General features: G+C 39.0%; 6 protein-coding genes and 1 pseudogene across 6 annotated transcripts; 4 read left to right on the top strand and 3 right to left on the bottom strand.

The window, feature by feature from the left end:
- Positions 1-7,877: 7,877 nt before the first annotated feature.
- On the bottom strand, positions 7,878-11,632 carry LOC148908618 (uncharacterized). Its single transcript, XM_089036025.1, has 2 exons — positions 11,524-11,632; positions 7,878-10,518 (listed from the first exon to the last, which is right to left on the bottom strand). Exon 2 carries the CDS (start codon positions 10,462-10,464, stop codon positions 8,977-8,979), a length of 1,488 nt encoding a protein of 495 aa, XP_088892151.1. The 5' UTR covers positions 10,465-10,518; positions 11,524-11,632; the 3' UTR covers positions 7,878-8,976.
- A 16,690-nt stretch (positions 11,633-28,322) lies between these two features.
- Positions 28,323-31,238, top strand: LOC148908617 (uncharacterized). The gene is made up of 2 exons (XM_089034799.1): positions 28,323-29,166; positions 29,662-31,238. Exons 1-2 carry the CDS (start codon positions 28,583-28,585, stop codon positions 30,968-30,970), a joined length of 1,893 nt encoding a protein of 630 aa, XP_088890925.1. The 5' UTR covers positions 28,323-28,582; the 3' UTR covers positions 30,971-31,238.
- Positions 31,239-31,541: 303 nt separating this feature from the next.
- LOC148908616 (uncharacterized) lies at positions 31,542-33,230 on the bottom strand. Its single transcript, XM_089035929.1, has one exon. The coding sequence runs from the start codon at positions 33,228-33,230 to the stop codon at positions 31,542-31,544; it is 1,689 nt and encodes a 562-aa protein (XP_088892055.1).
- Positions 33,231-34,526: 1,296 nt separating this feature from the next.
- LOC116287600 (uncharacterized) lies at positions 34,527-36,159 on the top strand. Its single transcript, XM_031694288.2, has one exon. The coding sequence runs from the start codon at positions 34,606-34,608 to the stop codon at positions 36,157-36,159; it is 1,554 nt and encodes a 517-aa protein (XP_031550148.2). The 5' UTR covers positions 34,527-34,605.
- Positions 36,160-36,884: 725 nt separating this feature from the next.
- On the bottom strand, positions 36,885-38,682 carry LOC116293463 (uncharacterized). The gene has a single exon (XM_031700888.2). It carries the CDS (start codon positions 38,505-38,507, stop codon positions 36,885-36,887), a length of 1,623 nt encoding a protein of 540 aa, XP_031556748.2. The 5' UTR covers positions 38,508-38,682.
- A 2,775-nt stretch (positions 38,683-41,457) lies between these two features.
- Positions 41,458-41,913, top strand: LOC148908615 (uncharacterized; annotated as a pseudogene).
- Positions 41,914-44,316: 2,403 nt separating this feature from the next.
- LOC148908614 (uncharacterized) lies at positions 44,317-46,062 on the top strand. Its single transcript, XM_089035927.1, has 3 exons — positions 44,317-44,467; positions 44,771-44,880; positions 45,459-46,062. The coding sequence occupies exons 1-3, from the start codon at positions 44,317-44,319 to the stop codon at positions 45,882-45,884; spliced, it is 687 nt and encodes a 228-aa protein (XP_088892053.1). The 3' UTR covers positions 45,885-46,062.
- Positions 46,063-52,699: the final 6,637 nt, after the last annotated feature.

The raw sequence follows: 52,699 nt of genomic DNA, 5'->3' as shown, positions 1-52,699 counted from the left end.
TCCCACGTCTTCCGTCCACATTATGGTGTGTTTATGCTTTCTACAAATTAGATAGTCCTAGCTCAAAGAAATGGGAGTGTATTCTACTGGGTCCAAATGGATTACCTTGGGGTCAGAACTTGGACATAAGAGAAGACTTTTATTCTCCATTGTTTGTAACTATGGACCAATTCGCAATAGACTTCATAAGAGGAATGCGACTTTCCATTCATTCACATCATATGTATTGCCGCTATTTATCGTGGTACTAGTAAGGCCAGGAGTCTACCAAATGAACTGTCCTTTAAATTTAGCGCTCCCATTATTTTTCCTTTAAATGTTCATTTATGGGGTAATCTCTTGGTAAGAGTATATCCATGCTTTGCTTAGCTCCTTAGCCAGGTTATGGGGTTAATGGGAATCTGGTATTTTTGGTTTTGGTACGCGGAAGTTCCCGATGACAAAGCCATTATAATTAAATTATACCAAGAATTTGTACAAAAGCACCTAACCAACCGAACCTTACGGCTTTGATGGAGGAGTCGATAAGTAGTAAAGTTATTCTTGTCGCTTTCCCAAAAGACTATCCATATTTAGATCGCAAGCCCCGCCTCCGCCAGCCCTGACGACTCCTACAAAGCGCAATTCTTGTCTTTTTGTTTCTAGAAGGCTGGTAGTAATTCTTGAACTGAGGCTTTTTCATTCTAAAAGTCAGGGGTGTGCGTGCCATAAAGTTGGAAGGCGTAGTCTGTGTTTCGAATTTCTTGTCATGCCCTGCATTTTGTCCATTGGTAGTTTCTTATCCAACATCCCTGTAAGCTTGTCTTTTTTCATTCCAGCTGCAACGTCCCTTTGATATTTCTCCAGCGCTAAGTCGTTGTTCTCTTTCTTTCGGCGGCACCGCTTTTGTCGCCTCTAACAATCTATCCAAATATTACCACCTAATTTGCCCATGTAATGCGAAGCTGCAATGACTCACCTGCGACTAAGCTAACCATTATACATTAGGTAGGTACTTTTCCTTCCGTAGGTAATCCTTTACCATGATAGCCCCGCCTACGGCAGCGGTCATCTTAGCAAAGTTAGCGAAGCTCTTGCTTGGGTCTTCAGTAAAGTCTTCTTTGAGCACTTTCTTACCTACCCAACCAATACCCGCAACGATGGAAGTAATGATAGCTGCCTCTTCAACAGTTTTCAACAACGCGGTCGACATTATATTACAAAGCGAGAAGGTTATTCCATTTCAGGGATCTTACTTTTTCTAACCTCCACAGGTGCGTGATATGTTGCGGCCTCCCACTTTACTTTTGGCTTCGTAGCCCGCCATTGTAAGTAGAGGCTGCCTGCTGCTATAGCAATTCCTATCGCGCCAATGACGTACCCAGGATTGATAAAGGATTCCTCTTCTCTTTCCTCCACCTTTCCTCCTTCTTTGCTTTGTTCTTTTTATTCATCTCCGCGAGCTTCTTTCCGGCAGCGACTCTGCCCGGAGATTTAGCCTTGGTAATCTTGGTATCTTCTACGGGAGCCTTTTCTGGTGTTCTTCGGTGTCACTCATCTTATATTAAGGGACTTGAAGGACTTGACAAGTAACTTGATGACGACTTGACAATGACTTGGCAATGACTTGACAACGACTTGACTAAGTACTTGAGAATGACTTAAGGACGACTTGACTAAGTACTTGAGGTGACTTGACAACGACTTGACTAAGTACTTGAGAATGACTTAAGGACGACTTGACTAAGTACTTGAGGTGACTTGACAACGACTTGACTAGGTACTTGAGGCGACTTGATCAGGTACCTCAGTAAGTGCTGCCTGGAAGACCTTTTCAACGTCTCTGTTCTTCTTGAAGTCCTTCCAAGATGTTCCGAAGGAACCTAGTACCTCCTTCAAGTCGACGTGCTGAGCTACGTGAAGTGCCGCAGAGGCGACTGCCATTAACTTACCGCACTTCAAAGACAACCACCCCGCAGGTTATCTTAAGTTCTTGGGATATGACATAGTCATCTCTTATGTCCTTCCGCAGTTGCTACACGTCGTCTATAGGCAGTGCAAGTCCAAGCAATTTAGTTGCAAGTCGGATAGCGGAGTCTGCGACGGCGTCTGTGGTCTTACTTGCAAGGGCAGCCTCGTACCTCTTATGGAACTTTTTGACTTCCTCTTCCGACAGCTTATTAACCTGCTCATGGGTAAGTTCCCTGCCTATCATTTCTTTACACTTCCCCGAAGACACAAGGATGTTAAGTTGTTCCTTGAGGTTACTTTCATCTAACTGCGTGGGGACTTCATCTAAGAGCTGCTCAATGTCCATATACATTAGGAGTTAAAGATCTGCGATCTTTATGGAATACGGAAACCTCAAAGAGAAGATCATCTTGGAATGTTGGTGCGTTTTTAAATGCCGCATGTATTCGTGCAGCTGTTCCTTGCTTATCTCACCACCGTAGTCGCTTAAGATGGTTTCCAGATCAGACTTACTGGGTGTATAAAATACTACGAGAGAGCCTATGTTTTCCCTAAAGGGCTTAGAGACGCTGGTAAGCTGCTGGGAAAGCAACCAAACGCTGATATTGTCGTGTCTACCGCTGAAGGCGAGCTTCACTAATTCGGAGGTGCGCCTTTTTACGTCGTCCCCACAGGCAATGTCATCAGTATGAGCAAGGTTTGCGTATCTTTAGGGAATTGCTTGTGCCAGAACTTAAGATGGCTGGATAACTCGTTAGGATCCAGTATGTCCACAAAGAAGTCGTCGTCTTTCACTCCTATGCCTTCCCAGGTGCGGTTATTCACGTAGGTGGGGCATAATAGCACTATGTAGTCAAAGCGGTATCTAAAGGATCCTAATAGCTGCTCCACGATGAACTGGGTCTTTCCGCAGCCGGTGGGTCCTACTATCAGAGCGTTACAAGGTATGTGATTCGGGTTCATTTATATCTAATGAACCCCATTTATATATAGATGGAACCAGTGGAAGCAGTAAGAAGGATTGACGCCGACGCAAAAGATAAAAGAGACACCATAGAAATGCAAAGGGAAGAGATAGACCGGTTAAAAGAGCGCGTGCAGGAATTGTACGATGAAATGTGCGGTCTGAAGCGTGCAGAACGGTTTGGCGCGCTTTTGACAATGGCGGGCTGGGCTAAGGAGTCCATTAAGGACTTCATTCGATATCCCCCATAGATATATGGACTGCATTACGTGCGAACTACCTGCTGACTGCATCATCGTTACCCCTCCGACGCCTCGTAAGAAACACAGCTGCTGTCACTGTAATAAGGTATTCTCTGAAGAAGACTTCGTTGGACATTGGTGTCCCGCGGATACTAAAGCACAAAGGACTTTAGACGACGCTCGAGAAGAGTAAGAGGTCGCAAAGAAGATCTTACTAAGCCCCAGCAAGAGGAATTAGCATAGGTCTTTCTTTTTTATTGTTATTTTGTTAAATGCTGCAAAGAGGTCTCAAGTAAGGACCTATTTTTTATTGTTATTTTGTTAAATCATCGTAATCGAAGAATGGTTAACATGATTATCTTTTTGCTGGTTTCAACGATGAGAAAGAATGATACCTCATCTTTTAATGGGGGCTTAACAAAATAACAAGAAATAATAGACCCTATCCTAAAACCCTCTTACAGGGTTTAACAATTTAACAATAAAAAATAAGGTATATATAATGAAGTGCGTGCAATGTGATAGAGCTTTTAGTAGCAAGCAGCGACTGCAATACCATCTTTCCAAGAAAGTCTGTCAGAAGACCATCAGCACTGTTTGCGGTGACTGCGGTAAGGAACTGTCCACAGTACAGGCCCTACGATATCACCGCGAGCATAGAGTCTGCCTTAAAGGTCATTGCCGCCGATGCGATGAACCCCTCTTCGAAGAAAACTGGCATAAGTACCGCTGCCGTCGCTATGACCTCACAGATGTGGTCTGCGAGACCCACGGCGATTTAGCAGAGCGATGTTGCCCCCTTGAAACCGGCCGGGTGCTCACGCGACGTAAGAAGGAGATCGACGAAGACTTCGTATGCTTCGACGACTATGAGGGTGTAAGGTGGGAGAATAGGGAACACTGGGATGGCATCTGCGACCGATGTGGCTGTATACGTAGCGGCCAACATATTTGGTGCTGCCTTTACGATGGCCCTAAGCCCTTAGATCATTATCTGTTGGTAAGAAAAGAGTGGAATCTACTTAAGGTATAATGTTACCTTACATCGCAGCGTTCCTAGGAGGCGTGACTATTACCTTATCAGCGTATGAAATGGCGGAAAAAATGAGGGCAGACACAGCAGATGACTACTTATCCGCCCATGAAGAGGATTAGTCGCACAACGGATTATCCTCCGCTCGACGTTCGATGTCAAACTTCCATCGGCCGTTTACCTTACCATGACTGCGTAGGTGTGTATATTCTTCACCCTGCAGTATGTATCTCACACAGTCAGGCGCCCAAAGGCTGTATTCCTGACCGTCGCGTTCTAAGACCAACCTCAAACGGTCGATGTCTTCGAATGCGACGTAGTTTTTTATTCGGTATGAAACGCCTTGCAGCAGATCTCGCCAGTATGTTTGTTTAAGAATCATTATACCTATGAAATATTTTAAGGTGCGTGCTTAAAGTGTCTTGACCTTTGAATGCCTTAATGCACCAAGGGCAAGGAATGCGAATGCCAGCAACATATTCATCTATTTCCCTGCAAAGTAGATCATAATCATCGCTTACGATGGTTAAATATCCATTTTCTTCATATCGTTCCAACATTACCCTTTGTTTCTCGGACAATACGCCGGTGCCTTTGGGTGTCTTCAATTCTATGCATAATCCATTGTATTTATTATGGTTGTTAAGGATCAGCAGATCGGGTTGGCCTGCCTGGTAGCCTTTCCGCCAGCTTTTAATGCGCTTACTTGCGGTGTCCTGCAGTTCTCCAAGACCTGGAACTATGATTACGTGCGAGTAGAACCTACGCACCCTGTGTACGGTTCTATCGTGTATGTCTGCCTCCGTTTCTATCTTAAATGCCATTGGATTTGAACCATTGAATCGCTTCTCCATATCGTATTTACCTGTCTTCCTTAGCGTGGGTAGAACGTCACCCAACACCCATTTCCTGAACTTTTTTGCTTCAGCCTTTTCAGATCCGAATATCAATTCGTAAAGACCTTCCTCCGTCAAATACACGGCATTGGGTTGTGCGTTAAGGGTGTCACGCTGAGTTACACCCTTTAAAGACTTCAAAGTTACCCTGTTTTCCTCTGATACGTGATCAGACGCCGCTTTTCTGGAATTTACGTAACCCAACGCCGCCGCCACCTCCTTCGCTTTGAAGTAAAGTTTATCGCCTTGCACTATGCATTGCAGTTTGGTTTCGTTGTTTTCGAATACGCGAAGCATATTATACCTAAGGAATATTTTTTATCCTTTCGCTTGGCTCAAGGAACGCGAATCAATACGCAACGCTTTTTAGCTGATTCATTTCTACACTCAGTTGCGCGTCTGAGACTACGAAGATATATGCGTTGATCTTAGTAGCGTCGCTGGCGTCTTTGGTGCGCTTGATCTCCAACGTAATGCCGTCCTGGGTATTTACCAGCCGCAATCCCTGTCCATGTAGGTCTTCGTCGTTCGTCGTGCGCATGTCGATCCACAGCGCATACTTATCCTTAAAGAATTCCTTTGGACCAATTTGGTCGCCAAACTTACGTGCGACTTCCCGGTACATATCCGCGGGCTTTATCCCTTGTGAGTAAACCTTATTAGGCACTCCGTTGATGCTAACACCTACGTTGGTAATGTTAGGATTAAAGAACGCCTCGGAGTCACGCAATCCTGCCGTGTATGTCTTTGCGAACAGCAACATTATCCCTGTAAGGCTGCGCCTGGGAAGGTTAATGCTTTGGTTGATGACCTCTTCGACGTTATTTGTAAAGCTGAACGTCTTGTACATCACGACGTGATCGTAAAGGAAAGCCTTCCCGGAGCTGTATTCCATACCGGCGCTACGTGCCAGCTCTTCGCTGTATACCGTCTCGTACTGCAGCTCCAAGTTCTTGATGAAATAAGGATCCACGGCTGATGAACTTACATCTTTTCCTTGCAGGATGTTCGTAGTATCTGCTAGGGTCACTTCGAACTGCAGCTCGCTTAGCTGCCTTGGGTAGTATGCACCGTGGTTCGTAATAACTTCAAAGTCCAAAGGAACGACATATTTAGTACCATAAGCCGTCTTTATTTCGTCTTCTCCCGAGGCGCTGTCGGTTGCGCTTCTTACCTTGCGTATGGCTTCACTGGCGATTCCCTGCTCTATCCTTTGCGCGCGGTCAAATGCAGTCAACCATAAGTCTTTGTACGTGGTATACAAATCATACCTGTTTAAGTCCAGCAAGGATTCCCCGGCGAACTTTACGCGCATTTTGGAAACAAGGTTTCTACCTGCATTATTGACGACGTAACGCGCGTCTGCGGTATCTGGCTGTATTGCTAGGTTAAACCTTAGCGCCAGGGTGCCAGGAACCAATACTAGGTTATCCGTTAGGCGGGGTACGCCTACGTACAGCGTTTCTCCTGGCTTTGCGCTAGAAGGTGTGAATGTAACCCGGTGAAAGGTGCGTTCCGCTTTCAGTCCGCCAACATGCTTAGGTAATATGTTGGGGTTTAACTTTGAGCTTATCATATATAATGGAAGTAGAAGGAACAGATTTTGATCCCACCACCGAAGAAGGTCAAGTCGACATTAACGACGAAGAATACGACGCATGGACTAAAGGCGCGGAAACCGCGCCTCACGTTTACGACATGGCCTTGATAAGCAGGTATGGTGATAGGTGGAGAAGCTTCAAGGCAGCCTTGAATCGCATGTGGCAATCAAGAAACCGCGGCAGCCCCGTCCCTGAGTACTTGGAACTTCGAAACATAGACGAGCAGGGAGCAACCGCGCGGGAAACCGTAGAGTGGGCAACGCAAGAGCTAACGCAGCGTTATTCCAGCTTTGATGCTGACGACGTAAGGCTCACAGAACGCGGAAACAAAGTCCTCATAAGCGTTCAAGACCTGAGATTTCCTGACAAAGACCGCTGGACGAAACCACAACCCCTCTTTGATGAGGAGGGCAACGTTAGGGGTGACGTCTCAAGATTAAAAGGCTTTCAACTAGCTACCCGAAGCGCGTTAGAAAGGTTGGAAACCCTAAATGAACGGGTTGCGCTAGAAAAACGCGTCAAGGGACTGCAAGAAACGTTGGAGGAAAGGGAAGCAGATTACATGCGACAAAACCAACTACTCCTTGATGCTCAAAAGAGAGAACTTAACGATAAAAACCAAAGAATAATAGAAATGAGAGAACAAAGAGATGATGCTGAACGTCGAATGAACCAGGCTGAAAAGGCATTCGATCTCGCCCTGCAAGACCTAAACATAAGCAAGGAAGAAGCTAAAAACTTGCATATCACCATAACCGGCTCTTTAGAGGAACGGCGGCAGTTGGTTGCCGAAATTAACACTAAGGAAGAACAAATCCGGCAAAGAGATCAGGCCCTCGAAGACCTGGAGGGGCAAATAGGGCGGCAGCAGGAAATAATCAACGACCAAACCCGTCCCGAAGAGGAAAGGGAAGCAGCTCAAAAGGAAGTGGAGGCCCTCGAGGTACGCCTTGCGGAATTACAGGCGCAAAAGGAAAACCTGGAAAGAGAATTGGGGCTTACCACCAAGGAAAAGGTAAAAAGAGCCCTTTTGAAGTATGGTATTCCGCTGGCATTTGCGGTTGCTATTTCGAGCGTAGTAGGAGTCATCCTTAACGCGCTTAAGGCTACAGGCGCGGGCGTAAAGAAATTAGGCAATGGACTAACGGACCTGGGAAAAAAGATGGCAGCCGGTCTTCCTGGGCTGCTGGGTTCGGTTGTTTCCTTGGCACTTAGGGCCGGCGGAGAACTGTTGAAGTTCGTGGGTAACAACATTTGGATCTTGGTTGTCGCTATTGGGGTGGTCCTCATGAAGAAGATGAAGGCTTGATCTTCTCATCGGGCGGTGCCCTGCTTTGAGGATAATGAAAGACGGTGTTAGCACCGCCCTGGTAATTTGGAACCAACGGCAACACACTCATGGTAGAAATGGGCTTATGACTCCAGACTGCACTATTAATAGGCCAGATACCTATGCGATTTATCCTAAACTCACCGTCATCAGAAGTGACTTGTAGCTTAGCATATTTACAATTGACTAGCATATGAAAAGTCACTGGCGTTAGGTCTTCAGAGGACCTAGTGTGGGGCTCCATCGAAAAATGGGTAACTTTCCTGGTGTTCGTTGAAGTTCGATAAGGAAGCAGGGGCTTATTATTCTCATCGATAAGCCTAAACCCCACGTTTGCATGCTTATTTGTATTAATGCTAATAGTGCAAATGACCAATGCAGTTCCCCCAACCTCAACCCACAGTCCAACGTCATGCCAAGCGATGTCGTCATATTCCTCTTCATCTACGAGATGGGCGTAATAAGTTTCCTTCACGTGTGGGTTCATATATTTCAAGGATCAAAGATCCTCCTAAAGACTAACCACCGTCAAAGTGCTGATGGTCATGTGGTTATAGACGTAATTCCTTTGGTCATGTATGCTATTCATACAAACACTCCCGGTGTCATCTACTCTTATCTGCAGCTTTACCTTCCCGTGGCAATCAGCAACCATGTGGAAAGTCCAAACGGAAAGATTCTCAGAGCTATTCGTTGGCGGCTCTACTGAGAAATGCGTGGGCTCCCTGTCGTTTGTCTTCACGCGCATGGGCTGTAATACTCCGTTGTCGTCGCAGAAACGAAATCCTACATTCGCGCTGCTAACGGCCCCAAAAGAAATGCTGCATAATATCAATTTTTTTCCTGAGTAGTTTAAATTCACGGACATACCCGTGACATCAACCCAAGATGGTAGGGTATATTTTTTCTCACCTGTGTAAGTCGTATAAACACAATCTACTCCAGCTACGTAGGGGTTGTTCATCGCCATATATAATAACTCAGACCAACGCTCGCAGCTGCTAAGCCGGCTTTTAGTAAGTTATGGTCGTATTCCTCGGGTATCGTAGGCATAACACGGGCCTTCTTTTGGGGCTTCTTCTTTGGTTCGGGTTTTTCTGCGTGTTCCTTTTTTGGCTTCTCCACGAAGTGAGGAATGTTCCTAAGAGTGTCAGAGTTCACGTCATTCACCCCAAACTTCATATCCTTAGTAGCTCGTTGAAGTTTGTTGTTGTATCCTACTACAGAACCAGTATTTATAGATAAATTACTGGGCATTAACCAACAACCCGGGGCTACTGCATAGTCCAACCTCGCCTTAGAATTTTGTATGGCTAGTTGGTAACGCTGTACGCCCTTGCTAATGTCGCCCTCCAAGATCGAACTTTCGAATAAGATCAAGGCTTCGGCCCGCGTCTCTTCTGCGGCGCCAGTATTTCCGATTATACTCGATCGGGTATTTACCTGAGCTCCAAGGATAGAATACACGTAAGCTTCTATGCTGCGGTTCAAACGGGCAAGGCCAGCTCTAGTTAGTCCTTTACCTTCTGGGGGTATGAAATTAAGATATTGCTTCGTTTGCTCGTCGTTGGTAATCTTAATAATCAGCGGGTTAGCTCCACCATACTTACCGCCCTCGTCTTTGAACAGAGGTCCGTCTCTGACTTCCTTAGTGGTCTTAGCGTTTGGTTCAAAGAAGGTGCTACTGTCGTGAGTTTCTTTGTGATACCCAGTGTCCCACTGCAACCGCAGCGTATGCACTTCCTTATCACTTAGCACATGCCCACCAATCCCCCAATAAGCCCAAATATGCCCCAAACCATTGTTAGCACCGGTAGTGCATCTAAAATCCTTCCCTACAACACCGAACTCCTTACAAAGCCTGTTATAGGCTGGAACGTCGTATTTGTTATCTCTAGGATAAAACGCAGCATCTCCCGGCAGCGCAGTAACACCCATCTCATGTAGTATTCTCCTAACCGTGAAGTGAAAATGAAACATAAATATCGAATTATTCATCAAGTTCGCACTCACACCACAGCCGCTAGTGGCGCACCAAACTGCAAAGTTCAACTGCTGCGGCCAATAACGCATATTAGGACCACTTAACCATTCATGAGATTCCTTAGCGGTGGTATGAACAATGGGAACTTCTTTGAAGATATCTCGCACCTTTAACGGAAAGGAATGGTTGTTAGAGACCCGCATGTTCAACGTTAAGTCCAGGCTTGGGTGTTTATCAAATGAAACTGCGGGTATCGGATAAGTACCGGTACCCAGCAATAATTCCTTTGACCAACCTTGCACGGGTTTAGGCTTATGCGGTAAGATCTTAGGATGCTTCAGTTGATCGTCTATTTGATTAACCAGCGTAGGCTTCAAATCCTCGTTGCTGTACATCCTGGAGCCGTTGAAGTAAATCCCATCAGGCCTCCTTTCGAACTTACTAGGGTCTGCATGCGGAAACATCTTCCTGAAGGCCCTCCAGTTCCAGTAATCCCGGTTGTCGTGATGTGGCTGCTCCTCAATATCATTCCCAAAAGCGTCGTACATTAGTATATATAATGGATGTTATACCATCAGCACCTAAGTTGTACCCAGATGTTCCCTATACTACACCTAACGAATTAAACGCTGAAAACTTTCGTCTGAATAAAGCGAACTTAATCCTGGCTTACTTGGAAGGGCAAACAAAACACTATGAAAAAGTTAGAAAAAAATACGTTAGAGCCCGGAGTACGCTACATAAGATTGCGATAACTTCAGGATCCATATCCGTTGTGTTAACGGGCTCCGGCGTTGCTACTTCGCTTACTGGACCGGGAATAATCGTTGGAGTTCCTTTGGCCGGCGTTGGGGCAGCCTGTGGTATTATCTCGGCTGTTGCTACGGGCATTATGAAACAGTTGTCAAGCAAAATATCAAAACACGACACGACAATAGCTCTATCAAGGGCTAAAGTAAATACAATTACCGATCTTGTCTCAAAGGCTTTGCGTGACAGAAAGATAGACGACGTAGAATTCTCGCTTATCTTAGCTGAAGAGGAAAAGTACGAGAAATTAAAGACGGACATAAGGAATAAAAAAACAGTCGTAAAAGATCTTTCCGAGGAATCTCGCAAAAAGATCTACCAGGAGGCAAAAGAAGAGCTTCAAAGAAAGCTTGCTCAGTAAACATCTGCTTTGAAAAAAGCGAGACAGGATTTCATTTGCATATTGAACGACAGTCTGGAAATTATGCGTAATATAAATTATTTGGTGAATTATTACGCGTAATATAAATTCAGTGAATTATTACGCGTAATATGAATTATTTGGCGAATTATTACGCGTAATATAAATTCATCGTATGAATTACGTGTAATATGTTATTGTCGCCTCGGAATCCATCCTAACAGGGGGTGGTTGGGGTCTATTTCGTAAAATATTTCGTAAATTACGTCAGGGTAATAAGGAATATCCTTATCCAGCCGACAAAACATCCACTCGGCTCTGCTCATATCAGAAACCTCGGGAATAGACTTACCGGTAATTTCAGACAAAAGATAGGGAATAGCTTTGTAATATTTCCCTAGTTTTAATTTTTTCAGCGTTTTCCGTAGACTTTGCGGGGTTGGCTCTTCTAAATGGTTCATAATTCTTTCCATTACTTCGTCGTCTAAATATACCGGCCGATGACCTTGAATGTGACTCATCCAGTCTCTGAAGTATTTTATTCTTTTGTATGGGGTCTTCTTACGGCCTCCATTAGCGTAATACTGCTCTTTGGTAGCATTTGGTACGGCATTACGAATATTCTTACCACATTCGTAACACTGTGCTGACGTGTCGTCTTCTATTTGCATTTTCTTGTCACAACAAATATACTTATTTGGTTTAGTAGGTACAAACTTGGGTTTCAAGCACTTTACACAGAAATCATAAACAAACTCTTTACAATCTTCGCACTCCATATATAGACTAACATATTTGCGCTGTTGCCCCCAACCACACTTGGAGTGGGTTGTTTCCGCAGGTGGATTTTTGACACGGGTCTTGCCCGTGTTGAGATTGCGCTGGAACCCCCATTCCCTATACTACTCTCCTCGTTATCTTCAAATTGGAGAGTAAATCTCGATCTTTTTCGACTTTCTTTTGCTGCCATTTTTGACACCAACAGGAAGACAACATGAAAACTTATAAAGTGTCAAAGCTGCCAGTGTTTTCCCGCGCAAACATGTGTCAACACTTGGAGCAAAAGGCGGGAACAATATGTTGCTTTTTGTGAGTTTCTTGTCACGGCACAACTAAACACATTACGCTTTGTTTACGTTTTTCGGTACGGGTATATTTAAACTTTTTGGGTCACAACTTCGATAAAATCATGCTTATAACATTCCTTTTTCATTTATAAATGTATTTATTAACAAATTAGGGTATATTTATTGTTAAATTTAAACAATGATGTTGTTTTTTTGAGCTCTGGACTTCTGTTCGCTGTCGTCCGCCATTTTGGATGTACCATTTTCAAATTTTGAATCTCGAATCTGACGTGAAAGGGGGCGGAGCCTCCCCTTTTATACCGGAACTTCCTGTTTGAGTGGCATTTGGAAAGATTTCACAGAACAGCATCCTGATCTTAAAAACAATGGCCTCAACATGAAGAACAAAAGCGCACCTCTTAGTTACTCGGCATTCAGAAAAATTTTTATTGAAAAAATGAGTCACCAGTATTCATTCCGGAAAGCCCGAGTCGACACCTGCCAGACTTGCGACAAGTACGGAAAGAAAATTCGAGAACTTGAAAGGGCCATACCCATCGTGGCAGCATGTTTCAGGAGAAAGAGCCAAGAAGAACTTCTAAAACTTAAAACTGAACTTGACGAGCACCTAAGAGAAAGCGAAATTAGGTATGGTGCTATATCTTACGATATGAATGTACTAGCCAGTGTTGCCAAATAATAGTTACAGTATCGCAAAAGGCCTACACCTAATATTCCAACTTCGAGTTCTCTTTTGCTCTGTGTTAGCCCTGATTGTGCGTAAAATATTCAGAACTGAGAGCAAAAGCCGTGGAATCCTAATCTAGTGCAGTGGTATTGTTCATGTGTCATTACCACAGGCTGTTACTTGTTCTAAAGAATATATTACATGCTAATGAGGCTAACTTAGAGCAAAATAGAACTCGAAACTGGAAAATTGCCAGAACGTTGCTAATCGATCCCGCTCGAATGTTCTTTTTCTCGTAACAACGTTCTTGCAATCTCAAGGTACTTAAGGCCTGGGTCAAAAGCCAGTTATAGCACAGATCATTTTGTTTTCCCTATTTTGTCGTTCTTAGAGTGATTTTCATATGACCGTGAAAGAATAGGCAAACTAATAGTTAGTAGTAGACTCTAAACCCATTGTTTCTTTTGTTCTTTATCAAAAAGTACAAACTAAATGGTCTATTTTCTGTCACGGTCATATGAGAATCACTCTACTACATATACTTAACGTATCTAAAAATTCTAGCGAGTAATAAGGCATAGTTGGATTCAAACTCTCGGATAATTAGAGAACGGCAGAGCTTAATTAAGGACCATGAAACAGCAGCAGCAGCAACAACCGCAAGACTAGCAAATCAAGACCGACAACCAATTACACGCACACTTTAGTATTATATTGTTTAGCAATTTGCCAACCACGCAATTATATGCGCAAACTACTTATCAAAGTACCATTTGCCCAAAACTCTATGGTTACCTTATTCTGTTTTAGTTTGGGCTATATTGCTATTTATTGCAAAATTTGAGGGTTTTGCCCTGTTGAAGCTCAAAACGCGTATGGTTCTTCAATAAAATCTTGTAGATTTTTCCGCGGTTTTTGAGAGCACGCACATCGTGGGCTCAAATCAAACGTTCAAAAGTAGGCAGCCACCTTAAAAGCATAGTCTGCAAATAAATAAAGAAAGAAAGAGTAAATATCTAGACAATAAGAAAAAAACGTCATAGAATGCACGCGTAATTTGATCAAGGTATATTCCACCGCGATATATATAGTGCACCAGTCTTAAGGAAGAAGGAAACGTTAAACACAACTTTCATTCCATTCAAGAATGCCAAAATCGAACCTCTGACAAAACTGTAGCGCGCGCCAATGCGTTCTTTAGTAACATGACGTCAACTTTTGAAATAATGTCTGTTACTGCTGTTTGTAATCTTACTAAAATGAATGAAACATCTCTAGTCTTGCATCTAGACTTTCATAAAACCATTCGGCTACCGAAGTTATCCAGCCAAGAAGTCTATTACAAAAAGAGGTTGACAACCAGACTATTTGGAATATTTGACGCAAATGATAAGAAATTGAACGCATACATTTATCCATCGACCGTTGGAGGAGAAGGACCCGATGAAGTGATTTCTTTTTTGGATTACTTCTTGAAACGGAGTGAAACAGCTGTGTTTAGACACCTTGTGCTTTGGGCTGACAATTGTCCCGCACAATTCAAAGAGAATTATCTTTTTTTTTATTGCCAATATCTCGTTAAAACGAAGCGATTTTTCAGAGTGGACTTGAAATTTTTGCTGGAAGGCCATACCTATGCAATTTGTGACAGGCGTTTTGCTTCTGTAGAAGTAGCTACAAAACGCTTTGAAACAATCGAAACTCCCGCCGATTGGGTAGCAAAGTTGAATGAACAATGTATAACAAACCTTGTGGTAGATGAAGTTTCGTTGGACATGGTCAAGTCATATAAAACGTTTTTACGCAATGCGTATGTCAGCCGCCAAGAAGACATAGAGGGGAAAAAAAATTTTCAGTAAAGAATTTGGCTTGGCTCAACTTTGGTATCGGTGAGTCGACAAACAGCAGTGGCAGGCTTGTTTCGGAGAAACTCAAAGATGGGGAGTGTTTTGCTAGATGTTTTATCAATCCCTATGAAAGACCGATGAAGATCAATTATTTGAAACAAAAGCAAAGCCGTCCGCTTAATCTTAGATCCCTGAAAGCGAGGTCGCAAGAACTGATTCCAGTTCCGACTATAGTTAAAGAAAACTGCTTGGAAATTGCTACAAAATACCTAAGTTTAGAAGCAAAGCGTTATTACAATTCACTTCCTGCTGAAGATGATGGTGATGATGATGATTAATACACTCATATAGATTCGCGGTTAATATACCTTGATCAGCTTTGACAAGCGCTTAGAAGAGCTTATAACTTTATTTTCTTTTAAATAAAATTCAATAAATGTTGTAAAATGAAAAAGTGGTTGTCAGCCTCGTTGCCTTTATCAATTTCCTTTTCTCTATTGTGTTTTCTATAGCTTACAACCGTTATCGTCCAAGTGCGACCCTCGAAGTTTGAAGACTCGTTCGCCGACTAGCATTTCGTCGACCGTCAATCAAAGAACTGAATTTAAAAATCAACCATAAATTTTTATTTTGAGGGATATTTTATAGTCTGGATTAGAAATTTTAGAGAATTAGAAGTATAAGATCTCACATAACTATAAGAATTTATTGTACATTTTCGATTCTAGTTCTTTGATTGACGGTCGTTGAAATGCTGGTCGACGAACGAGACATCAAACTTCGAGGGTCGCACACTTCATCGATAATGGTTGTAACCCCCTTCACAATGATGCCTTGCCACTGCCTTTGACGTTCGTTGTCTACTAAAGCACAGGGTTCCCAATAGGGAAACCGGAGGTTTCGCAGTTGGGAACCCTGTGGTGCATCTCTATACTGCTTAAAACAGAACTTGCTTGCTATGTTCGGAACTGGAAACATAACAGTATCACGAGTAACATTCGACCTGCAAGATAAAAGAAAATCCCGCCCTCGCACCCTTAGGAAAGGGACATGAATAAAAAACCTAGGATTGCGCACGTTTTAAGCGCAGGAAAAAGACTGGTATGCTTTGGAACCTAAATCACAAAGTATTTAAAATCTCTTTCATCTGTAAAACGTTTCTGCAACTTCAAGTTGCTAATCCCAATGATATTTAGGGCGCAAGATTTGGAAAATGTCCAATTTCTCCGCCATCCTAAACATTGACAACATTACGGTTGCTGGTCGTTGCAAAACGTTTCTTGGTCCAAAAAGCCACAAAAATAGTGTTTACTAAGATATAGATTCCTTAATCCTTACAAATAATCAATAATATAAGCTGCAAATCACACAGGGATCCAAATATCATTTTGCAACCAATATTGATTTGTATCACGTGATCGAACTACGCCTTCGATGAGATTGTGTGGAACTCATCGCGGTAGAGCAAAATCAAGACACAAAAACGCCAGTTGTTCTTCGTTATTTTGAATTTAGTAGATCATTAATCAGTTCAGTACTAAAACATTTATATTATATTGTCTCTTTCTTTACAGAATTGCACTTGATTTTCTATCAAAACCAAGGCGCTGACCTTCGTAAACTCGACATTGCAATGTCCATTTTATGTCGAGGTATGTAACTATTTGATTTGTGGTTGAGTGTGTCTTATGACAGATAAAAGAAATGCAATTCGAAAAGTGCTTATCATAAATTTCTTAGCGTGAAAGGTGTGTCAGTAGGAATAGATTCAGGATTAGTTTAAAGCCCCTCCAATACCGTTTTATACTAGTAAAATTTACACTGTCATAAGCTACGCTGAAACATGTTTGCAAGTAATAAACCTGTGAGGTTTAAGACTATTACCTTTATCATAATATTACACTGTTATAGTTTTTATATCGAAGTAAAATTTTAAAAGACATATAATTAGATATTATCCAGTAAACGAACCTAAAAAATGATGTTTACTTAATGCAAATGTAGTGCGATCTATCTTGTAATCCGTTTCGCATTACTTTTACGTGATCGCGTTCGGAACTATCATGTTTAAATTTATGTCTGGAATCGCATCTTTAAACGTTACACTTAAAAAAAATTGTATCCCAAACAAAGTATAGAGCTAAATCCCTCCATTTTCGCCCCGAAAATTGACTTTGAAAGGTTGATTGGAATACTTTTCTAAACTACAGTGTTATCAGTTTGAAAGATCTCAAATCATGTTTGTTGGCAATAGCTTGGAACGCGATCGTGTAAAGCAAGGGACGGTCCGTTATAAAAGTAATGGGGGAAGGGGGATAGGGGGATTCAATAATAATTTGTGAGAACCCCTTACTGTTACTATTTTGCTGCTGCTGCTTTTGTGGATGTATCATGTAGATTGAGGCTAAAATGAATGACTCAAATGAATGACCTTCCATTGCTTTATGAATAACTGCCATATTCTGTGTTTTTGTAAGACAATGGAAGGTCCTTTTGAGGCATTCCATTTAGCCTCCACCGTTGTACCATAAGTATCATTAGTATATGTAATAGGACTCCATGCTGTCCAATTAAGAAATAATTGGACGAGGAAAATTCCGAGGACTGACAAAATTGGATGAGGCCGTAGGCCGAGTCCAATTTGGCAGTCAGAGGAATTTTTCGAGTCTAATTATTTCTTGATTGGGGAGCATGAAATCCCATTACCTAGTAATTATATAGCTGCATAATTAATCCCATATCAACAAGACCTGTCCAATTAAGAAAATAATTGGACAGTTACTTATATGGGATTAATGAGAAGCTGTATAATTAATATCATAATGTTATCGTTGATACATTTATTGATCGAGGGAGTAAGTGATGGATTGATTGAGAAACTCATTGGTTAATTGATTAACTGATTGATTGACTGACGATTTGATTGTTAAATTCATTGTAGACATACTATGGCCAGGCCCCAAATTGTGATAGGAAGCTTCTAGAGAGTATTTTGGAGCCAGATGAAGCAAGGCAAACACGACTTGATATCAGAACATTCAGAAGCTGTATCAGTGAAATCGTTGAAGACGAAGATGGTCGACTGACAGTCATCGCCTTCTCTAGACAAAACAATCAGCCAGCGGCTCTTATAACATTTAAAAAAGGATATGATCCAAATATGCTTGATAGCCTTCCGGGACAGAGCACCAGAAGTGACGTTCTTAACACTAGGAGAAAAGCGCTCTGGGAAGTGCAATACGTCGTTCGTCGTGTGGAGTTGAAATCTCAGTGCTTGGGTGATATAGTTCTCTCGTGTGGCTTAGAAAAACTGGGCGAGATAAGCCTTTCGGAATCACGAGTCACAACAAATGTTTGGTTAATTGTTTCAAATTCGTTTTTAAATTCATCAGCTATTCGTTTATATTTATCATGTGGTTTTGAAATGTCAGCCATGTATCAGTCAACATTAATGATGGTTTTATTTGATCTAGATCACAGGAGGATAGATAAAGCACGAAACTCCATGAAAAGGCAGGTAGAATCTGTGTTTCTTCTTCCATATCTAAGGGACCTTAATCTCCAGCCAAACAACCACGATCCCTCAACCAGCCGAATTGGGCGACCAATTTCTTCAGATGAAGAGGTATAGTTTAATCATTAACATTATAAGAAATGGTGTTTACTGCAATAGCGGTTTCAGTGTTCAGGCTAGAGCAAAATTACCATAAAGGTTCCCTTTCGCCATTTCAGGTGGATGTGGCGTTAATTAGTGATAACGATAGCGACACCAGCAGCCAAACGATCGAGGTTACGCCAAGAAAAAGGAGACGGCGAAGAAATGCCAGTGACGACCAGGTTCTTCAAGGTGGTTCCCAAAACCCCGAGAATATCAAAGGTTTGCAGGACGATATACTTTCTTCCTTGAAGTTTGTTTCTTTTTCAGAGCATATCAAGTGGTTGCCTTCCCTAATTACTCCCATCGACGATGAAACAAACGCGATGATACGAAACACTGAAGCGATGAGGCAAAATGCCGAGGCGATCGACAAGAGGCAATCTTTTCTCCAACATTTGGAAATGGCAAAGCAGATTGAAATCTTCAGCAAACGAATCGGCAAGCACACTTACGATGCAATCTTCGACCTGTGCAATCATGAACTAGGTCTAAGCATACAGTATTTACGAGCCGTTTTAAGAGTGTCATGGGCTGTTTACAGATTTCCCATTCTTGAGTTGTGTAAGATGTCTTGGAAGGTAGGTATGAAGCGAATCCCAGAAGTTGCCGCTAGGTTGGACCGCGTAAGTGAAAATAACGGGCGCTTTCCAAGCAATATTACTGCGGCGCAAGCAGATTTACATTCTTTGTGTGTTAGACTTTTTCTTCATTATCCAGAACGATCTTTAGGAGATGGAGATGGCCTTCCCTACACTACCGTGCTGTCAATTAATGGTATATTCCAAAACGATGGCCCAATAGAAAACCTCGATTCTTACGTGAGTACTTCTTGGTATCGTCGAATACGAGCAACAGTAGGTACAGAGATGCGAAGCAGAATTGTTGGCTACGACACTCAGGAAGCCCCAAGACCAAATGACGAGAGAGCTGTGGACACGCCTCAACCGTTTTGGGAAGAAGGGAGATCGTTCTTACTAGATGAACTTCACCGTCTTCTTGGTGATATACCGCCTCAAAGTGCAGTAGTGTTAGTTGATTGCTTTTCAGTTGACCTTTATGACAGACTGCTTATAGACATCAGGGGAGTGTATCCCTCTAGCCAAATGGCGGCGGGAAATTTCCATCCAAGATTGAGTAGATTCGAGCTGGCTCATCGTGCTCTGTCGTCAGGCTACGCGTTTCCAACGTACAATTATCTTGTCAGCCAACCTCTTCTAGAGGACTTTGATAGGGCAAGAGAACAACAGCGTGGTGCCTTTGGAGTTGCAGTACCAGTTTACCACCCTTCTGTGTGCAGACGTCATCGATATGAGATCTCAAAGAATCATACTCGAGCAAGACGCCAAAGATACGACGAGTAAGACTGGGTATAATTTACGTGTTTTTATGGTTGTATTTAGGTTATTTATTTTTATCTTAAACAATATCCATACAGGTATCAGGTAGTCCCATTCGGCAGTGCTTGTTTAAATGAGGCCAGAATCCATCCGCGTCATGAACGGATAAGGAAGCAATGGTGGTTCCTCTCACCACTGTGAATCGTTCGGTTTACAACTGTTCCTAGTGATACTCGCGGCATTGTGGAATAATATTTAAGTTGACTTGAACCACTGGCTTTTGAAATATAAGTCAGTCAGACACCTGAAACGAGAACATATTCGAATATAAGGAAAAAATCCTTCGCGACAGTAAATTGTCTTAAAATAGCTTTAAAGTGCTTGTGTCATTAAAGAAGATTGTAACGGCGTTGCGACACAATTTGTACGGAGCATTGCAGCGTGTCACCTCCCGTGCAATGTGAAAAATGTTGCGAGACAAGTTGCAGCAATAGCTGCGAAAAGTAGAAATCGTTTATGGTAGAATCCAACTAATTCAGAGCGGATTTTACAATTTTTCTTCTTTGTCGCTTGATTATGGATATGCCAAAAATTCAAGACAATTTAATGAATGGTGTTTTTTCTACGGCCCAATGTTTTATATACATCAAATTTGAGGTTAATTTTAGGGCCATCATTATATCTTTTTTCTGCCCCAACGTTTCCCTTCAAATTTGCACACAAGTTGCATTTCCTAACTGAAGATGATAAGATTCTGAAAAAGTCAGAACAATCATACGAGAGGATGTCAAAAAAAAAAGCCAAAAACTAAAAATATCATTGTTTGAATTTCCATTATTATAAGCCAGCCACGGAAAAAATATATAAATAAAGTACACTGATAGATTTAAGGATAATTAAGGTACAAAATACCAAAAAATCAGTGAAATTGGTGCAATGGTTTTGCGAAACAAGCGAGTAAGAAAAACTGTAAAATACGCTCTGAATTAGTTGGATTCCACCTTATACGGTAACGATTGCCTCTCCATTGGATCGTGTTTTTGCTTAGAGGGATTTTTCCTCCGGGTACTCCGGTTTTTCCCTCAATATTTGCACACATTTCATCAGTTGGTGGAAATTGGAAAATTGGCAATTTTCTATAGCTCATGCAATAATTTTGCATATTATATGGCAAGGTAGTTTCACGCGCTATGATTGGTCAATTTGTGTACCATAGCTTACAGTACTTACCGAACATCAAACGTCTTTCCTAGCCTTGCCATATAATAAATATGTTATTAACCTCGTTTGCTCGGTCCCTACCGTAAGTTGTGGTCCTCGTATTTTTCTACTTTTTTGTAGCCTCCGCACTACGCGCTTGGGCCATAAGGTACTGAAGAAATATCGGTCCATAACTTACGTTAAGGACCTCGCACTCGACTAATAAGAGCTACATAACCAATAATTTAGCCAAACGATTACGAGGACCTCAGTTCACAAAAATAGTCATATTAAAAACATTATAAAGCCACCGGCGTTTAAGCACACACAAAAATCCTTTCAGGAAGACCTCGTAAAAGGAGGGGCTGGTTCGATTCCAGCTGGGGAACTCGTGTGCAAATACAAACAAAATATGATTATCACCATGACAACTACGAACACTTGGATAGCCAAGCACAAGAAATGACACTCGATATAGTTTGACGTTTGCAGCATTAGCAAAGCACAATTTAGCTATTTTCACTAGCCATCCTTGGGCAAACCGTGCAGCACAGCAAAGCACAATTCAGCTATTTTCACTAGCCATCCTTGGGCAAACCCTGCAGCATTCTAACCTGTTTTATGAAAAGGTAACCCACCCCCCACAAATCCCCCCTAACATTGCTTAGGTGGTCAGAATTTCACACTGGAATGCTTTGCAAGTGAAAGGTCAATTCCTGTTTTGGCGCCTTGTACACACCCCTAGCTCCGCCCCTCCTTCCCTCCCCCCCCCCCCCTCCACCCTTGGGAACCAAAATGTCAGCCATCTATGTAGCACTAATGGGTCTCTTACCTTAATAATCTTGTCAGTTTTTCAGGTGCGCATGCACTGACTGAGTGTTGGGCCTGGGAAAAACAAAACAAAATCAAAACAAAGCCTTAAGCCAAGCTTGGCGCTGAGAGTGGAACGCTTTGCAGAGGCAGTGGGGAAGCGTTGACGTCAGAACTAGGCTTGGCTGATCTGATTCTATGCCTTTGAAAAAGTACAATATTTCGTAAATCAAATGGCATAGCATGCAAATGCTTGGAGACCAACAACCCAACAAGAATACTTAAAAAGCTGCAACCCACAGAAAGGCACCAATTATTGTTTTGGCCAGTCATGCATGGCTCAATTGGCTTATTCATGCAAATTTACTGATAGAAAATCGTCTATTCTGGGTAAAAAAGGAAGAAATCAAACATGAATTTCAAAAAGGGCAGCTCTAGAGGAAACCCCTTCAGCCTTAACTGCACTCGAATGCCTCAAAGTAGGTTTGGAATTCTAAAATAAGGGAACTTAGGCTACAATAATATTAGTCCCTTTTTTGTGAACTTGAATGACCTAGCTGCTATATCACAGCCAGCATCTGTTGTTGCATCATGAGAAATTGCTGCTGTTGCTGTTGCTGTTGTGCCTGCTGCTGTTACATTTGTTGAGCCATTTGCTGTTGCATCAGCCTTGTTTGCTCCTGCTGGCTTTGTTGCTGCAATATGAGCTGCTCTTTCCCTGCTACCAAATTTATGTACAAAAACTCCCTCTGCTGCAATCACCCTCAACATCATCAAGTCTTTAGGTTCACCCCAAGTCATTACTGACCTACAACTAAAGATAGAAAAATATAAGCCAAATATAAAACAGCTCATGACGTTTTTGTTGATCATGAGACAAAAGTGTTGTGTTATAATTGTATAGTACCATTGTATATATTACTATTATAATATACTTAGATTACTTAATATTTATGAGCTTATACTTAATTATTTTGTTTATAATATGATTTCTGTTATTATATAAACAAATTTAAATGGTATTTCTAATGATTATTTTTGCATGAGATGTTTACATCGTAAATAATATTAAATTTGTAAGTCTTATTATGCAGTGAGCCTTACTTTTTCTTTGATTCAGCTTCCATCCCATTTCTTCGTTTTTACCATTTACAATGGGCTATTATAATGGAAAAAAAGAAAAATTAGAATTACAAAGTTTAATTTTATATGACTAAAATATCGATAAAACAGTCCTCTTGACACATCACTGGAATGAAAAAACAACCAGGAAGATGTGATAAAATATGAATATTTATAAAACTTTTAAAGCACAACATTAATTGTTGTTGTTATAAGTACTAATAACCTTGATAAGCTAGTACCTAGTCGAGTTGTTCTTTAAAATTTCTTCATTAAAACAATTCAAAAACAATTTCCAGGGGCAACAGTTTTATTACACCGGTAACTAGAAGCTGTGACATTTCGCTAATTAGCTTGATAGTAAGCTTATCCACGTATTTTCTTTCCATTTGTGAAGTAAAATGAATTGTAGACGAATTGAATTATCTAGTGAACTAATTGGCAAGTATTTTAAGTCAAGCATTTGCTTAATTATATCACCTTATAGGCTATAAAAGTAAATTAAAGACTACTTACTTTTCACGTTTTCTTCGCGACGTCAAATGACTGCAAACGCCGTGCTGAACGGGACGCGTAGGACGTCGCTTCGAAAACCGGAAGTTAAAAACCGCTAGTTCCAGTCCATACCGCGCGCCGTCACGTCGTCTTCGGCGTCGCCGTCCCGATGCTAAATCAGTCTATTGTTGGCGCATTGCGAAGACGTCCTCCAACACAGATCAAGTTGTCTTTTACCACTGGATCCAGCTTGGACAAGGGACTTGATTTTCTTACGACGGATTTTCTTGAAAGACCATCAAGATTTTCTTCGAGGGCGCGTATCTCTTGATGAAAAGTTTGCCACTGAACGTGTCGTAAAATCTCTTTTTCTGCATCTTGCATTTCCTTCAAGGAGATTGGTGTATTTGACTTGGGAGAGATTTCTCTTGTGCGTGCGATCTCTTTGTGTTCTGCTTGAAGAGCTTTCTTGATATTCTGGAAATATCTTAGTATATAGTCTACAACTTCCGCGTCTGTGTTGTATCAGAATTTACAATCACTTACCTTCGGCTTGTGTTGTAAATTCTGATACAACATGGCCACTCATGTTGTAAACACTACAAATATTTCAGATACTACAGCACTCTGATTGGCTGGCAACGGTGTTTATGTCAGAGGACAGAGACATGCTCAGGAAAATATTGTACAAAAGCTTGAAAAAATATTTTATAACTTATAATGTATATACAGTGATATAAACACTCTGGGAGCTGTAGAGCACATGAGAAGTCAAAGAAACACTTGGCTACGCCTGTGTTTCTCTACAACTTCAATATAACTTGTCTTGGAAAATATTTAAGGTATTAACACCCCCTCCCCCCTGCCCCCCCCCCCCCCCCCCACTAAGAATGTTATCATGGGTTTGGTTGACAGCCATGCAACCTTCTCATTAAAAAAATCCTGGATCTGTCCCTGGATTGGACTTTTAAGAGGAAGTTAGCTCTGAAGAATATTCATGCTCATTATAATCATCATAACTTATATTATCGTCATCATCAGTACAACTTGTAGCACCATTACCAGCATTTATCATCATCATACATCATGAGTATTAATATTTGATATATGTATCATAAAAAATCTATCAATATAATGAAACAAAGTCAAAATGTATATATTATTTATCATCAGTATTATGATCATCATCGATATCAGTCAGTATCAAAACAAAATAACCTATTAGTATAATATAATCATTATCATCATCATTAATTAATATAATTTTTGTGCATTAAATTCAACTAATTATCTGTAATTATTATCCCTTAAAGAGTAAGAATATTGGTGATGGCCTGATGAAGCAACTTTGGCATGGTAAGAAGCTGTAGAGCTGCACGAGATCTAGCACTCTTGTCAAAATGGTGGAAATAATACAGTGAGCCATGTTCAGTTTTAATAATATTCTTGCCATAAATCTTATGGGGTTGTGGCAGCAATTTGTAGATGAGACTATCATCCGTTGACTCTTCAGCCAGATCTAGCCAGAGGCCACCAATTGTGCCACCTGGGCTAATGTTCTCAATTTTTCTGATTTTCTCGTCAGTGTAGAAAAGCCAAAAGCGTTGGTTTTCGTGCTTTCCTGTATACGTTGGAAGAATGATGCCTGGCATTTGGGGCTCTTCAATGACCATATTACTCCCAATGGCTAACCACGCATCACAGGTGAAGAAACTCCTGCAGGATGCATAGAGTGTGAGGCGTAGATCTTGACTGAGGATTGAATTTACAACCTCAACATCGTCCTCATTAATGGGAGTGTTTTTTGAAGCTGATTTTGCTTTCTCTTCTCCTACCACAGCTGACAGTGTGGAAAATATGAGGCCTTGATTAGGAGGCAACACATCATCTTCTTGCATAGTGGTCGTGGCATTTTCGGCCAAAGTACTATCATCTGCAGGAGTATTTCTTGAACTAGGCAAGATTTCAAAAATTATTTTATCTCTGGCAGCCAGTATGCGATGTATTTGCTTTTTCCCATAACTGGATGGTTTCTTGAATTCTATGCCATGGGGAAGGTTTTTTTTACACTGAAACCACCCTTTTCATATGGGACTCTCGAGCTCTTTCCCATTGCTTTGCCTAAAATTTTGTATACAAAGGAATATATTAACTAAAGTTATATATATCCTATGTAATAAAAAATTATAAAAGTATATATATAATGATGTGTGATATTTCCAAAATATATTTGCAAAAGTTGTATTAAAATTTTATTATTGACCAATATTATACTAATGAGGTTTATGTTATTGTATTAAAATGGACATTTTGTTATTATGGTTAAGTTAAATTTCATAGGTTGAATTCATCAGCTTTTACTTTTCAATTTAAAGAAAAAAATTCAATTGTGAGCAATTAGCTAAGAGTTGATATTTGTTAGTAAGAATATTCTTTTGGCGAGTAATGAATTTATGAAACAAAATAAAGAGTTCAACTTCAACTTCAGTATTATATATATTAATTTATATATAATATAATAATTATAAAAATTAGAATTTTGAAAAGTCATTTGTTATTGTTTGTCATATTTATTTTTCAACTTACTTTATTTTTCATTGAACAGCTCTTGCACATCTTTATATGTGTAGTGCTTGAATTCAACAGCTGTTAACAAAAATTATTGTAACTTAAATGAAAAAATCAGTAATTGAAAACTGTTAGTTAATTGATTTCTATAATACATTGATTGATTACTGCAGCACGGTTCAATCTCTGACACCCAACTGTAATTAATTAATTTTTCAAAATGGCAAAATAAAACGGTCATCATCATGAAATCTTCATCAACTGCCTTATTTTACCTAAAAAAATACTATTACAATAAATCCTTGTTATATTTCATCTACCTGGACTTACATTCAAAATGTAAAAGCTCCCCCTAAATAACAACTTGAGGACTGTTCATAAAGTAAATAAAAAGTACAGGAGGTGTGTGTGTGTATGTGTTTTAGGGGGGGGGGGGGGGGGACTGGACAAAACAAAATTTCCAGTGAACAATTTTTACTAGCCTGACCTTTAGTGCATGAATGATTATAAAGAAATATGAATAAACAAAATGGAAACATTTCTTTCATAAATATACATATATATTGTGATATCATAGTTTTGTAACATATTGTGCTGCAGTTTACAAAACTCAATTACCTGTGCCAGCATCTTTTTTTTATGCTCACTTATTAACTTTTTCCTGGTTTCTTCATCTATTTTGTCAATACTTGGGTGTTTGTATTCTGTTGCCAAAACCTGGAATTTCTCAGACTCTTGGGGAGAGAAACTTTTCCAGGCTTCTCCCGCTAGGCGGTATTTCTCGTCATTTGAGACACCTTTACACTGGCCTTTGGGGAAAAAAAAAAAGATGAATGGAAAAATGAAAAAATAATGGGTGAATAGCAAGGGATCGGAAATGATGTGAAAATACGCAAAATGCAGCGTTCTGAATGCAGGGAGGGGGGAGAGGGGAGCATATAAATTCGTGCAGTTTTATATTTTACAATACTTTTTTTCTTTAATTCTTGCAATATTGTTCAAATATAAATCTAATTTCCTTATCACTTTAAAAGTTACTAAAAGACAAATTTCAGCTTTTAATCTTTTAAGCTTTATTTAAGTCATTGACCTCTGTAGGATAGGACTGATGACTCTGATCCACTTTCCCACTTCTAAATATTGCTAGTTTTTATCCTTTAATATTGTTTGTAGGTGGCGTTGATTGTACCACTTCCCCGAGCGAAAAAACTCCGAACAAAATACGTTATAAGACGACGGCCCACGTTTGAAAGAACGAAGCTTTGCTTTCTTTGAAAAGCTGCTTTCTTCTTGCTGGTCCGTAGACGACGTAGCTGTCTTTTCTGTTTCTCGTTGGAAATCCACTTCTGTCAGGCATGAAAATAATTTGAAATCTTCTTCAAAAAGTTTAAGAAATTCTTGCAATAGGAAGAAAAAGCAATAAAATTATTGTATACCTAAACTCTCTCTTCGCTGAGGCCAGTTTCTTGCGCGGCTTTTTGGATGACAGGACTAACTAGGGTGTATGTATCCTCCAGGAATGAATACTAATGATTGTTGTAGACACTGATAAACTCTGTAAAAATCATTTCTTGAGCAATAAACTTAATATCTGCATGGCATTATAACCCTTCTCCACCCTGGCCAAGGAAAACTGATATCTTCTTTTCCAATTATTTCGCTGTGTGCAAAACAATGAAACTAACTAACTGCAATTGACACTGAATTTTTAAACTCGCGATTTCAATCAGTTACTATAATTTAGTGAACTTACCAAAAAAATGTTATATCATCCTCCTTGTTTTCTGATATACTCGTAAAGTGATCAGAAACGTGTTTCGGGGAATTACCAATAATACGGCTTTCTTCGTCGTGGACTGCAAACGCGATGTCGTCGACTTTATTGTTCAATTCACTCATGCATTTATAAATATGACCGATACCAACGTGTGTTGTACTGTAAGCATGCCTGCTTTTCAGAACTGCTCTCTGTATTACTATCTTAGGCATTTTAAACTTCGAAGAAACACCACTGAAGCCTGTTTACAGTGTACTGTAGCCTGCGTATAATGGTTTACTGAGAAATGAAATCAACATAAGTACCCGTCACGCCTAATCAGGGCAGCAAATTTCCAGACAGTGACCGATTTGTTATCACACGAGTTTCACGATGGCCGTTTCAAGTGAAGTTCGTGAATGGCTGTGCTCCATCTCGAATGGAGTAGATTTGGATTGTCTCGCACCACTATTCGAAAGCTGTGGCTTTTGAACAAAAAACTCCTTGAAATACTTAGAGAAAAATGATCTTGAGGTTATTATAAACTCGCCTCAAAGACTATTGTTGGCTGAGAAGCAAATCATTGAGAAGGAGTTGGACAGGTTGAATATTCAGGATGTCTAATAACGCTGCTTGGAAGAAGTTAGAGTCTTCCATGAAGGAAAAAAGAACAGGGTACAACGTTTAAGTGCCGAAGTTTCAGGTGCAGCACATAGTATTCGCGGATGGAACCCCGCGAATACTTGAGTTTCGTATTCTCGGTACAAGACTCAGCGCCAGTCTCCTGCTCGGTCACTTGAGCACTGAAACGAGACTAATACAGCAATACATTTCCCTGTGTTTACAGTTTCCACGTGTGTGACATGTCTTCAAACGATCGTTTTTCTACTTTAAATCAGTTTAAATCTATCCAAGACCTTAGAAATCTGAAAGTTAATGAGTTAAAGACTATTCTCAAGAATTTCGGTGAGCCGATCGGCGGAAAAAAGGAAGATTTAGCTCTTCGTTGCTTTGTTCTTGTTGAACGATCTAAAGGGTCCAAATCCCCCAACACTTCACCTGGCGAAGCTCTTGCACCACCTGTTACTAGTAATACGACGGACTTAACATACGAGATTATTATAAGAGAAGCAACTGGTTTGATATGGAAGAAAGATCTACGAGAATTACCGACATTTTCCTTCGTACAGCTCTATGATTATCTTGTGAAAAAGACGTCTAAGTACAGCGAGCTTGACGTGTGTACTGGAGGCTACAAGCAGCTAAGAGCATTCCAATTCTTTAAAGAAGGACATATTAAAGATTTACAACTATGCAACAAAGGCAGCCTTGTTTATTTAAAATCAGAGGTTCTTGCTTCAATGAAATCTGAAAAGTATAAGTCAATACTAGTGTTTGACAAGACAGGAAATGACATTGTAAGAGCTGCGTGCAAGTGTACTGCCGGGTAAGTTTCAAATATTTGAAATTAGACTAAACGTTTTTCCACAATACCTCTATCACACCAATTTATATAATTGATAATGTCTCCCAAGCAACATAGATACATAAGACCTGGCATCTTCACAACTAAATTAACCTTCGTGTACAAAACAAACTATGACATTATTAGATTTTTTTTCTAGGTTTACAATAATTCCTTTTTGGCATTTTAATACTTTTTATTTTACAACTTAATATTTGTATACAGGTGTAAAAATTTAATAATTTAATTTTTAATCTAAATCTTTGAAAGTCAATAAATTACACTACTAAAATTACTAACTAAATAAGTGTGCCTATTATTCAAGTATTGTAAGATGTTTTTTTTTAATTGATGGCTTTATTTATTTATTTTTCTTGTAAACTTTTAAGTTTTTAAAAATCAATTATTATAATTTATATGATTCCACAATAGCCAGTGAACTATAGGAATAATTGGGAAAATGTTCTTATTTATTAGGAGAGGACCAAATGGATTTGGAAGATGCAACCATATTGGAGGCATCATATTTGCCATAGAGGATTTCAGCCGTAATGGTCTTCAGTCTAACACTGAGCCAGTTTCTTGCACTTCACGTCTCTGTGGGTGGAATGTGCCCAGGAACATGAAAACTGATCCCAAGCCTGTGGATGAGATAATCATTCAAAAAATCAAGTATGGGAAAGATACTAGAGCAAACGCTAAAAGCTCATTGTATGATCCAAGAGCCCCATCAGACAGACATGCAGACATTGAAGCTACCAAAATACTAGGAGAGAAATTGTCCTCTTGTTTACAAAGCAGCATCTATTTCATTGCTCACAATATCAAGTCAACTGTTCATTTAGAATCAAACACAGTCGAAATTGACAGTATGAATGAGTCCATTCCAGAAAATGCTACTGAAATAGATGAGCTTCTAGATGCTAGTGAAAATGTCCCCTTCAATGATGAGTATGATATCAGCACCAAAGCTTTCAAAAATATTATTGATTGCTATGTTCAAGCACAGGAAATAAGTGATGAAGAAGTAAAGAGAATTGAGAGGGAAACTAAAGGGCAAAGTGAAAATAATGCATGGAAAAAGCTCAAAGAAACTGTGCTTACTGCTTCAAACTTCAAGAAGGCTGCCCGTAGAACAAAAGCACCAGATACTCTGCTGAAGGACATAATGTATATTGATAATAACAACAGCCAAAAAATTATTTCTTCTCTCCAGTATGGTCTACATCATGAGAATGATGCTGTGAGCTGCTATGTGGCTTTACATCATGCAACAGGCAATACTAACCTGAGAGTTATAGAGGTTGGTACACAGATATCAAAACAAACACCAGGTCTAGGAGCTAGTTTGGACAGACTGGTACACGATCCCTCCTCAACAGATGGAATATTAGGAGGACTAGAGATTAAATGTCCATATTCAAAACGTGGGCAGACTGTTGAACAAGCATGTAGTGATAAAGAATTTTACATTACTCTTATCAATGGAAATCCTGTTCTGAAAAAGGGACATGAATATTATTATCAAGTACAAGGACAAATGTATGTGTGTAACCTACCATGGGTGGATTTTCTTGTCTGGTTTGGCAATGATGTCATAGCTATTCAAAGAGTCAGGTTTGACCATGAATGGTGGGATAAAGAAGCAATGCCAGCTTTGATGTATTTTTACAAGAGAGCATTTTTACCTGAGGTTTTCACTCGACGAGTGAAAAGAGGATTGCCCCTGTACAAGCATGGTGGCTGGCTTACTCATAAACAGTACAAAAAATTAAGGTCATCGTGATTTTATGTTAATCATTTAACAAGTGACACTTAATTTAATATCATGCATATTTGGCCTGTGAAATAATTACTAAATAATACTCTCGAGTAGTGCACTCTTATTTCATAGTTGTCCATTTTTCATAGCTGTTAAATAGTATTAACTGTCACATTGGTTTTTAAAAACAATTACATATTTAATATCCTTTTAGAGGCATTTTAGTTAACTTTTGGATGATATAGACATTAAAATGTTGCTGTTCATTCTACTGTGCATTCAAACTGATGCTAACATTATTAAGTAAAAATCATGTAAAACAATGTATCAGTAAGTTGTTCAACTTTTTGGATAATATATTATATAATTTTGATGCTATTTTACATTCATTACATTACACCATTCATCATTTGTATAATAACAGTCCTTCTAGAGACACTTAAATTATTGTTGATTCAACAAATAGTACTTTAAACAGAAATACATTTTACTGTCTATAATTATTTTCCGTAGACAAACAAAAAGTGCAAATCATGCCAAAAATAATAAATGTTCAAATCAAATTAAAATCAAATTTATGTAAACAATGAAAAGGTTAATATTGTTGCTGCTTTTCTGGCTCGAGGAGTGGTGGGAGGAAATTGGTTAAATAACTACAGACTGTAAAAATCTGGTCCGCAACATGAGCCAGACTTAGAGGGAGAACACCATCAAGTATGTGGTAATTCTTGATTCTTCCTATTGCTCGCTCAACATGGATGCGAACTGAAGCAATCCTGGCTGTATCTTCAATTTCTTTTGCTGTCAGTTGATCTCTTGTGCCCTTGAATGGAGGCAAATTCAGGTCAACTCTAGGAGGAAGGATATCCTTTATATCAAACCCTCTGTCTGCCATGATATTGTCTCCATAATCAAGTAGTTCAAGTATGCCAGATTCTTTAGTAATAGCTTTATCAGATACTCTTCCTCCCCAGAGCTTGGACACAAAAGTAACTTGGCCAGTTGGTGATATTGCAACAAGTACTTTGAAAGTGTTATGGTGTTTGTAATTTGACCAAGACTGTGATTGAGCTTTAAGTGATGATGGGACTTGAACAAACACTTCTGTACAATCGATGATGACTCTTGTATTGGGGTAGTGTGCAAACTGGATGGGTAGATTTTCCAAAACCTCAGATTGTGTGGGGAAAGGAAATAGCAGCTTTAGTTCTAAATATAAGAAATTAATCCAAGTCGTGAAAATCTTAGAAAAGTGTCCTGGTGTTATATCAAATCTATCTGCCAAATCTTTAACAAATAGTCCAACCCTTAGACGTACTAATACCATCCAGAATTCTTGCAGCCCTGAATGGCGTCGTTTAGGGCCGGGCTTCTTTCCTTTCTCTTGGTATGCTTTAGTGTCAGGAGCAAGCTGTCCATTCCAGTACTGTAGCTTTCCAACTTTTGGTTCGAGGTACTCATACACCGCCACCAAAGCATTGTAATTAGGGAACCCCGTATAAAATAGAATGGCACTGTCATCATCCTTGAATTTTTCAATGCTGAATTTCTTTCTTTCATACTCCTCCAGCTGTTTTTTCAGAACACCTACTTGAGACTGAAGATCATGAATGATAGCAGTTTGTTTTTCCAATTTGTCTTCTATTTTTTTGATATAGTCCTCCTGCTCACCAAATGTATCTCTTTTGCTGGCAAAGGAGAAAGAGTAACTGTGCTCTTGAGTGGAGTTAGTCTCAGGTGAATCACTTTCAATTTCTGTTTGAACTGCTTTTTTTTGATAACGAGGTTTGATTGGTCCGACTACAGTGGGTTCGACAACATGCATGTTAGAGTTTTCACTACTAACAGTTACGACATTCGCAGCATCTTCTATTTCCATTTCATCCAAGTTTACATCAGTCTTTGTAGACACCGACAGTGATTCAGTCGTGACGGATGGTTCGGGATTGTTTGTTTGCCTTACTAAAACACGTCGCTGAGGCTTGACTTCACTCGATTTCCAAGGGAAAATCGAAGGTTCTGCTCCTTCTCTCAAACGGCTTCGTGTACCTCCGTGAGGCCTGTAAATGTCTTCCTTTCGGAAATGTTCTTCGCAAATTAAAGTCAGATTATTGACTGAAAAACCATCTCTTCCGTGCTGCCTTTTAATCAGGTTGCACCAACGATCTCTTTGCGGATTTTTTTGTGGAAACTTGAACAAACTCAGCCCCGACGTTCCGCCATCTTTGGAATATTGAGCATTCGAACAGCCATAACATGCACATTCTCTGCCAAAACTCGACATTTTTCGCTTCTTTTTGTGTTCCATTGCCTTCTTCTACTGATCAATCCAGATAAAGAAGGTCTTTGTGTATTATTTTGACGATAAAATCGATCGACGATCGTTTTTAAGAAATAGACTTCAAGTTTTCGCACTGTTATTTTGTATTGCTATAAGCATTACGCTGTATTAGCCTCGTTTCGACGTCAATTGACTGCGCCTGTAAGCATTGCTCAGCGGTCTTCGAAATGGACGTCGAGAATTCGAAAAGGGAGTATTCGTACTGTATGAATTCGAAGAGTTTACACTTGAAAACATTAAAGAAGCATGCTTACAGCATTTTGGAAGCGTGATGGAAGAAGGAATGGAGGTGATGGAAAGGGATGGAATCTTACTTTGAGATACATATTTTTGCAGCGATAAACTGAATTTTGGTCAGATAATATAGAAGTAAATGGGCAAAAACATTTCATCGTAATATTTGTAAAGCACATTGAGAATCTATAATGCGCTATATAAGAACATATTTATTATTAAAAACAGTAAATATCATTGTTCATAAGTATATTCCTGATATGTTGCTTTGGGAATTGATTGAGAGAAAAAAGATTGGAATCCATGACGTACTGTGCAAGTTTGGTTCCACTACATTAATTTTCTTTTAACTAAATCTGATCAGTAAATTTTCTTTTAGGTAAAGGTATGCCTTTCCGCAATCCTTTGCTTCAATTTCTTCAACATTAGGGATTACTTGCTGGCATTTCAATCGGAATGCAGGTTCAAGGAAGCCCGCAACTTCAAGTACTCCAGAACATTCAGCCACTTTCTGTAGTTGCTCAATAGTAACAGGCAAACTAATACATAGGAATAGAAATGGCCCAAAATAACTAGGACACTTAAATTCACAGTAAATCAATAAACTTATTTATTCTATTTAAATTGTATAAACAATAGCTGTCTTGCTAATGATGCGAAAGATTAAAATTCATAAAACTCTAAGACTAAAAATTGTTTTTGCATCTCAGCACTACATCAAATGCTTATTTATTAAAGAATGTAAACATTATCACATTGATCCATCCCATATTCTTCAGGGAAGCTGTAAATATGCTTTCCTATCCCAGCTGGCAAAGAAGTCTTTCAGTTACTTTCATCCTTGAAGATGTTTACTTCCCTTTGAAACAAAGGAATCATTACACCTTTGTCATAATGGCGGCGGCTGATTTGAGACTGGTGACTAGGGCACGGAGTCGAGGCCACAAAGGCCTCATTTTGTAAACATTACACACATGAAGGCGATATTCCGGTACTTGTGAAAGGTTTTTGAGCGATTTTATTATTTTGAAATACTTTTTTTATGTTATAACTTCAATTTCAAAGTATAATTCAAACATGTACAATGCCAACTCACTGTTGTGTTCCGTTCTGCACCAAGAAAGGCTATCGAGATGACAATGACGGTAAGATCTCTTACTTTATCTTCCCCAAAGACAATAATATCAGAAAGCTTTGGGTTCACGCTATCCGTCGGGAAGAAGGTAAATCTTTTCAAATAGTTTCTTCAACGAAAGTTTGTTCAAGGCATTTCAAGGAGGAAGACCTTAAGAGAACACTTGCTGGCAAGATATGCTTGAAACCCGGAGTGGTGCCTTCGGTGTTTCCCTGGCGTACCTCACCAAGAAAACGTAAACCACCATCGTTAAGATCTCTCAATTTTCCTTCGTGCAGTGCTTCAAATAACGCTGGGGAAGACAGGGATAATATCTTTGTAGAATCTGCCAATATAGAAACGATAGAGAGCGTAAAAGAAGACTTTGAAAAGACGAGAGAAGTTGAAACACAGACGAACTTTGTTGAAGTGAGAGATTTTGAAACCCAGACTGATTTTGAGGATGTGTTGAAATTGGCAAAAGACTACGAAACACAAATCAAACAGCTGGAAACTGAGATAGAGCACATTTCAAAGCAAAAAGATGTTCTGAAAAGTAAGCTTTTTTCGGTGGAAAGATTCAGTCACAAACAATCTTCGATAGCATTTTACACGGGGTTTCCTAACTACGACGTTTTTATGGAAATATTTACATACCTAGACCCTGGTGATAAAGGAGAAAATATCAGATACTATACAAGCACGACTTCTGATGTTTCACCAAATGTGTATGATCAAGAGGAGGAAATCAACGAAAACAAGAGAGGAAGATCAAGACTTCTAAGACCAATTGATGAATATTTTCTTGCCATGTGTCGATTGAGACAAGGTTTTGCTGAAGAGCATATTGGTCACCTATTCCATGTATCTACATCAACAGTAAGTCGGATACTTATATCATGGATAAATTTTATGTACGTGAAGCTTGGTGAAATTAACATTTGGCCTTCGAGAGAGATAATAGATGATACAATGCCAGAGGATTTTAAAGGAAAATACCAATCAAAGAGAGTTATTATTGACTGCACTGAAGTAAGGTGTCAAATGCCCAGCAGCCTTCAACTGAATGGGGAACTTTTTAGTAGCTACAAACACCATACAACCCTCAAAGGTTTAATTGGAATCTCCCCTGGTGGTGCTGTGACTTTTGTAAGTTCCCTGTACACAGGATCAATTTCTGATAGGGAAATTGTTTTTCGTAGTGGTCTTTTAGATTTGCCCTTCAATGACAAAGATTCAATAATGGCTGACAAAGGGTTTACAGTTGAGGACCTGTTACCTTTAGGAGTAACCTTAAACCTCCCCCCTTTCCTTGGTGGTTCTAGCCAAATGGCAGCGGAAGATGTGATTCGAACACAGGAAATTGCTAGCTTAAGGATTCATGTTGAAAGGGTTATTAACAAAATCAAAAATTTTCATATATGGGATGGGGTAATTCCTCTGAACCAGTTGGGGCTTGTCAATCGGATGTGGGCAATATGTGCTCTTCTCTGTAATGCACAATCTAGTATAATTTCAGCTTAATACTTGCATAATCAGCACGTATTGACACCTGCAAGGACACTTTGGAATGAAATAACTACATTTTCATGATGTACATTAAACAATTTATTAATTCAAAATCCTGCAGCTCTTAAGAAACTATTTTAGTATTTTTTTCTATAGTTTCTATAATATTGCATTTTTAAAAATACATGGGTTCGATTCCCGTTGAAGCTTGAAATCATTTTTCACGTCTTCCTTAACAGCGTTCGCTTAGATCGCTCATTCACTGTGATGGTCAACACATCTGTCATTTGTCTTATACAGCTCTACATTGAGTATTAGATTTTGTTTCACAGTGAGTTCAGTACCATTACTCTATTCAATCAATCCAATTAAAATTTTAAGATTATCATCATATAGTTTAGTTACAAATCTGAATTATGATCATGAATTATGTCACCACAATGCATACTTTCTATGATCCTAGTAAATACTTAAAGTGAAAATTATTTATTTGTTGATCAATTTGGAGGGCAAAACAAAAGGGTTTCAATCTCCTGCGAATTGGAACCTATTGTTTTGCCCTCCCAAATTCAGCTGCATTCTGATGGGCTGCAAGGCTGTCTATTAGATATCTATAATCTTGTTCAAGTTTATATTTACATTAAAAAAAAACTATTTTGAACTATTTATTAGTAAAGACATTTATAAGAATGTTGGAATTTAATAATAAAAAGACATCATATACTATAAAACCCACATAACTAGTCTTGTTTGTCAGCTTCAGTAGTTGTCCTGGAGTTAAAATCTTCAGCTGCATACTTGATGAAATGTTGGAAATAGTATGCAGTCAGTTCATCTCTAAGTTTTCCCCAGAATTCTACATCAAAAGGCACTCTCTGAATGTAAATACCCTTCTTCGTGTAGACAATAAAGTCACACCATTGGGCTCCAGTTATTCCCATCTGCCCTTGTACCTGTGCATAGTACGCATGATTTGTTTTAAGTTTGCAAATGTTCTCACCAGTTTTCTCCATGAAAAATTTCGGATCCGAACAGGCATCTAAAGGTGTCACACTTGCTTTAGTCCAAGGACATTTCACCTCAGCCAGCCCAAACCAGTCAGAACATCCAGTGTCAACAATTTTTCCATCAGGAGAGGCACCAAGAACAGGATGTGATTTTGATACAACAAATCCTGAAGGAATAACAGTGACAGGCATTTTCTTTAATTTCATTAATGTCTGATATTCCATCAGGGCTACTGGCTCAAACTTTTTTCCATGTTCAACGTACTTGTTGGTCAGTGCTGGGGGATGTATAATGTTCTTAGCAAAAGTGTCATGGTTCCTTTTACGTCTCCTTATCAAATCAAAGGAGGAGGCTGTAAAGCGGTACTTTCTTTGTCTTTTCCATTCATCACATTCTGCCTGGTTTTTTGTAATTTGTTCAATATGAGATATCTCATCTTCATCCACAAAAAGAAAGTCAAGAAGTGATTGTTCAGTATCATTTAAATCTGGGGCATTCATAGGGTGCTCTTTTACCAATGGAAACCGGGGATAGCTATCAATATTTTGCTGCTGTGTATCGGAGATAACATGGGGTATGGCGCTTATGTCTACATGTGCTGAGAAGTTAGATTCTGTAAATGACAACTGGTAAGAAAGAATGGAACCAGCAGGGCATTTCCCATTTTTCGTGTCCACTAAATTATTGTTCTGTCTGTCACCAGCCATTTGAGAAAAGCCCATGTCTGGAAGTAGTTCTTTTAACCTCATTTTCAGTTTGTTTTCTTTGTCTTGATTGGGAATGGGATTTACCCTTGCTTCAAATAGTAGTGATTTTATTCCTCCTCTTTTGCTGTTAGTTTCCCTGTCTTCCACTTTCGTCTTCTTAACTTGGACATTCATAATCGGTTCTGGTACTATATTGGATCCTCCACCTTTTTTATGCCACTTTTGAAGCTCTGATGTGCATGCCAGTGTGGGAGTTTGGTCACTTTCATGGCACAAATCTCGAGTGGATTTGCAATCATGCACAACAAATTTGCATAATTTTAACATCAGAGCGAGTATGTGGTTGCAGTATCCTACTGTACCAGCTACACACGAACACAAGGCCTTTAAGACATCACCAGTAATGATACAGAGCGCCACTTTTAGGTCATGTGGAGGATCATTCTTTCTAAAACTGTGACAGCATTTAGATTTCACATAAAAACATCGCTGATTATCATTTGTTTCGATGCTATGAAGGTATTCGTCCTCCAAGAAAGTTTTCGCTTTTCTGAAGCTAGTGGGAACACTGTTACATTTTTTGTTTGCGATGTTCTTGCCTGACCTGGTAACGTGGTTGTTCATCTCTGCTCGGATGAACATTGGCATTTTTTGGAGACAAGTTCCCCAATTATTTTCAGGGAATTTCACAAGGACGCGTCTTTCAGCTTCGTCTTCGTTCACAACATGCTTTAAGCGGTGTTGTTTCCGTCTTAAATATAATCTATTGGGATCAGGATCGACAATGTCCTTATCTTTACCGTTCTTGATATATTCCTCGACCCTGAACATAGATAAATGTAAGTATTTTTTTAGAATTTGGCCACGCATCATTTACGAAACTTGCATGTTTGTCAAAACTTTCAAGCTGCTACGTACCTCTTAACAAGCTCCGCTTTTGTTTTTAAACCTTTTGCTGGATCTCCTCGACACTTCAACCAAAATCTCAGATCGGCAATCTTTAATTCAGTTATATTTCTTCCCTCGAGGGAAGCCCCAGGAATATCGTTTTCGGTTAAAATATCAGTAAAGTTTGTAGTATTACTCGTGCTAGACGCCATGATAGTTATGAAGCTAGGCCTTTCTCGCCTCGTTTTCGTGTGACTAGTCACCAGTCTCCGATCATTTTATATGCCATTATCTGCCATTATGACAAAGGTGTATATTCTGTCAATACAAACCAGTACATGAGTAACTAGTGGAAAAAACTTGCACATTGCCCAAAAAATTGACAGTATAGTATAATTTTGAATATAATGTAATGCAGTTGGTTATTTTCAGGTTTTTGCTGTATCAATCCTATGCTCTTGCACCTAACAGAATTGTATTTTTATTGGCACAATGCACATGACAATCCAATAGTCAGCAAATACACCAAATATACAATAGTTTCCAACCTGTCTTGCCATTGTTAGGGTCATCTGTGCTCCTTCGAATCATGCAAATGTTTGTCGAACCACGCTATAGAATATAACGTTGACCCTCATGATTGTCCAAACGCGTTATAGATTGTCAATGATGATGCTAATAGCACTAATGAATTTTCACTTTTGGGTAAATGATTGTCTATAAATGCAATTGTTTGTCATTTGGTGTTATTGAAGTTGAATTTCGCGCACAAGAAAATACATTCCGCGCATATGAATGTACAAACGCGCTATTGATTGTCCATTGGTGCCCATGAATGTACACGCATATTCAAATATCGTTATTGAACGTTGATCCGCGCTAATGATGTTACTTGTGGTGTTGATGAAAGTACATTACACGTTATTGGTGCGGCTATTGGCACAAATGAATGTACATTTTCTGTTAATGAACAGCAAAAGGTGTAAACCATGTAGAGAGAAACTGAAATGAAAGCTCTGCTGAAATCTACAAATGGAGGCTATACATAACCATTTAAATTGAATTTTGATTTAAAAACTGCAAGTCCCTGTAATAATCCATTTACAAATAATACAGCATAGCCCCCTCCACTGTGGGTAATATCAAATAATTATGTCTTGTTATTCCTATGATTTGTTTCTGTCAGCAGTGCAGGCACTAAAAGTGGGACAATTTTTAAAGGTAAAAAGAAAACAATGCATTCTCAATAATTGTAGAATGTAGGTTTGTGGAAGTGCCTTAAGCTTGGATCTATTTTTTTAATTAAAACATTTTTATCAGGATTAACTTCAAGAGCATGATGCTCATCATTGAAGGGAGCCTATGACAAAAGTTCTGGTTCTACCACCCCATACCTCAGAAACAAATGAAATTGTGCCTTGTAGAGTTATTCCAATCAAGACTTTGATGGTGTTGTGATGTTTGTAGGAACTGAATGTTTGTGCTGTAGCAAGTAGGTTTGTAGGTTTCTCGATAAAAATCTCGAAGCAGTCAAATATTACGGTCGTTTTAGTTCCAAAACGGACCTTAAAACAATGTGGCATTGATTGCATCAAGCTTTCACGGTCTGGCCAGTGGATAAATGAATGTCCATAGTTGTCAACCAAGAATGAAATGTTCTAGATACTGTGGGCACTGAGATGTTGAACCTATAAGCTAGGTCTTGGTGTGGTACATCCAATCTTAACTTTATCAAGACCATTACATATTCTTGAAAAGGACTCAGGGTTTGGGAGCGACGGGAAGCAAAGTTCAAACACAAAGTTGAGGATTTCATAAGAGGGAAGGCCAGTATAAAATAGTACTTTATCGTCGCTATTTCTGAAATAATCTTCATTAAAATCGGTGACTTTTTTGTTTGACTTAAATAAATAATCAAATTCGTCTGTCTGTGAAGAGGCATCAAGACTTAATCTTAGGCGTACGTGCCAACCCTTCGGTCTGAGTGCTCATCTCGGCAAAGCTTTTGACCTCAGTCTGCGATGATTTTTCGTTTTCATCAATGTATTGATCCGCGAACGACACATCAATTTCTTCTGTTGTCGAAGATGCAAAAGGGATAATAGAGACTTGAGTCCCTTCATCATTCAACCGAAGTCTTTTCTCTTCGATCGTGGTTTTTGCATCTTCAAGCTTCTTCTTTCTTCTAGCTTTGGCTCTCTCTTTGGACTACTTTCCCCTTGTCTTTGTTGTTACTTTTCGTGTGCCCAAGGTTGAGTGTAGGCACCCAATCAGCATTATATTTATCCCAGAGTTTTGCCGGACGTCCGGAGATAAAATGACGGCTACAAACACGGTCGTGTTTCAGGATTTGTTCCGTCAAGTCATCTCTGCTTATAGCCGCGATCCACTTCGTTCGACGCTTTATTAGAGAGCTTCAGATTTGACGACGAGTACGAGTTTGCATTTTTTTAATTACTGCGCATGCGCGAGAGCGAGACAGCATCACGCCATCTAAGGAATCTCGTCGCCGTCTCCGTGAAGGCAACAAGATTTTCATCAAAAGTCGTCTTCTGCAGTACGAGTTTTGAAATGGTAAGTTATTCTTTATATTGCTGTTTTCTTTGTATTTCTATTTACAGAAGAATACTTCTTTGACCAAACATAAATAAACAAACATTATTTTTTCAATTTTAGATCAAATAAAAGAGGTTTTTAAGCTTATTATACGATGGCTACACCGAAGAAACTTTTCGTGTGGAAAAAGGACACTCCTCCTAAGATTAGTGGTCGTACAAGAGCCGTACAGATTTAAAGTTGGAACCAGAGAAAGGGAGCAGCGTGGAATACCATCGCCGAAGACTTACAAAAGCAAGGATTGAAGGTTACGCAGAGATCTGTAAGGGAAAAGTCCGAAAAGATTCTCAAAGAGCATAAGAAAAGAGAGGAAGAAGAAGCTAAAGCAAGTGGTATTGAAACAGATTACGGTGAGATATATGAAGCTATAACAGCTATAAAGGAGAGAATTGATGAATTCGAGGAGTTGAGAGATGTCGATGACAAAAAGAAGCAGGAAGAGAAGGTGTGAGCTGAAGATATGAGGAAGAAAGCAACAGAAAAACTTGGAGAAACAAAGAGAAGAAAAAGTGATGACACAGACAGCAAAGATGAAGAACCAAATAACTAAGAAATTTGCTATCTTTAATCAGATGTACGTAGCTCACCTGTCGAAGCATGACAAGAGAGTTGGTCAAGTTCAAGGTAGTAATGTAATTGAACTGAATGGAGTGCAATTTGTGATAAAATTGCAATGCTGATGAGAACCAATCAGATTACAGAAATCTCCAGTGATTTCAAGATGGATATAATACAAGATCAGAAGGAAACAACAGGATAAGACTTGCCTTATAACTAACGTGGGCTCCAGAACCATATTTTTGGCCTGCGCCGAGTTAACTAATAAATAATAGATAAATAATAAAGAATATAAAAATAGTTAAATAATAGATTATTACAAAATATTCACCGAAATTCTGTCTCATAAATATGAAATCATCTATACTGTATTTTGTGTCTCAAAAGTTTATCGTCGTTTCGATTTTTTAAAAGTATATTATAAAATAACTGTTATGAATGTCGCGTTCTGATTGGTTTGGAGCACGTGCTTTATGAGAGCACATTGCACGCGCGCGCACTTTCCGTTGCGTCATTCCTATCTATTATTGTACAGTTGTAATTTGTATTTTATAAAAGAAATAAAAGACTTGCTTGCTGTGATGTGTGCAGACATAAAGCACTTGGGGGTTGGCAGAACACTCGAGAAGTGTCGAGAAGCACTAACATTTCTAACACTTGCTCCTAACACTTCTCTCGTGTTCTGCCAACCCCCGCGTGCTTTATGACAGCACACAGCACGCGCGCGCGTTTTCTATTTCTTCAATAGTATTTTTTACCATTTTTAGAAAAAAATCCAGAATCACAATGGACCTAAATCATGATCAAAAGAACATCCAAGGCCGAATCGATAGAAATGAGGAAAGGATAGCATCTTTGACGGCAGAGTTAAGAGAAAGTTTGTGCAGCACGAAGAGCAGAATTGAATGTCTTGAAAAAAGGAGCAAAGATTTAGAAAAGAAAATACAAGACCTGAAAGATGAGAATGAATTGTTGAAGAAACAGCTGCAAGAAATGAAAGATGAGAATAAAACACTGAACTTGAGGATTGAGATGTTAGATGTGAAAATGAACGATGTGAACAAACACTGAAATTGAGGATTGAGAAGTTAGAAACTGAAAATAAAAATCAGAAAGCACGCAAACAGCATACAGACAGTGTGCTTATTATTGGGCAAATTGACAGAGCCATACAAATAAACATGTGCAAGTACGTCCTGAGAGAACACTACAAGGAAAAGACTTTCTACGAATTTAGAGAAATTGAAGAATATATCAAAGTTCTGGAACATGAGGCCCAAGAGGCAGCAAGAAATCGGCTGACGGAAATAAAGGAAAAGATTCATTGGGAACAACGTTTGGTAAATAATCTTAAAATCCTTAAACAAAAAAGAATAGACATTGCTCATCCTGACCTAAGCAGTCAAAATATCCAACAAGCTACAGAATATTTGAAAGAGGAGAATGTTTTGAACAAAGAAATGGGCGACGATGTACACAAACTAAAAAAACTATGGGAAACCTCCGAAGAATTGTTACAGTAAGCATAAATTTTTCGTAAATTAATTCCTTGGATATCAAATAAAATGGCTTCGACCGACTGTGGGGCTGCTCTCTTACCCGTGGCTACGTCACAGGCTTCCCAGTCTCTCAGTTTCAAGTTTCATGCCGAGCTTCCTGTGACGTTTAAATGTGTTTCAATGAATATCGGTAAATGGGTCAACTCGATCACACGCGAATGTTAGTTTGTTAATTTGTCCTCCAGGCTCAAGCTCAACTAACCTCTTTCCATGTAATCACGCTAGCATGACCTTTGGCGAACAATCGCATGCATTTCGATACACTAGACGCTATTTGGATTTCCCACCCTTCCTCCTTATGATAGGTATATATAGGTAAGTATTTCACTGACCAGACCTTCAGTGTGACAGATGCACGGTGAGTTGTGACAGGGTTGCTATGGTACCAGGTCATAGGGATATGCCTGAGGCCCTGACACAAGTCAAAATTTGGAACTTTGTCTTCAAAATACATTGTTGGGTGCGTTTTTTTCCTCGAAAGAAACTGTAAATTTTTGAACTTGTACCGGGAAAACAAGAAAGTTGTGACGTCAAAACTGTGTTTACATACCCTCATGCAAACATGGCTATCAACCAATCACAGCGTACGTACTATTTAATTTATTTTATAATTAAAAGTTGTTCACGATCATAAGTAATCACAATCACATTCCTTAGCTTAAGTCCAACCCCCCTAGAATCCCTACTAAAAGATATCTAAGGGCCAGGTTGGAAAAAAAAGGCTATTGTCTTTATCTGTAATCCCAATAAATGTTTATTTATTTACTCAAAACATCATCAAAACTCATAGCTGATAACTTCAGAATCCCGAAAATCAAAATAAAGGTTACCTACACATGAATAACATTGAAAAATCTTTGTTTTATTTTTATTCTGCAAGTATTAAGACCGAAAGAAACCAGCAAAGAGTAGCTCAAGTGGTTTCTGCTGTGCAGAATGACCATGGAGGAGGTGAAAAGTGCCCTTGGTCACCTGCACAACTTAAAGGTAACAATGATACAAAGGAAATTATAAGAATCACCGGAATGTTTTCAAGGTATCACAAATGACTGCAATGCTGGCCTTGTCCCCTGGGACAAGGGGATGGGAGAGAGACATGGTACATGGCAGGGGCTAGGGATAAGGGGACAGACAGGGAATGTGCAGGGGATAGATAGAGGATACCAGAGACATTACCATGTTGACAGGGGACACTGTAGGCCAGCCCTGGACATCCCTATTGTTGAAGATATGAATTATCAATGAGTTTGAAAAATGTTATATTGCAGTAAGATTATTTATTGTTTAAAGGTGCAGCTGACACTTACTATAAATCTCTCAAAGATGCTAAGATAAGGAAAGACAATGGAAAAGAAGGGGAACATGCAGTAACTTGCAGGCGCCAAGGAAGACAGAGAGATGTAAGTCATTATGAACCAAAAGTTAAGATGACTCATCAGTCATTCTTGATGCACTCTTCCAAGTTTCATACTCATTTGATAAAAACGGTTGTGACTCATTGAAGTCAAGTTTTTCTCATTGAAGAGTGTCATTAATTGCTGATGGGTCATCTTAAATGATGTCAAAGAAATGAATTATTTTAGTGATGACTGCATGGCTTTCAGTGAGGAAGTACTTGCCCATAAGAAAAACAAGTATGAAAAAAATTCAGACAAACTCTTTTTTTTTTACTTAACTCTAATTTTTCAACAGGGTCATTTATTCTTTTATATATTTCTTTTCCAAAACAGGACTGTTTGCAAAATAATTTAGTGTTTGTAAAATGTTGGTTATCCCTCAAAATCCCAATATTTGGTACTCAATTATGAATACACATAGCCACAACACACATACTTTCCCCTCTCTGCAATACACACTTTATTATTTGCTTATAGAAAAGATTCTTAGTGTTTCATCGGATACCCTTCCATGCTCATGGTTATCGTAGACTTATAGATTAAGATGTTTTCTTACCAAAGTTATTTTGCATATTCTTTAGAAATTAGACAGAAGAACAAAGGCATTAGAAATGATGAAATGGTCTGAAGCAAAAAAGAATGTAGTTAGAAAAGTCCTAACTCCAGAATACATGAGTTCAGATGAAAGTGACTGGGGTGAGGATGAAGCTGGACCCATCTTGAAGGGATACTTAACCAAAAAACTGCCTTGGGAGAGATTGCGGCTAACGAAATGCAAGCAGGAACTTGATCTTGCCTACAAAAAGAGCTTGCCTGGTAGGTGTAGAAGCTTGATATTAAAAAGGTCAGCCAATCCTGTAAATTCTTGCAGGCCTAGGCCGACGAACTGTGAAGAATGGGCTGTTAGAACACCAACAGCTACAATAAGCGTTCTTGCTTCAACTCCAGTGCGAGACAATAGTAATTCTAGCATTGATTCTTTGGAACAGTCCGCTATACAAGAGTAATTTTTTCTTCATATTTTTGGAATTTAATGGGCCATTTGCATTGTGACAGCATTTACTAAACCTACCAGAATCCCTTTCACACTTTCTTTTGTTCAGTTCATTAGTACCAATTGTCTTACTATTCTCATGAGGGAATACAAATTTGAATAAGAAAGAAAATTTGTGAAGTATTCTGGTAGTTGTACACACCACAATGCAAACGGCCTATTGATATATTCTCTCAAAGAGCCTATGGCACATCTGACAATTTCCACACTTAAACAATGGAACTGGAACAGCACACCTATCAAAATCTATACTGAAAGGAGTGTCAGAAGTGTCTTAGTAGTCATCTCATTAGACCTGGGTATTATGAAGTAAAACCTTTTACTGCAGATGCATTTGTACAGGGATAGCCTCACAGTTGTGTATAAATATTTAAATTGTCAACAAGAAAGCAAAAATTGTTGAACTTGAAATACATTGAATTTCCACGAGTTCTGGTACTTATGAATATGTTTCATGCATTTAAGGTGAACCCTGCAAGGATACACTATTTTGCTGTGCTTTGCAATGGTCATTTATGAATTCGATACTGGAGTATTGCTTCAATACTTATAAGATGCTAAAATTTGCTAAAAAAAAATTATTATTTTTTGCTTCTTATGCATTTTTATGAATAGTTCCCAGGGTTATTGAAATTAGTATTAGTAAATAGCATTAATATTTTTAAGTATTTAATAATTATTATGATTAATACCATCAACTTTTACTAGAGTGGTTTGCATTAACCCATGAAATACCCTTAAGCGTGTTCTGCTTTATCATGCATAATCTTATTCAATTGTCTTTATTTGACTATTACACTTTAAATAGATGGATCAAAGGTCCCTTTTCCTGTGAAAATGAGATATTTTCTGGGCAAAACACCCAAAACACACTACTGTGATAAGAATGGGAATGTGCAAGAGTGTTCTCCTTTGTATATTGAGAAGGTCAGTGTAAAATTTGCAAGGGTTCCAGGTACATGTATTAAATAGATAGGTGTTTTACAAATTAAATGTGATATGTCTGAACTTTGATTTAGCACTGAATTGTTGTTTAGGTATCATGAGGGTGAACTCAACTGTCCAATTTTTCCAGCTCTTCAATTAACCTTGCTTTCTTCAATTTGTCAATACCTTTCATGCGGATATTGTTGTCATGGCATTTCCTCTTTAAAAGCTTTTTAAGTTGAGAAACAGATTGTTTATTATAATTGTCCTCACTTTGCTGTTGGGTAGGAGCTGGGATTGGGCAGCTAGTACTTTCCATATCTGGGTTGTCTTTTTTCCTTTTTTCAGCACGCTTCTCTCTGATTTCTGAGCCCCAGTACTCTAGATTTATTTTTCTGTGATTCTGTTTGACTCTTTCATGTTTTCTGAGTGTATGCTGGCGTTCTTCTAACAAAAGAATGTCTCTTGTTCCATCCCATTTGTTAGACTTATGAAAAAATATTTTTTTTGCTGTGTCATTCTTCTTCTCAACCCCCTGATCTGTAAATTGTTTTACTGAGTTATATTTAGTAATGAAAGTGGGGATATGGTAGGGAATCATGTGCATGTATGGTGTCACTCTTGGTCTTTCATAGCCAGTTCGTTTACCCCTGAGGGAACAGAAGAGATTGATCCACTCACAACCTTGAGAAAAAATTTTGTCTGCATCACCTGATTTTGGAGTAAATTCTGAAATGATGTTGTAAAGTTTCTCAAAGGAAGTCCAGATTTTTTTTACTGTGTCACAAGTTTCAGGATTGAGAATGCCATCCAGTTTAGAGGGAAGTTCCTTTAAAAGTTTTTTTTTGTCATTTCCTAACAAACTAGTAAAATCTCTGATTTCAGTCACTGCATTATCAGCATTTTTTCCCTCCATATTAGAGCGAATTCGTATATCACACTTTAGCATGCTAATGAGGTCTGCTAATATTCAAATACAGAAACAATAATTAAAAAAGACACGAATTGGAAACACTGCACAACTGTATGACGTTATAGGGAAATTACAACATTTTATATCCATTATTTTATTAACAAAACATGAAAGTTTCAATTCATTCAAATAAATCATTCTACATTTCTTCGACGAATTTCTACAGTTTTTACTTGAAAAGTCTCTCTGTTTAGGGTTTTGTTCCGTTCTGATCACTGATGTATTTGTCTACTTTCAGAAAAAGCTGATTGACATTCTCCATCGTTTTCATAGCTTTTTCGCACATCTTTGCATGTGCGAGGTTAGCTTCTTTCGCTGTGTCTACTTTCCTCTTCTTCTTAGCAGAAGGTTCGATACTCTCGTCTTCGCTAGGAGATGAATCAGCAAAAGGTTCGATACTCTCGTCTTCGATAGGAGATGAATCAGCAAAATTCTGATCCAGCCTTACCTTGAGGGCTTCAGCCCTTCTCTCATCTTGTGGCATTTGGTTTGATTTGAAAATAGAAATTGTTTCTCCGTTCCAATCTCTCCTGACTCGGGGCCATAGGGCTGCTGCATAGCACTTTTTACTATGTTTTGCATGCGTCTGGTCAGGGACTCGTCTGTTTGGGTTAAATACAGGTTAACTACGTGTTGTGGCATGCTTGCTGCTATCTCTCCAATCTTCTGTCGTGCTGTCAAGACAACCTCTTTCCATCCTTTGCTGTTAATAGTGTTGTAATATTCGAGAACAACACTTTTTTCTTTCTTTCCAATTCCGACCCGACTTTTCTTGGAGGGAAATAAAATTCGTAATAAACAGCAAACTAAGTATGGTTGAGGGTTGATATCTAAAGCACCAACACAAAAGTTATATGTTTAGATACTGACCTGGCACGTTTGCTGAAAAATTCATTTATTAGAAATTCGAAAGTAGTCAGCTGAGTGTAAATATGAATCCTCTTGCTCCGTACACAGCAAGCGCAAAATGTAAATTTATAGCGCTCGCGTGATGATTCACGTGCGAATGGCATGAAAAATGCCGTGTTTTATGTTGGAATGCGCATCTTCGCTCAGCAGTTCATGCAGCATGGATGCGCAGCAAGTCCGAGTAGTTCTTTTAAATATAGTCGCCTGGATATTGCTGTTTGTCACCTATATTAGGCCACCGCCTCAACAAAATCTGTCTCCCTTACAACATCGTCTTTTTGAGAATTTTCACGGGGAAGTATATTTCGTGGTATAGATGTGTTTTCTCTTATATCAAGGCAAGCGCACCTCTTCTGGCGGAACACTGGCGAAACCTGTGTCGTTTCTCAGACTTGCGAACGATATCCTCCCAACCTTGCAGAACTTAAGATTAGACGGGCAACCCCGTGTACGCCAGAGGAGACTGAAAATAAACGTAGTTAACCAAGTTCTGCTTGTGATGACGTGGTTACGTAAATATTCTCATATAGACACTTTAACACTGTGGTTTGATATAGACCCTACGTCCGTTATCCGCATTATTTACAGAACGTTACCAGTAATGTGGAGATATTTTCAAAATCAAATCACCTGGCCAATCCTCGCGGAGTGGAGAAATCTAATGGGCAGCTGGCCAGAGTTACCAAATGCCGTCGGTGCTATAGATGCAACCCCGCATGAGATTTATTGCCCTCTGGCGGAGCCTCAACGACCATTTTACAGTGGCCATAGCCACTATCACTGCCTAAACACTCAATTTGTAATGGATAATGAGGGCCATATTCGGTTTCTTCAGGCTGGCTTCTTGGGTAGCACACATGATGCGACTGCTTATAGGTTAATGCAGCCTATAGGGCCCGGTTTAGTCCTAGATTTACCGCCAGGTGTTAAACTGTTGGCCGACAGAGGTTATCCTGATGGAGGAGCTCTACTAACACCTAATCGTGCAGGACAGATGCCTCTGTTAAACCAAAGAGGGAGGAAACGTGCCAGAAAGTTCAACCGAGCTCTATCGAAAAGAAGAGTTAAAATAGAGCATGTGTTTAAAGAGATAAAAACTTTTAAAGCGGTATCTCAGATATGGAGACACCCACGTTGGTTGCTGCCTATCTGTGTTGAATTTACAACATTTTTGGCTGAAAGACGCATACGGTTGTTCCAAAGACTGCACTTAGAACTGCCCATATCCTCTGCACGGGAAAAGTGAAACAAAAGTGTTGATGATAGTGAAAGGAAACTTGAATCGTTGCAGCAAACTTTGGTCTACTCAACAAGCACGTAGTTTAAAACGGGTTGACTTTAATTTGCTTAGTAAATGTTTGAAGGACAAACAATGCCTGTTATGTTTCTATTGTACTGAGCTGAAGTTCGGCACAGAGATTGTGTTCATTTGAAAATATCTAAAGAGATTATTTAACAAATCGATAATTAAAACACTTATTTTGTTAGCATATACATTTATATGATGTTTGGGGTTTGGAATGGTTAAGTTTTGTGGGAGTATTTGCAAGGATATATTTCGTTCGAAAACAGCTCATTTGAATATTAGCAATATTCATTAGCATGTAAAAGTGCGATATACGAATTCGCTCTATTGAGAATGAAACTCCACATTCATTGATTGCTTTTACTAACATTTGTTCAAAGGAGGTATCAGTAGGAATGTTCCCAGTTCTTGAGAATTCCTCGAGTGCCTCTCTTTCGCAGACCTCAAATACTAAAGTTTTTAACAGTTTATCTGTGATTCTTAAGAGGAGATGTAACTCATCTGGTATAATGTGGTCTATATCAATGTTAATTAAGGGAGGTCGAATGCATCCATAGTTTGCAGAGGCTGCTTTTTTACAGCATGATTTAATATCTTCTAGTGATCTTTGATATGATTCACCCTTATAAAAGTCTTGATCCTTTGATGTGTCCCACCTGTCTATAGCACTGACTTTACACCACAAACAAGAGTAGATGGAATTGGCAGCATTTAACCCCATAACCAATAATAAAAATTTGTAATCTCCACCTAGGAATACTTCTAGTTTGTATTCATTTCCTTTTACTTCAATTTTAGCTTGTGATATTAAGTTATTTATTTCCTGAAATAGATTTGAAAATGACTCTGAAATAGTATCATAGCTCTCTTCTCCATTGACCACTCCAACTACATTGTTACCCTTTGAGGACATTACTTTCTCCCCTTGTTGAAGAATGGAAAAAGTCACAAGGATAAATGTGGTTGATTTTGTCATTTTAGACCCATCTCCACTAAACTTAATTTGTACTAATTCATCAGGAAAACAATCTGGATCTTCTTCTAACATTGATTCAAGCCTGTTTTTCAGCACAACACTTAAATTCAATTGTGCACCAGGGCATCTACCAGGTGTTCTCTCTATGTGTACAACTTTGTTCATGTCTTGTCTAAGTTGTTTTATTAGATAAGACTTTGGTAAACCATCTTGAATCATTGTTAGCTCATGATAAAATTCATCTGCAATGAAAAATGTATCCAGAAGGTAAAGTACTTGTTCTAGTTTCTGTTTATCCTCAATGTCAAGGTCATCATACTTCAATGTATGATTTTTGCCAGCTGAATCAACCAAATTCACTGAGTTAAGGTTGAGACCATATGTCTCACAGAACCAAAGTGCACATTGAATTGTGTTTTTAAGTTTCTTGATCTTTCTATTGGCCTGTTTTTTTCCAACCTCATTGATTTTTTTGCCTCTGCATGATTGATCATTTTGAAGTTGTTCGATGTAATCAATAAGCTGTTTATTAATTTTCTCCTTTTCAATGACTTCATCCTTGATGTTGTTCAGTTCTTCAATTAAACTTTCATATAGATCTTGTTTTTCTTTCTCTAAGTTTTCATATTTTGTCTTCCACTCTTCAATGACATAATTCAGTGTCTCAATTTGTCCTTCTAACTCAGCTACTGACTCTACTTCTATTCTCCTTATGCTAACAATACATGTTTTAGTTAGTAGCAGCTTGTTCTTTCTCCCTTTCACCTGTGAAAACAACCTCTTGACCTTTTTTCCCTCATCCTTAAAACGTTCATGAAGTCTTGCATTTTGGGGTTTTAAGCAAAACCATCCACCTGGTATCGCCAGGTTAATAAGATCAACATAGTTGAAATTTTCACATTTCTCTATGCTCACTTCTCCAAGAGTTTCATATGCAGCTTTCAGAACAGGATAGGGGATTTCAATAGCAAAAACAAACTCCTGGTCTCTAGCTCTTGATTGATTGATATAACTTAAAGGTAGATCAGCTACTTTTAGCTTTTGATTTAAGATTTTTTGCTCGTATTCTGTAAAAACATGAGCCATTTTAATCGATTTTTAGTCATAAAATGTGACCTTACATGGATTTATGTAACTGAATATCTAATGAGGTCCCTGTGTATGAATTGACTGGGGAAGCCTGGAACCGAATAGAGAACTGTTTACAACATGGCGGATAGAAGTAGCGTTTTCGCGAAGATTTCGGTCTATTTTTCAGCAAAATGTGGTTTTATTCCCTTTAAAAATGGCGTATCGCTGTTCTTGAAGATCTTGGATTTATCAGAGAATGTGGAGGCAAAAGGAACTAAGTTAATGGTAGGTTTTTAGATATAAAACGACATAATTCGACAGACAGTTATTCGAACTTTCTATAATCGGGTGACCGGAGTAAGTTTAATTGCAAAAATTCTTTTGTTGAGGTAAAGAAGAAGGGGCATTTTCGGGAAATCTGCACTTTCACAAAGGCTTTATATACACACAATATTATTTAGAACTTTTGTCAATGGAACCAGGTTACCATACTTAAATGCTTAAAAACTTCCAACCATAAGCGACTTTTATACGCGAATATCTCAAAGCTAGGTCACCGGGTCAGCTCAAAGACTTTTATATATACTAAATTATCGCTTAAAAAAT

The sequence above is a fragment of the Actinia tenebrosa genome, unplaced genomic scaffold, assembly GCF_029948245.1.
Source record: "Actinia tenebrosa isolate PJP-AT-01 unplaced genomic scaffold, QUT_ActTen_1.0 PGA_scaffold3__52_contigs__length_22856419, whole genome shotgun sequence".
Classification (NCBI taxonomy): domain Eukaryota; kingdom Metazoa; phylum Cnidaria; class Anthozoa; order Actiniaria; family Actiniidae; genus Actinia; species Actinia tenebrosa.
Note: the sequence above shows the minus strand (reverse complement) of the source record. Positions and strands in the feature narration are given on the sequence as shown.

Bases quoted from the DNA above. Each gene is read 5' to 3' on its own strand.
- LOC148908618 (XM_089036025.1), bottom strand. From the start codon at position 10,464: ATGTTTCCGCATGCAGACCCTAGTAAGTTCGAAAGGAGGCCTGATGGG.
- LOC148908617 (XM_089034799.1), top strand. From the start codon at position 28,583: ATGTCTTCAAACGATCGTTTTTCTACTTTAAATCAGTTTAAATCTATC. The intron at 29,167-29,661 runs GTAAGTTTCAAA...CTTATTTATTAG, and splicing joins GCGTGCAAGTGTACTGCCGG to GAGAGGACCAAATGGATTTG.
- LOC148908616 (XM_089035929.1), bottom strand. From the start codon at position 33,230: ATGTCGAGTTTTGGCAGAGAATGTGCATGTTATGGCTGTTCGAATGCT.
- LOC116287600 (XM_031694288.2), top strand. From the start codon at position 34,606: ATGCCAACTCACTGTTGTGTTCCGTTCTGCACCAAGAAAGGCTATCGA.
- LOC116293463 (XM_031700888.2), bottom strand. From the start codon at position 38,507: ATGCCAATGTTCATCCGAGCAGAGATGAACAACCACGTTACCAGGTCA.
- LOC148908614 (XM_089035927.1), top strand. From the start codon at position 44,317: ATGAATAACATTGAAAAATCTTTGTTTTATTTTTATTCTGCAAGTATT. The intron at 44,468-44,770 runs GTAACAATGATA...TATTGTTTAAAG, and splicing joins GTCACCTGCACAACTTAAAG to GTGCAGCTGACACTTACTAT. The intron at 44,881-45,458 runs GTAAGTCATTAT...CATATTCTTTAG, and splicing joins GCCAAGGAAGACAGAGAGAT to AAATTAGACAGAAGAACAAA.